Raw genomic sequence first — 72,089 nt, forward strand, 5'->3', positions numbered from 1 at the left:
ACCGAGGAAAACAGCAGAGCTCATTTTGATTTGGAGTGATGAAGGCTTTAGAGTCGATGCTTTGAACTTGGGCTGTTTGTGGGAGTTTCATGCAAATCCTTTCTGTCTCTACCTTAGTCATAAAGGACTCACTAAGTGGGCCTTTCTTGCTACTGTTAGTACCTGTGCAATCTATTCCCAAGGGTTGGAAGTGCATTCAGGACTGGAGCCACTTTTTATATAGCTATAAAAGTGACTATAGTGGTGTGATATATTTCATTCGGTGTGAATATTCAACTGTGTCCTTTTATTCTCAAAAACATGCCAAGTATTTTGCTCCTTGTCTATTTCTTTCCATTTACCTAAGTTTTCCTATCCTGGTTCTAGGCACTAGGATTCTGTTGGGAAAATCACATTAATAAGTTAGCTGTCATCATCATCATTATTGACAGACTCTCTAGTGTCCCAGACTGGCCTTAGACTTTACATGTAGCTGAGGATAACCTCTGATCTTTCTGCCTCCACCTTTGTTAGTGCTGGAATTATAGACATGTACCACTGGGCTCCATTTATGAGGTGCTGTGTATCAAACCTTGGGCTTTTGCATGCTAGGCAAGCAACCTACCAACTGAGCTACAGCTCCAGTCCTGAGGCTTGCTTTCTAGTGAAATACAGTTAACATGAGAGAGAACAACTTGAGTTCCATCTCAATAAAATATATCACAGAAAGAAAAGCAGAATGAGGTAAAAACAAAAGAGTCCGATCACCAAGAGATGGCTTATCTTCTGTTAGGTGGACATGGTTGACTAGAGATTGTGCGGAGGGAGGGATACATTTCAGCTTCTAGGAAGCAGTAACAGATTGTGGATAGCCTCTTGAGGGGAGCCTCAAGAAATGACTTTCTCACACTTTCTGTACACACTGGAATAGCCATGTAGCACTTGGCCTTTCAAATACTAGAGACTGTTGAAGAGACTTGGCATTTGGTCTTGCTGGGATGAGAAACCTCTGTGGGATTTTTATTTATTTATTTTTTTTGTAAAAAAAATTGAAAGAATTTTAGAAGAACTTAGTACAATAACATATCAATCTAGGCTATTTACACTTATTTAATTCTTAGTGATTTATTGAGAAAGTGCTCTCTTTATAACCCAGGCTAATTTTAAACTCCTGATTTTCCTGCCTCATTGTCTTGAGGGCTGGGATTACAGGAGTGTGAGTTAGATTCAGCCCTAATTTATTTAATGACAAAGACAACAAAGTTGCTTGGTTTAAAAAAATTAAACTTAGGAGCATTGACAAAAAAAAGAAAGGAAGGAAGGAAGTTAGGAAGGAAGGAAGGAAGGAAGGAAGGAAGGAAGGAAGAAAGAAAGAAAGAAAGAAAGAAAGAAAGAAAGAAAGAAAGAAAGAAAGGCTTATTGAGAGGGTTTTGGTATAGTCTGGAGAGATGATGGAAGTTTGAAGCAGACAATATTGATGGAAAAGGTGAGAACAAGGTGAAGTCCAGATATGTTTCTCAGGTGCCTTTGGTAGAACTTACTGATCGGACCTAGAATAAAAGAAAAAAAGAAGGACCAAAAAGGTTGTTAAACTACTGGAAAGGGGGTATTGGTCTTGACTAAAAGAACAAAGATAAATTTTGCAAGACCTTGTAGATATCAGAGTTAAGACTGGAATATGCAGCTGAAACCTAAAAACCAGAGAGAGAGATCTGCAACAGATTTAGAGATGCTGGTCTCAGCATCCTGCCAAGACTTAAAGTTGGAGACTGGAGTGAGAAAACTGGGAACCATGATGTAGGAGCAGCACTAAGTCCCATAGCACTGAAATATTGAGAGGTCATACAAGAAAAGGCATCAATATGGGACGGAAAAACAGAAGACAAGAGAAAGATATGTTTCAGTGATGGGTGGACCAGCTTCTCTTGCAGTTCAGATACTAGAACAAAGCTGAAAACAATCTGTTCCACTCAACATCACTTTATCCTTGGGATGGGGTAGAGCTGAGTAAGGGCTTCCTTGCTTTTCTTTTCTTTGGGGAGTAGAAAAAGGAAAGAATTATTTGTGAAAAATATGCTCAAATGTGCTGTGAATTTGTCATTCACCCATTTGCTCATTTGTTCATTCATTCCACAAACATTTAATTGTCAGCTGTTTGGGAAGTGTGCTCGTGTAGGAGATGTAGGGGTGAACCAAAACAAAATAAAGGCATAGAAGTTAAGTATATTCTTTGGTGAGAAAGAAATATTAATTAATTCATTTACAAATTCATCATGATGATTGTGACAAGTCTTCTGAACTAGTTAGGGAAGAGAGTTTTACATTGTTAGAGGATTAATAAAAGCTGATACAGAGTGGACAGGAGTTAACCTGCCCAGGGGTATAGAAGACATCTTCAAGAGAAAGAAATAACACACCATAGCACCTATAGCAAAAGACACTTGTGAGTGCAGAGACCTAAGAAACACAGATGTGTGTGTGTGTGTGTGTGTGTGTGTGTGTATGTGTGCATGTATGCACACATGCGCAACACCAACACTTAGAGTATAGTGATACTTCCAAGTTAGATAAGGATTGAGGGCAGTCTATATCCAATCTGAAGAGAATACGCAGGCACAGTCAACGAGAAAGAAGAGAACCCGAACAGATAATCTTGGCTTGTTTGGCCTGGGATTTAATCTCAGACACATTAACCAGTGGCTGCTATGTATATATTCCACTTCACTGGCACTGATTTTGAAAAGCAGGTTTAAAGAAGTATGTGCCACAGTAGAACACAAATAGTTTATTTAACAGAGAGGCAAAAACACTTTCCTTGTGTTACAAAAGAATTAAAATTGGCGCATATTTCTAAAAATACACAAACCTTATATAGTCTTATTTTAGCTTCATATAGTTAAGTAGTAGATGCTGGTGGAAGTCTTTGCTTGTGATTAAGAAGTGAAGGAAGGCTTAGAAGTGATGAGTGAATTAGCATTAGAACTGAGTCCTAGACCAAATGGACAGTCTCCTTCCGAAGCAGTAGAAAAGCAGGGGACAGTCACAAGGATGAGATGGAGCATGTGATATAAGGGACAAGAGATGGGGTAGTACAGTTTGGAGAAGCGGGTGCCCATGATAACAGACCCTGAAGGAATTAAAGATCATTTATTCCGAGTTCATCATACACCGCATCATTTAATCTTTAGGAGAACTCTGGGCCGTGAATAGGTGTGTCTTTGCTGTTATCACAGGGCTGGCTCCTTACATCCACCTCTGAGCTCTGTGCAGTGAGTTTCAATCTTGTTTTCTTTTCCGCCTTTGATTTGTGTCATACTTGCTCCATTGCCAGTTCTGGGTAAGGGACACACCTTGGATAGCGTCCTCCTGAAAGCCGCATTCATCCATGAGTTTCTTTCAGAGACCCTGGCAATTGTGGGACGTGGACATGGGGAATTACTGAGAATTAACTCGCTCAGTGACAGGTGACTTTGCGCACAAATCTGTGTAAGTGGGGTTTTTGTTTGTTTGCTTGTTTACTTCAGTGTATTCAGATTCTGGACTCTGAAACTAGAAGTCTGTGAAACTATTGGGTAGAGTTGGGCCCTGGAGTTAGGGTTGTACATGATTCCTCTATTTAGGGAGCCTTTGCTTCTGAAGGTCTGTGATATCTATGTAACTATCCTCTGCCTCCAACTGTCTCTTGGGAAGTCTTTCAGGAGCAGTCCAGCAGTTTAGTGTAGGTGGAGGAGGTGGCTTGGGGTTACCTTTCTTATCAAATGTGAGTGCTGCTGCCCGAGGAGTTCTCGAGGCCGGGCAAGATGGACAAGAAACTGATTTGACTTTTGATTCTCTGCTAGGGTAACACAGAGCTGGCATATGTCTGCTGAGTTAATGTTCACAGCCAATGACACTGCCAAAAAAAAGAGTCACGTCTTCTACTCTCACACCTTCATGGTAGGATGTTTCAAAACTGGCTCAAGGAGGAATTCGCATATGGTCAGCGAGGCTGACTTAGAATGTGTAAATTTTATCTAATACTTTGAATAAATTTTCATGAAGAAACAAATAAAAACTGCCTGTTTATGAGCTTTAGTTATCCGGCATCTGTGAGATGAATTGTTAGAGTGCTCTCTCACCCCTTTCTGGGATGAGAAAGAGCATGAGGCATCCCACAGGTATTGGAGGTTGAAGGTAGGCAAGAGTTTGGCAATGCCCTATTGTCAAGAGCTGTGATGCCGAAACCAGTTGGCTTCCGTGCTTTCTGGAAAGCTTGGAGCTGGACAATGTGATGTCATCACCAATGAGCTGATAGGCATTTATGAAATCATCATTGGGCAAACATGAAGTAAGAAAACAAAAGCATGACACTCAGACTCATGATCCAGGCTTATTTTACTAGCTGATAATTTTATAGTTATGGAGACGACAGGACACTCACTTATGTAGCATTCATTAATAAAAATCAAGAGGTCAGGTGTTTACCATTAGACATCAGTGTTGAATTTAACATACGACTGCTGTTATCACCATTCCGGGTCTGCTCATCACAGGAAAACATTTCCATTATTAAAATGGCACTGAGTGATGTGCGCATCTCTTTAAACTTGTTTTCTGCGGCCATCTTTAAACCAGGTGAGGGAAGGGACACATTTGTCTTCCTGGTGGAACTCCCCTGGCATCTTAGAAAAGAGGTGCAGAAGGGTGAGTCAGAAGCCCGTTCTGAGGAGTGTGCAGCACAGGGTTCTCAAGCTTAATCTTCCTGGCTAAGTGCTGCTGTAATTCCTAGGCTTAAGTGCATGTCAACTCAGAGAACAAATTCTCCTGTTCTTCTTCACTTTCCACCATGAACTCTAATCCCGATGACAACATACAAAAAAAAAATGGTACCAGGATGTCCAGTACTCTCATGTGGGTGATGGCTCAGGAGAAAATCACAAGAAAACATGTTCACATATGACAAAGTTCTTAGAGAAAATCAGTAACCCACATTTAGCTGATGGCTGGGCCTCAGTTGATGTGTTTTCTGTAGTAACTTCGGTTTTGTTATGTCCCCTTCCCTCCCTCCCTCCCTCCCTCCCTCCCTCCTTCCTTCCTTACCCCCCTCCTTGTTCCCTAGCTCCCCCTCCTCTCTCTCTCTCTCTCTCTCTCTCTCTCTCTCTCTCTCTCTCTCTCTCTCTCTTTCTCCTCACCTTCCCTTCTTTCCTTTTTCTCCCTAAATTATAGAACCTGTGTCACTGTCAAATAGTGTAATTTCTGAACCTTGAGACCCTCTAGGATGGAACTCCTGTTGGAACTGTATTTACCCGTCTGTCTGTGGGACTTTGATTTACACAGTAGAATCTCCCTTGAGTCCACCTCTTATCAGGATGGCTTCAGGCAGCTGTGAGTAACGTCAGCCAGTTGATGCAGGGGAGTTGCGAGTCTGGGAGTTACCCCCAGGATAGGGTCCTCCACTGGCTGTGGGCAGTGTACTGGGCGGGGCCATGGCCTGAGCTCCCCAGTGAGTCTTAGTATAGTCAGGGCTTCTGCTGGGCAGGGCCAGCTGCTAATCCTACCAGACGGTCACAGGGGCGGGGTGGGGGGGCGGTGGTGACAAGGGACATATAGGTGGCGTCTGCTGGTGAGAAACACCTAGTACAGGTGAAAGGGTGGCTGTGAGAGGGAGTTCCAACCGGCTGAGTTCTTAAAGCCATGAGGACACAAGAAAAATAACAAGGAGTGGCCGACCGGAGTCTTTTGGACTTGCCTGGAGCTCCACCCTCGGCCAGAGGAAAAGCCCCTTGGGACCGAGGCGGGAGCATCAGACAAGCGCGAGAAAAGCGCCTGTGCGCGCTCCACCTCTACGCAGCGGGTGCGGGGCGGCGACCTGTCCTTTGGGCTGGCCATGGCGTCCGTAGGACCTGTGCGCTCCGGGAGCCCAGCCCTTGGCCTTCCGCACCTACTGACCCTAGCGGTGAGCTCCGGGGACCATTCGGGGAAAGGGACATCGGGGCCAGGGCGGCTGGTGTAGATGGGGTCACCCGGCCTCGCGACCTCTTAAACTGAAGTTGTTGGAGGTGAGGGAGGGCAACAGGAAGCTGAGCGGCCGGCGCCAAGGTCCCGCAGGGGAGGGAGTGTGGCCGTGAGCCGTAATAGGCACGCGCGGCGGCTGGAGACGGGGGCGGGTTGCGAACGCCCAGCCAAAACCCTGGCCTCGGGGGTTCCCTAGGCAGAGCGGGGTGCGCCGAGGTTGTGCTGGAGCTGGAGCACGGTCCTGGAGCCCTGGGTACTGGCCATCCTGACTAAAGGCAGCTGCCCAGGAGCCGACAACCGAAAGCCAATGTGGTGTCCTTGGGGGTCAAAAAAAAAAAGGACTTGTTGTTCTTGAGGGTTCTGTGCTAGGGTTGGGATTTGAGAGCGAAATGAGAGGTGGAAGAAGAGAAGGAGAGAGAGAGAGAGAGAGAGAGAGAGAGAGAGAGAGAGAGAGAGAGAGAGAGAGAGAGAGAGAGAGAGAGAGAGACGCCGTTCTCTCAAAATTAGGAGATGGTGGAACAGAGATGACCATTGATCCCCTATAATCCTGGGAAGAGAACTTTCTGACCCTGAGATCTTGTCCTGGGAGGGGTTTGGATTCCTTATTTCAACTCTGCTCGGATTCATTCTCCTTTAAGTAGTAAAACAGCCAGGACCTCGAGCCCTATCGAGGAACCAAAAAATGGCTTTATTTGGACAGGACTGGATCTCTCTAGGAGCCAAAAGACTCCAGAATTCACCCCTAATAGGCCTTTGGGGAGTCTGGGGAGCCCCAGATTGTAGTTTTATATGGATCCCTTGAACAAGGAAAAAGTTGATTGTGCTAGGTGAACAACTTGATCATATTCTTTTACCCGTGCAGTGTAGGCTCAAGCTGTCCCTGAAGGGAAGCCTGGCAGAACCCAAGGAACCAAGTGTGTGTGTGTGGTGGGGAGGGGCTGAGGGCCGGGGTTTCAAAAGGTTAGGACATCTTCCATTTCTCCTGGACTCTCTTTTCACAAGGGATTCCTGCGTTTTTAGTTATTGAAAATGTGGTTGGTTACTGGTTAGAATGTCAGTTCCAAGGAATGAATGGACTTTAAACTTTTGATCACAATTCCCACAAGCACAGGTAGGGACAGGTACCGCTGCACTCAAGATTTTGTGGCCGAAGAAACAGCCTAGGGCAAACAATGGTCACAAAATACGCTGCTGGTGACAAGACTGAACTTTGGCTGGTATCTAGTGGGGGAAGTTGCCACTTCCTTTTATACCGCAGGACCTTATTCTTTGATAGGAGAAGCATCCAAAGTCTTTGTGACATAGCAGTGCCCAGTGCAGACCGCACACCTGGGTGCACACGCCTCAGATCCTTTTAAAAGCAGTGAATGCTGGGAGGAAGGAGGGGAAGTAGAATCCTCACTCCTTGACCTCTCTTAACTTCAGAATCCAGGAATGGGTGCCGGGGTGGGGGCAGGGAGGTTCTGGTTACTGGCAGTTTGCTTCCTAGCAGGAAAGTGTAGCAGGAGTCCCCTCAGGTTGTTCTAGACTCCAGTGTGGTGCGGGTGAACAGGCTTGTTGGCCTCAAGGGCGTGGGAAGGTGTGAGGTCTACTGAAGAGGAATCACTCTTGGGGGAAGGGGTGCGGCTCCTCCACAACTCCTGTTTCCCATACACTCAGGTAATCCCTCCACATTCCACATGTCAGCTTCTCTCCCCTTCTTAGTTCTGCCCCACCCGGTAGTGGTAGTGTCTTAACCACTGGAGCTTTCTTCCTGAATGCCCCGCTGGTGCTTTGTTCTCTACAGCCTTCTAGGATTTCCGTGACTAGTTCAAGTGACATGTTCTACTCGGCACTTAGTCCTACCCTGACTGGTTCCTAATTCTGGATGTTATCACCTTAGAAAAATCTCTAACCCTCAGAATCTGACTTCTTACCCAGTTTCTCCACGCCCCCGCCCTCCCTTTTTCCTGTGTATGATTTAAAGATGTAAGCATGAGATCTTCCCTTTTGACAGGGTTTTGAGTGCATAGTAACAGAAAATTAACCACAGGCACAGTGCTGTGCAGCAGCTATCTGGACATTGGTGCCTTCAGTGACAGAAACGGTATAACTGTTAAGCAGTGGATCATCTCTTTCTGTGCCTCGTGCCCTGACCACTCCTTCTGTTTGTTACTTTTGTCTTTTTGGCCCCTGTTATTTTCACTTGTAAACACTAATTGTCTGTGCGGCCTTGTTCTAACTCCTGTTTCCTGGTGTGTGTGTGTGTGTATTTTAGAGGCCATTCCATCTACTATATGCTTTAAAATATCGCATTATCCTAAATTAATACTGCTGTTTCAGAGATCACCTTCAAACAAGCATTTATATTTCTGCAGAATACTGTTTTTTTATGTTTCCAAACAGTGTTTTTTCTTTGGTGTCAGATATTTTATTGTACAGATCTCCTGTGTACTTTGCTTCTCATGGAAAAGTCTAGACGCTTGTCTCCTCATTACCCCTCTTAATCCTCCATTATCACAATAAGTTTATCCTCAAAGATATTGCATGGGACTGTTTATTGGTATTGCTTCTGTTGCTGGCTTTTGCTCGGTGGATACACCTGGCTGTATACCGGTCATATATGAGCAGGCATTTTTATGGGCGGGAGTAGCAAAATTGTATAAAAAGTACAGAATTGAATACAAAGCCAATGATGGTGATTTTGGAGATGTCCTCTCAGGACGGGTTGTATATGATTAGACAGAAAGCTGTTTACTAGTTGACAGCGTGTTATATCAGTGCTTCTCAACCTGTGGGTCGTGAGCCCTAATCCAATTGGGAAATGTACATTTTGATTCACCAAATATTTACATTATGAGTCACCACAGTAGCAAAATTACAGTTAAAAGTAGCAATGAAAATGACTTTGTGGTGGGGGGGGTGTCACCACAACCTGCGAAGCTGTATTAAATGGTCACAGCATTAGGAAGGCTGAGAACCACTGTCACATCTTGAAGGATAGCATCAGTATAAGAATGGCTGAGATTGACCTTGAGGGTACTGGAGCTAGGCTGAAGTTTTGCAAACGGTAAAACTGAGCCCACACTTTATGCAGAGCATCCCAGGAAACTCCAAGTAGATGAACTATTGAAATGTAAGACGACACCATGTGCAATTCAGGAGAAACATGATGAATCCTACAAATTTGCAGTTAAGAAAGCCTATGACCCAGATTCCAACTTTTTTCAAGTTGAGAAAAGCAATGCTATAAAAACAAACAGAATTTCCATAGTAAAAACGCAAAAATAAAACCAAGCAAAACGGAACAACTATATATTTGCCTCTTAACACAGATATTTTAAAGGTGAGTGTAATACATTAAAAAGTTCTTATAAGTTGTGAAGGAAAATTCTAGTATGAACAAGGAAAATACAAATTCTAGAAATTAAAACGTCATTAAAACATGAAGTATACAAATAAGGAAAAGTGAAATGCCATTTCACACCTGAAGGTGTTGGAGCACATACTGTGTAGGTGAGGCTTTGATGAATGGAGAACTCGCACGCTATTGGTAACAAACGTTGTGTATGTCCTGTGTGGAGTGTGAATTGAGCAGGCACAGGCAGGCTTGGCATTTTTCCTTTGTAAACCATGGAACTAATGCTTTTGTATCCACATACTGATAGAAGGCCCTGTTTTATTTAGTAGGACTTTGTATGCTTTTAATATCTACATATCCCTTCATAGTTGCTCTTCTTTTTCATATTTTTCTATGACCTTTTGAATCAGATTGTTTAGTTCCAGGAAATAGTCTTGAGATTTTATGGGGACCATAAAGCCATAATTTAATTTTGGATTAATGTATGTATGTTGCTGATTTTTCTTACAGCAGACTAGGTCTACGTTTCTTTCTGTGTCAATCCACCTATCTGTTATGCATAAATGTGTTTAGGTTCTTCTGAAATAGGCGAGTCTTTCATGGTGAAGTCATGGAAGGATGAGAAAAAGGCGTTTGGCAGTCCCAATCAGGAAGTAGACAACGTGGTCTTGCCACTCAGCCTTGTAGGTGTCTTACTGAATTTACTCGCTGGCATTTCCACACATTTCTCTGCCTTTTTAAAAACACTATATGACTGGTTTCATTTATGGACAGGAAGAGTAGCGATAACCACATTTTAGTAGTGCTTCTCATGGTAATTTGTTGATTGGTTTGCTTGAGTGTTGTAGGTAAAGTCAAAGCAAATGCAAATAGAGATACTTCCCCCTCTCTGCAAGCCCTAGCTCCTTTGTCTAAGATCTCTTCAGTGTGTCCTGAAGCGCATATGCTGACCTTAGAAAACTTATTATGTTTCTGGGTTTCGTGATGATGTCATCTACTTTTCTGGTGGCCGTGAACAAATACCTGACTAGAAGCAGCTGGAAAGGGAAGAGTTTATTTTGGCTCTAGTTGGAGGTCACAGTCTCCCTTGGTGGGAAAGTCGTTGCAGAAAAGTGAGGCATCTGGTCCCAGGTAAGGGCCAGTCAGGAAGTAGAGAGCATGGGTGTTGGCGCTCAGCTTGCTTCCTCCCTATTACTCAGTCCTGCACCCCTGCCCTTGGGAGGGTGTCACCACATTGGAAATGTCTTCATAGACACACTCAGAGCTGTGTTTGCACTAAGTCCGTGGAGAGGAACCATCACTGCTTCCAGAGCTTTCCCTCTGACCCTGTGCTCATAATATACAACAAATTTTTTACACAAGCCATGCATTTGAACATGGATCCCAAACCCATGCAAAGACTGCATTAACCGCGGCTCTGTCTCATACTAACGGTATAATGGAGAGTAGCTCTCTGCATGTTAAAGGTGTAACCTGTCTTTCATTTCCCTCCATTTCTATCGAGGCCAACAAGGCAGAGCCAGTCTTGGCAGGTCAGAAGTTATTTCTGGTTCTTCTTCCCTGCTGTCTGTGTTTCAGTTTTATGCACAGACCATGACCTTCGATTCCTTGCTGCTTTTGTTAGTTCTCTCATCTGTAGGATGTTTCAAAATGATGTTACTCATTGTTGCTAGGTAGTTTTCTCATGACATTCTCCAAGTTTTCTTACATGTCTCTATTGAAATGAAAGTTCTTTGCCCTGATTTATTTTTCCACAATGTTCAGACTTACAATACTCCACTATAAAAGCTACTTAGACAATAGATTTACTGGAGACAAATCTTTGCTTTTTTATTGGTCAGTTTTTTTTCAGTGCTTTGAGAAATACCAGAGAAAAAGATGTTAAAGGAGAGAAGAGGACTTAGAATTTTAAAAGCTTTTGTCTGTGGTTAACTGATGCCGTTGCTTTTGGGCTCATGCAAGGCAGAAGCCCCATGGGTGAAAGTCATAGTGGAGGGAAGCTATTCATCTCACGGCAGACAGTAAGCAAAAGGGAAAACAGGATGGAGGCAGGACAGGCTCCATCATCCACAGACTTCCCACCTTACATGAATTAGGAGCCAGTACAAGCTTCCCACTACCTCCTAACAGTGCCATCAAATGAAGCATTCATTTACAGCCACTGATTAACTCACAGTCACACTATCTAGTTGCCTCCTAGTGACTGGATGTCACATCCAGAAAACAGGCCTTTGGGGGTCCCAGCTTATTTTTAAGCCATAGCAGCCCTTATAATGTGTAAAAGGAAGTGCGCATGACCATTGACTTTATTCAGAAAGTGCTCCACACTTCTTCAGAGTCACTGGAATTGTTTTCTCCTTGTAGTGTACACATCAGTCACTATAGCAGTGGCTCGCAGCCTCCCCAGTGCGGTGACCCTTTAATATATTCCTTCATGCTGTGGTGACTCCAACTATAAAATTATTTTCTCTGCTACTTCATAACTGTAATTTTGCTACTGTGATGAATCGCAGTGTAAATACCCATGTTTTCATCTATATCTATATAATTTATTATTTAGCTTTCTTTCTTGTGAATTGGTTTGAAGGTGTCAGATTTTTGGAACTAGAGTTACAGACAGTTGTGAGCTGCCATGTGGTATTAGGAATTGAACTTGGGTCCTCTGGTAGGCAGAGGACCTTAACCACTGAGCCCTCTCTCCAGCTCCAGTATCTGTGCTTTCTGATCGTCCTGGGCGACCACTGTGGAAGGGTCTGAGAAGCACCGTGTGATGGATTTCTATCGCGGTTTCTGTCATCTGTCATTCTGTGCACTTAGTTTCAACCTTGCCTTCTTCCATCGTGACTGACTCATGGCCACTCCTCAGCCGACCTCATCTGGTTCCTGGGTGAGGCTGGCTTTCCCTGCTCTCCTCTACCCCTAGGTCAGCCCGTACTTCCCTGCCATGCCACTTCCAAACCCTATTGAGCTTACAGATATGTCTATGCTGGGCTTTAGTTTTCATTCGTGTCATGTTTGCATTCCTTGAAATGTGTTGTATGGATGTATGAATGGGTGAATGTCAGCAACATAGTTTCCAAAGGCGCTTGTCTTAATTGGGCCATTCCACACCTCTACCACTAAGACTTAGTACAAGTACCATGGCGCTACCTGAGAACACTGCTACACCACTGCAGCTGCTATCCTGGTACTGTTCACATGTGTCTGCAGTCTTGGTGGCCACACCACTGCAGCTGCTATCCTGGTACTGTTCACATGTGTCTGCAGTCTTGGTGGCCACACCACTGCAGCTGCTATCCTGGTACTGTTCACATGTGTCCGCAGTCTTGGTGGCCACACCACTGCAGCTGCTATCCTGACTTCTGTCCCCATGTGTCCGCAGTCTTGGTGGCCACACCACTGCAGCTGCTATCCTGGTACTGTTCACATGTGTCTGCAGTCTTGGTGGCCACACCACTGCAGCTGCTATCCTGGTACTGTTCACATGTGTCTGCAGTCTTGTTGGCCACACCACTGCAGCTGCTATCCTGGTACTGTTCACATGTGTCCGCAGTCTTGGTGGCCACACCACTGCAGCTGCTATCCTGACTTCTGTCCCCATGTGTCCGCAGTCTTGGTGGCCACACCACTGCAGCTGCTATCCTGGTACTGTTCACATGTGTCCGCAGTCTTGGTGGCCACACCACTGCAGCTGCTATCCTGACTTCTGTCCCCATGTGTCCGCAGTCTTGGTGGCCACACCACTGCAGCTGCTATCCTGGTACTGTTCACATGTGTCCGCAGTCTTGGTGGCCACACCACTGCAGCTGCTATCCTGGTACTGTTCACATGTGTCCGCAGTCTTGGTGGCTACCACTGCAGCTGCTATCCTGGCTCCTGTTCACATGTGTCCGCAGTCTTGGTGGCCACACCACTGCAGCTGCTATCCTGGTACTGTTCACATGTGTCCGCAGTCTTGGTGGCCACACCACTGCAGCTGCTATCCTGGCTCCTGTTCACATGTGTCCGCAGTCTTGTTGGCCACACCACTGCAGCTGCTATCCTGGCTCCTGTTCACATGTGTCCGCAGTCTTGGTGGCCACACCACTGCAGCTGCTATCCTGGTACTGTTCACATGTGTCCGCAGTCTTGGTGGTTACACCACTGCAGCTGCTATCCTGGCTCCTGTTCACATGTGTCCGCAGTCTTGGTGGCCACACCACTGCAGCTGCTATCCTGGTACTGTTCACATGTGTCCGCAGTCTTGTTGGCCACACCACTGCAGCTGCTATCCTGGCTCCTGTTCACATGTGTCCGCAGTCTTGGTGGCCACACCACTGCAGCTGCTATCCTGGTACTGTTCACATGTGTTTGCAGTCTTGGTGGCCACACCACTGCAGCTGCTATCCTGTCTCCTGTTCACATGTGTCCGCAGTCTTGGTGGCTATACTGTAGCAGTGGCTATCCTGGCTCCCGTTCCCATGTCTCTGCTGTCTTGTGCCATGTTGATTGACTGCCTGTGAACACCAGATAAGGCCACTTTGAAGCTTCATGCGTTGTTGCTTTTTTTTGCACTCTCAACAAAACCTGCATTTCTCATCATGATACTATAGATCCTAAGCAATATGTTCCAGACTGTTCTTTAAGTATGGAACTGTTTTTCCCCCAGCTTATCTATCCTCCAGCCTTCTCTATCATCTTCCTCGGCTTTATTTCTCCCATAACTGTTATCTGCCTTGGTGGGATGTGACATTTGTGCACGTGTCTGTTTGCTCGTTGGCGCATTGGAACCTGGTCTGTTGAGGCCAAGGTCTTTGCTTTGGTCACTGTTGGAGCCTGTGACTCAGCTTGGCACCTCCTTACCCTGAGTGTTGGTTGAATGGATAAGTGTTGACTAAGTGAATGAGATATTCTTTGTCAGTCTCCTTGAGCCCCGATACTTAAAACATCTGACTGTTCTCCTGCTCCCTTGGCAATGCAGCCTATGAAAATTCTTTTGCTTTCAATTTAAAAGTCTTTTTTGGGGGAGTGATTTCAATTTTACAATTAAAATATGATCTTTTCCTTATTAGATCCCTCCTATATGGTTTAAATTGAATAATTACAGGTGCTTTAAGATAGACTGGAAAAGAAAAATTTCAACTGATCTAGCTGATTTTAGTTCATACTAAAGGACTTCATCCTCGGCACAGGTGCTGGTTGGTTTCCCTGCTTTTGGCCAGTCATTTGATGAGCTGAAAAAAAATGGAACACACATCTTTCAGAAGCATCCACAGAAAAAGTTCACAACATAATAAAATTTGGGTTTTCAAATGTATGACCAATGCTCATGGTTGACCACTAAATCATTTAAAATATTTGAAGTCAAGTGTTTTCTAACTGTGAGAATCTGAGCCTTCCGAATAAGGTCCCATGCTTGCGTGAGCTGATATAGCCCGCCCCTCCCAAGCAGTCACAGTGCCTTCCAGCAATGGTGTCAAGGTTTGGTTCAGCAGACTTTTGCTTTGCCTCTGTAGCTCCTGGGATGCTGAACATTCATGGAAACAGTGTGATGGGATGGCGGTTCTAGTTTTTCTCTTTCCCGTGTGTATTCTGTGCAGTCTCTCACATGTTGTGCTGGATCCTCACTCTGCTGTCCCTGGCAGTGAAAATGCTATTAAATTCATATTACAAAATGAAGTAAAAACAGTTCTAAGAAAGAATGTGGTTTCCTGAGTATAAAGTGCCTTGTAAAAGAAGGGAGCCATGGGGACCTGTTATCCTGTGCTCATCTCCTTCTCGTATTTCAGGTTTCTTACCCTGGTACATATTTCTTATTTTATTTTGTTACTTTAAATCAAATGAATTTTGTGTAACTATACATATACTCAAGTATTTAATGTTTCTTTTATGTAATTAAGTGGATATTACTATGTAGTGGAGACTTAGGTAAACTCTCTATTCATTGGAAAGATCTTGTGAGTGTATGACACTGATTTGTTTGTTCTAGATCCTTACACTTGCCTCTGAAGCATGTAAAGAAGTGATCCTTCGGGTTCCCTCTGAACTACCTGCTGAGAAATTTGTTGGCCGAGGTAAAGAGCAGCTGCAATGTGTGATAATCCCTAGTGTGGTATGCTTTGTGAAAAGTTACTGTGACGGTTAGGACCACGAGAGATCCATGATCAGTAGTTAAAAGAGAACAGTGCAATCAATTCTAATATATGTTATATCATATTTTTATTTAAGAATAGGATTACCCAAAGGAGGTAAGGAGATTAAGTTCAAATCATAACATATTTTTTTGATATTTATATTACATGGGGGATATTGTATATGCTAAATATGTTTCTAAGCATTTGAAGAATAATATTGAAGTTATTTCTTGATTTTGTTCTTGGATTTTCATCATTAAAAGTTCTACGTCTTGCTTCATTTTGCTTCCACTTTCTTTTTAGGTGTGCTGGCCCTCAAACCCAAGTCTATGCACATGCTGGGCAAACAGCCTACCCCAAGCTGCATCTGTAGCCCCATGCACTCACTGCCTTACACCAATCAGTTCCTTACTTATGTAACTTATGAAATAAGTGTGTCTGTGCATGTGTGCGCATACACAAGAACACACACAGAGAGCAAGAGATTTACCCCCTGACATCTTACTGGCCTCTCAGTTCATTATAGGACTTAGGTGTATAAGGAAAAATGAAATCAACCCAATGTGGCCCACAGTAGGTTAACTAGTTTACACTTGGTGTAGACTTCAGTAGTATTCAGTTTAATAACTACTGACTTTAATTCAGGTAGTATATAGTCTCTAACAGCTAATTTTAGTTAAGAAAGAAAGCCCATTTTTAGTGTTGTATCAAATGTTCAAATACTAGAGCCCTCATGTCTCCTTTTCAGAAGAGATAGCTCTTCAAACAGGTGCAAAACAAGCATTAGAAACAATATGGATGTTTAGGGAGGATCGTAACCATAGCGTTTCATGTAGCATTGTAGCAGTACTAAATATAACGGTGTGAATGTGTTTTTCATGTTTTGCTCCCTTGCACATGCATACTGTATATACCTTTGAACGCTATGCTGCTCAGTTACTGCTGTGTGTATTTCCTCAGTGAACCTGAAGGCCTGCCTGAAATCGGCAAATCTCATTCATCTGAGTGATCCTGATTTTCAAGTCTTTGAAGACGGTTCTGTGTACACAACCAATTCTGTTGTTTTGTCTTCGGGCCAAAGAAGCTTTACGATATGGCTTTTCAACACGGACAGCCAAGAAGAAAGAGAGCTGTCTGTCCACTTAGAGGGCCCAGTAGAGGTAAATGAGATGACATGCGGGAGATGTAATGGCAGGGGCTCTTTGGGCTTGACTGACGCCACCAAGGAAGGTGTGGAACCAGAGAAGATTGGGTCGTTTGGGTGAGGGGAGAACAAAAGCTTCAACAGTGTTGAGTGAAGGAGGGTTGGTTGTGAAACACATGTCACTACAAGTTGTCATCGCTTTCATTTGGGATACACTACCCTAAGAACTTGACATACGACACAAAAGACACTTCAATTTTTGGAATGAATTTCCAAAAACAAGTTTGGAAACTACCACACCTTGATTAAATTCTTTTCCCTCTTGCATATTAGTGTTAACAGGTTCTCTTGTTCTTGTCTTCTTGAAGAAATGAATTCAGCCAAACGACATAGGTAGTTTAAGCAGTTGTTTATTTAGACAGCCAAGGCAAGGAAACAAACACCACAAGGAGACAATGGACTGGGCTGCCCCAAGGCAGTCATCAGCCCAGTGAATTCTGGGATTTGGATCTTAAAAAGATTTATGAATATTTATGAGACAGGTGGCATACTCTGGGGGAAAGATGGTCCATTTTTGGTCAAGTTATGATGGACCACATATATTTTTAGGAGTTTTCTTTCCATGATCCTCTAGGAAAGCCCACACAAAGAGTGTGTGGCGGGGTTCTGGGAGGGTTAAGCTACAATGTAAGCAATAACATGATGATGTCTGGATATGGAGGATGCAGACCCTTTGCTAGGGACCTGTGGGGCAGAATGGCTTTTGCCTTAGTTTCTAATATACCAAGAACAAAACTCAAGCTGTGCCTTCAAGGTGCTTAGCCTCAAAGGGCTTCGGACTATCAGGAGGCTCAGCCTCGTGGACACAGCTGCAGCTTTCCTGCTCTGCCTCATGGTTACCATCCTGCTGCCTTGTATCATTAGCATGGCTGGAGTCTTAGAAGACTGAGAACAAGGAGAAGGTTTGGACCACATTATGTGCCTATTGACTGTGACACCAAAGGTCAAGACAACCTCTCCTCAGTCCCTGGCCCTTATTCCCTGAAACTGTCTGAGCTCTGTCACCATATTTATTTCTTCGTTCTGACAGATGTCTGTTGGTCTCCTGGCTCTGGCTAGTTGCTGGTGAGTGGACTCTGCTTATGCTACATATGGGAGTGAAGCCATCCCTGCCATTCTCATTGCATCTCCTCCTCTTGCATTCTTGCATGGCAATGTGGCAGCAAGAATTTGCTTTCCAGTGTGGCATCTCTTCTTCTAGCCCATCTCTCTGCCTTCCGTGTTTCCACCAAGGTGTTTTTTAAAGAGGATGGCTGGCATAACAGCAGCAACAACAACAGTCTTTGCCTTTATTCTTATTATTTCCTGAGTATTGAAGATTTGTTGATTTTTGAAGCACTACCATGAATTTACACCTTTCTACCCAACCTTCATGAGAAGAGACAACTATATCACGTCAGCTCTAATGTCTGGATATGAAGTCGTCATGAACTTTTAAAATTAAGGTTTATCTTTCTTGTTTTCTAAATCAAGGTACTAAATAAAAGACTTCATGCAGAGAAAGTTCTCAGTCGTTCCAAGAGAAGATGGGCTCCTATCCCCTGTTCCATGATGGAGAATTCCTTGGGTCCCTTTCCACTTTTCCTTCAACAGGTATAGTTCACTTTGGCTGCTAAGATTCGTCATTTCCATTTACAAAAAAAATTAATGGCTATTTAAAAATAATTGTGTGAGGGTTGGGAATGTATCCCAGAATGCTTGCCTGTCATGCTCAGGACCTTGGTTGAATCCTTACTAATTAAAAGGATGTAAAATAGTTGCATGTGACCATTTGAATGGAAAGTTTAAGTATCATGTTTCAAGATATATGTGTAAGTAATTCTTAACAGTCAGTCATGTACACAGTTTTCAGCTTCAGTCATGCCAAAGCAATCTGTAAGAACTGTAAAGCTCACCATCAAGCACTCTAAAACATGTTTCTTTAATTTATTACCAGTCAACAGGGTATCACACAGGTGGGGCACAATCTATAAAATCTAAAAAATGTATGCCTCAATAAAGATTAAAATTGAGTTAGGATAAAGGCACGTGTGTGCGTGCACACTCTCTCACACACACAAATACATATGCATTTATATATATATATACACACACACATATACATACACACAAATATATACAGTCTAGATTTATAAATGAGGACAAATGTGATGTTTGTCTTTGGAGTTTGACCTTACCTTCAGTTCTCCCATCTCTACTCTCCCTGTGCTGGAATGACAGGCATAGGCCACCATACCTGGTGAAACCAGTTTTTAAAATGCTTTGCCAAATACCGTTTAATCTCAGGAATTAACTAGAGTGGCCGCCGATAATCGTTCACACTCGTATCGCTGCATTTTCTAACGCAGAGAAATCTCAAGCATTTGCTTCATGTGTATAACGTTCAGCTCTCACAATAGTCCTTGATTTAGAAGATAAGATTCTTCTAGAGGATTTTGCAAGTGTCTTGTTTTTTGAAAAATTTCAGTCATAATTCCTTATTCTATTGCTGCATTTTTCTAACACTGAATAAGACCGGGTACTATTGTTATTCTAGTAACCGGCGGTGTGATAGCATAAAATACCTGTGCAAATTCTGCTGAAGTAAAGATATATCTCATGCTTGTAATCTCTTCTCTCTAGATCCAATCTGATACAGCTCAAAACTACACCATATACTATTCCATCAGAGGCCCAGGAGTTGATAGAGAACCTCTAAACTTATTTTATGTGGAAAGAGATACGGGAAACCTGTATTGCACTGGTCCCGTGGATCGTGAGCAGTATGAGTCCTTTGAGGTAAGGTCTAAAAATCAAGTGTTGTATTAGCAGTTGTCGTAGTTTGGGTTTCTACTGCTGTGATGAAACACTGTGATCAAACAAGCTGGGAGGGAAAGGGTTTATTTGGTGTCTGTTTCCACACGATAGTCCATCATGGAAGGAAGTCAGGACAGGAGCTCAAACAGGACAAGAACCTGGAGGCAGGAGATGATGCAGAGACCATGGAGGAATGCTGCTTACTGGCTTGCTCATCTTGGCTTGCTCAGCCTGCTTTCTTATAGAACCCAGGACACTGTCCCACCAAGATTGCTCCACCTGCAATGGGCTGGGTCCCCCACCATCAATCATTATTTAAGAAAATGCTCAAAGGCTTGCTCACAACCCGATCTTCTGGAGGCACTTTCTCAAACGGGGTTTCCCTCTTTCCAGAGGACTCTACTGTGTCAAGTTGACATAAACCCAGCCAGCATAGCAGTTATTACCCTTGGCCACTGTGTCTTTCACTCTTAATTTATCTACTTTTCTTTTATTCCCTGAGGTTTTCACTGGTGTTCTGGCTACAGTCAATTGCAGAATTGACTTAAAACAAACAAATATTCAACGGAATAAATAAAATTCAGTTCTGTTAGGTTATTCCTGGTTTTATGATTTTTTTCCCCTGTTTTTCCTACTTTCCAATGGAGCAAACTTTGTCTGCTCATTTGTCTGTTAGAGAAGCTCTTTGTGGAGTGGGGATGATGCAGGAGCTGAGGAATCTCAGCAGCTGGCTTAACCTCAGTGCTTTGCAGTGGGAGAGGCGATTACAGGGAGACCAGGAGGGCTGGGCAGCCCCTAATGAGCTCAGTCAGTCTTTCAGGTGTTTCATGGATTTCCCCTGCGGGGTCCTCTTTCCCTCTGGGCCTGTTGGCCACCAGGTCCAGAGGGAAAAGGGGCAGAAGGGACAACAAACCTTTGTATGTGGCCCATGAGCATGAAGGGAGATAGCCCTCTGGGAGACAGATTTTGGTGAATCAGCTCAACTTTGTTCCAGAGTATAAGGAATGTATAGGACTGGGGAACCTGGAGACAAGCCCTAATTTGCATTAAGTGTTAAGCTCCTATTATAAGGCTTAGTGTGTGGCAGTAGGGTCCTATAGCAGAGCTCCCTAACAGAAGCCTTGAGCAGGAATCTGTGCCAAGGGTCAGAATAAAGATGAGCTACCATCTAGTTTAGAGATAAGCAGCTGGTTTAGAGACAGCTTTTAGAAAAAGTCAGTCCTCCAGACCCAGGGACATTCCAGATAAGGGCAGGTAGAGAGCTTGAAACATTTCTGTGGAGGGAGGGAGGGAGTTTCCATATTGCTGAGCTTCGAGAAAGCGGCCAGGCTGTGGCAGACTGCGACCTCTAACCAGCGAGCAATGTATTCCAACAGGAATCTGTGTTTTCCTCTAAAAACCTGACCTCATGCTGGCTTGATTTCCAAGCAGAACGTGCTCATCTTACTTATCTGATTTTTCGTTATTTTATACAATTTTTGATGAGTCATTCTTTATTCACGAGGAAAGCAAACTAACTGTATAGACACACAAACTATGAGTTTTGTGTTTAAGTTGGGGATTGCTACTGTGTGGCTTTCATAATGTTCTGCTGTGTCTACGACAGTTGTTATATAATGGTTAGATCTGGAATATACATTATAAAATTATAAGGAATAGATTGTATGGGAGGGTGGTGCCCCCGAGTCCACCCAGGACATACCCAGACCCCATATTCTCAGCACAAAAGAGATTTATTACTCCTGAGGGCCAATCATGGGAGGCGGTGGCGGACTCTGGATTGGGCAGAGGCAGATAGCCAAGCAGCAGCAGCAAACAGCAAGCAGGTGGTTTTTGCAAGAGTGGGTGTTACGAAGAAGGGGGAGTCTGTGCTATGGTGATTGGTAAATCCTGATTGGACAGGTTAGCCAGATAATAAATTCTGACTGTTCTGTCTCAGGAATGAGTCAGTGATCAAATAAGGAAATGGACTTTGACGGCTAGCTTTAAGAATGTAGCCTACTAGCTTTTAGCAAAGAAGAGAGAAAGTAGGAAGAGAGCAAGACATGTTGGCACTGTGTTTGCCATGTTTGGACCTGTGTTTGCCATGCTCAGGCCTGCTAGTACCTTCATACAGTATCTGTAGCCACGCATGTGTTCTCTTCCTAATTCCTGCTTTTCAAATAAAAACATTTGGGGAAAATATTATTTGTACATATAACCATGGTGGTACCTAAAATAATAACAGAAATTAAAATACTATCTCAGTTAATTGTGTCCAAACTTTGTAGTGTAAATTAAGAAATATCTAAAAGTTGTACTTAAAGTCTATGTGTCTAAAATGGTCAGACAGAAAAAGAAATTAATATTTCTTGGTAAATAATAACAAATATTATACTTATGGATGATGTACAGTAGTGGTGAGGAATGAAAACTAAGCACATTAGTAGAGTAGATCAATATAAACATATTCTACTAACACAGGAAATCCGGGTCTGTTTCCACCTCACCATCATGGCTGCATCCTGAAGTAATAACAGTGGAAGGCAAGTGCTCCAAGCCTCAGTAGTCTCCAGATGAAAGCATCATTTGAGGGGTTGTTGAGGGTGTAACTCACTGGGGAAAGCATGCTTGACCTGTGTGAGGCCCTGAAATCTATCCCCAGCTCCACACAAAACAAAACATGGTTATTTTCTGTAAACGATTCACAGATGATTTTCTTTGGGTTACAGCTCCACAAAAAAATGACATGGAGACTTATTATTAATTATGAAAGCTTGGTCTTAGTTTAAGCTTGTTTATAACTAACTTATAACTTAATCCTTTTCTATCAGTCTACATGCAAAAGCGATGTGACTCATGGCTTTTGCCTCTACTCCTGCATGTCCTGTTTCCTCTGTGTCATGTTGATGGCTCCCTTTGCTTCTTCTCTGAGACTTCTCTGTCCCCCGAAGCCCTACATAACCTTTTCCTGTCTCGCTATTGACTATTCTACTCTTTATTAAACCAATCAGAAGGCATCTTGGCAAAGACACATCTTCATAGTGAACCAAAAGATTTTTTCACAACAACTTCACTTTTTCCCGATTTTCCTCTGTTGACAGCTGACGGCCTTTGCAACAACTCCAGATGGGTATACGCCTGAGTACCCGCTGACCCTCATCATTAAGATCGAGGATGAGAATGACAACCACCCGATTTTTACAAAGACAACATACAGTTTCACAGTTCTGGAAAACAGTGCAGTTGGTGAGTTCCTACACCAAGGATCCAGGGCGGCTTGGATGGACTTTGGTTTATAAACTGAGAGTCTCTGTGGCCACAGGAAAGCCCTCCACACTGGTGGCAAGAGGATGGGTCCTGGGAGAAGGTTTCTTCTCCTTCACTAATTTCCTCACTTGGAAAGCTTCAATTTCTTAGTTTCTCATCCAGTAAATGGGTTGTCTGTAGACTAGATTATCAAACCAACTACATGTATCCCGTTGCCTCAAGAAATAAATGACTTGTCATTTCTATGAGTGGGCAATGAAATGTTTCTAAGGAGTTTATAAATGACATCATGCAGCACCTGGACACCTGTCTACTGCACTCCTAATGAGTAAATAGGATTCTGGGCATGATCAAGAGTCACTGAAAACAACACACAGAATTTCCCACTCTTGTTATCCTCAGGCCTGCATTGGTGAGATGTCAGGCTGAAGTTTTGGGTCTTACCCTAGAAAGACTTGACTGAACTGATTTTTAGAGAGAACTGCCTAATTCAAGTGCAGGCCTGCAAATGGCAAAAGAGATTAAGAATATTAGAAAATCTCAGTAGAAATTCAGAATTCACAGAGGAACAGTGTAGTCATTTATAGGAGCCCACACCAAAATACAGTGAAAATAAGTCCTGGGATCATCATTTCCAAAAATAGAACGTGAACGTATTTACAAGGAAGTGTTATTGTATGTAGATAGCAATTAACTTCTAAAAGCGGTGATCCTGGTCTGTAATAAGGTGCTTCGGAAGGGTTCTGAGCTAGGCAGAAAAGAGCGAAATAAGAGACACGGAGCACTTAAGGATTTGGAAAGTCAATGGCAGCTTTTCCTCCGCAGGCTCTGTCGTGGGAGAGGTCTGTGCGACTGACAGCGACGAGCCCGATACGATGCACACTAGGCTGAAGTACTCCATCCTGGAGCAGTCGCCGTCACCGCCCACTTTGTTTACCATGCATCCCACTACGGGTGTGATCACGACCACATCGTCTCAGCTGGACAGAGAGGTAACAAGTGCCAGTTGGAACAGCTGGATTAGATCAGCTGCATTTGTGTGGCTCTTCCGAGTGCACTGTCTCAGTTGGGCAGGGTGGTGACAAGGGTTAGCGGGTAAATCTGGTGATTTAAGAGCACACATATATTATCTCTAGTCAGAAATATCTCAAAGTGGAAATACCCCAAAACATGAACTGTTTTGAGCAATGATTTGATGTCACAGATAGACAGTTCAACAACCAACCTCTCATGGACAGATTGCAGCTAAAACACAGGCATGCTAAAAATATGGCGTAAAATTCCCTTTGAGCTTTGCTTGTCAGGCATGATTAGAAAACACAACAATTTCCTGTCTATTTGTGGGTCTGACACCGAGATATCCTATGTGGATTCAAGTGTTCTAAAATCTATAAACATCTGAAACACTTCTGGTCCCCAGACCGTTTAGATGAGGGATGCTTATGGCTGTCTATCTCAGAGCATTACCCGTCTGTGTGTTTCTGAAGTATGATCAGTTCCCAACTTTAGGAAATGTATCGTTTCTATTATGCAGAAGAAGGTCATTCAGTGGTTACTTAATGACATGCTAATTTAGAACACTGAGCTTATTCTCTCCTGACTTTTATCTTTTATGAAATCAAATTTTTCATAATAGTATATTTGTAGTATTAAATGAGGAAGTTTCAAAAAAAAAGAGCAGACCTTCTCAAGATGGGCAGAAATGTGTTGTCTACGGAGAAAGAATTATATTAACACGGGTCTCTTCAGCACTCTTCTTTATGTCCTTCTCCCCTTGCATAGGTAAAATTATCTACACACGTGTAGCCTCTGGCTTTCATCTCAACTAACTGCTCACATTCTTACCTGTCTGGACATCTGAAATCCATCTTAGATGCAGTATATATAAGATGTGACTTGGCAGCAAACTCTCTTTCCCATATTTTCTTGGTAAAATGGCTTTAGTAAGTTCCCCTATTGATGATTTTTCTAGTATCACCATGGAGTCATGCTCTCAGACTGTGTTAGATGTCATCCTTACATTCTAGTTTAAACTGTCCTAAGCATGTTAACATTCTCTATGAGAATATTTTGCATGTATGCTCTGTACTTGTGAATACCCTAAGCCAATTACTTAGTGCCAACAAACTATTGCATCCCCCAGCAAGTACTAGTCACCTAGATCCTTATAGCATTTTGGTGTGCTTATTTATCATCTATGATCTTTAATCTTGTAGAAGTACATGACTATTGGGTGTTACTTTGAATCTCAAAATTTCCAACAGGGGCTGGAGAGCTGGCTCATCAGTTAGATCTTTCTGCACTTTCTTCTGGGACCTGGGTTCAGTTCCCAGCACCACTCTGGGTAGCTCATAATTGCTTGTAACTTTAGTTCCAGGGCATCTGACACCTTCTTCTGACTTCATGACCTTTGTAACATGTGCTGTACATACATGCACTCAGGCACATGCATAAAACTAAAATAAATAAAATAAAAATCTTTAAAAAATGACTCTTTTTATTAAGATATATATTTTCTGACTTAGTGCAAATTTCCAGATCTTGACAAATGACTAAACAATATCAAGCTATCATGTGTACACTTCCCTTCATACCTTAATGGTTGAAACAATTTATCCAAAGTTATCTTTGCCAACAAATGGTTGTTTTTATTGAAGTGATTTAACAAAATGTTTTCTAAATATTCTCTGGACAGCTGCAGGTTCCTTTCGTGTGTAAATACTGCCCTTTGCAATAGAAACAGCAAGCAACCAAACGGCAGTAAAAAAAAAATCATAATGGCTTGTTAAACTTCCAAACCAAACCTTTAAGTAAACACTTACGGGGTTGAGGAGAAGGCTGGGCAATTAAGAGTACATTCTTGTGTGTGTCGTGCCCGGAATCTTAGCCCATATCAACTGTACCACCAGCCCCAAGGGATTAATACTCTCTTTAGAAATCTCTGGTCACCCCTCTCCCCAAACACACACATATACATGGTGACTTATAATGAAAACAAATCTCAGAAAGTAAATGAATGTTCCTGGCAGAAACGGTTATAAACATTGAACATACAAAGGAGTTTACTGGATAGTACTTGCCTGTAATTTGTTGATCTCGGTTTTCTAGTTTTCACTTGTTCAGCCTTCTTAAATGTTGCGGTTTCTCTTTCATCTGCATATAACACTAATCAGCCTTGTAGGAGAGTAAAAGCCTGTTTCTTTTTTTTTTTGTTTTCTCATCAACTGACTCTTTCTGATAAATCTCAATGCGCCTTGATGCTAAGGAAACATGCTCGCCTCCTGGCAGACAGCAGCATTAGGTTTGTAAGGACAGTCAGGGGAAGTGAGCTGCAGACGTAAGAAGAGGTTGTGCTGGAGGGGACTTTGGAGAGGTGCATGTGAGTAGCATAGCTACTGGGTGAAGACAGGGAAGATCAACAGGGACTGAAGCCATGGCATGAAGGTGGCTGGAGAGGAGAAGAGCACCCATTTTAGTTATTACTCATTTGAATGTAAAAATGTACTTTGGAGGGACATAGAACCTTTTCTGCATTGCTACGGAATATTGAATGCACTCATGACACTTATTTCCCTTTTGGAAGTTGGTAAAGCTAATTAATTATAGTTCCTTGAATTGATAGTACTTTCCATTTGAGAACTGACTAGTTTTCATGTATTGATTGCATAGTATTAGTGCAAGGCACCTTCTCTGGCATGTAAATGCTGTTAAACATCACAACGTTCCCCTAAAGAAGAGCAGCAGAGCCAAGGATCTACTTATAAAGATGCCGCGTTTGCCTAACAGTTACACTTTCTTTGTTTTCAGTTAATTGACAAATACCAGTTGAAAATAAAAGTGCAGGACATGGATGGCCAGTATTTTGGCTTGCAGGCAACAGCCACCTGCATCATCACTGTCGGAGATGTGAATGACAACCCGCCAACCTTCACTCGCACTGTGGTGAGTGTGTGCTGTTTGTTAGAGAGAAATGCATGGCTGTCAGCTTTAAAGTGTACACATCTCTTTGTGTCCCATTGTTTGGCAGGAAATGCTCACAATGACGTGAAAGTAGCTTGGGGTTAGTTTTAAACATGAGAACATGTGCTCTGGGATTTGTAAGAATGAGCTTATTTCCCGTGGTGATCTTGTTTTGTGATGATTAATTGATGAAGCTTTTCTCTTTTCTTTTCTTTTAGTATGAGACATCAGTGGAAGAAAATACAATTGATGTGGAAATCTTACGACTTTCTATCCAGGATAAAGATTTAGTTAACTCTCCTAACTGGAGAGCTAATTACAACATCTTAAAGGGCAATGAAAATGGAAACTTCAAAATTGAAACAGATCCCAAAACCAATGAAGGCATTCTGTGTGTGGTTAAGGTAAGTTTTAATTAGTAAATTAGAAATTTGTGATTTATAATAGAGAATTGCAGGCAAAGATTTAATGGGCAGAAAGATATTTTGGTTAATGGAAACATGAAATACATAATATAGCTAATTATGCTATTTTATTCATATAGATTAAACGGAGTGACCATGTTCACTGTGAGTAGCTGTTAGTTCGTTTTTTATAGCTGTGATAAACATCATGAACAAAAGTCAGCCGGGGAGGGAGGCTGCTTTTTCTCCAGGCTTCCACTTCCATGTTTTTATAGCCCGTCACCAATGGAAGTCAGGGCAGGAACTCAAGGCAGGACCTTGGAGGCAGGAACTGGAGCAGAGACCACGGAGGGACACTGCTTATTGATTTCCTCTTTCTGTTTGCCTAGTTTGTCTTCTTAGATACTTCAAGAACACCTTCTCGGGTGGCCCCACCTACAGTGTGCTGGGCCCTCCCACATCAATCATTAATCAAGAAAATGCCTCATTGGTTTTCCTACAGGCCAGAGTGATGGAAGCATTTTCTCAGATGAGGTTTTTTCTTCCCAGATAACTCTAGCTTGTAGGAAGTTGGAGAAACCAACCAACAAAGCCTTGACAAAGACATGATTTTAAAATGTGTTTATTTGTGTTTTATTCATGTGGCATAGTATGCATTTTTTTACATATATTTTAACACTTTAAAACTTAGCATAGCATTCACAGTAATAGACAGAGCCAGTCTTCTACAGATTATTCTTTCTGTTTCCAGGGCAAGGAGTAAGTATGTATTGAGTTTCTTAAATGAGTCATAGCTGGTCAGACCCACAGGGAGACTATCACTGGGTCTATTGCTCTGTATCTTGTACATAGTACAGTCTTATCATGCAGGGTCTTAGCATGCAACTCAAGCAGTCTGTGACATACCCATTTCCAAAACATCTTTCGGATATTATTTTGCACATAAGAGTCAGACCTGGTACATGAAGCAACCCAAGATGTTTCAACCTTAGATGCTTATATGGCAGCATTAAGTTGAACATGATCCCATCCTGGTCTGGAGCAGTGATTCTCAACTTGTGGGTCATAACCCCTTTGGGGATCAAACAACCCTTTCACAGTGGTCCCAAAGCAGATAGCCTGCATATGAGGTATTTATATTACAATTCATAACAGTAGTAAAACTACAGTTATGAAGTAACAATGAAATGGTTTTATGATTGGGGTCACCACAACATGAGGAACTGTATTCAAGGGTTACAGCTTTGGGAGGGTTGAGAACCACTTGTTTAGAGTGTTTTCCTTTTGTACACGTTCTCAAGGACTGTGGATCAAAGATGATAAATCCATTTCCTCCCAATGATACAAATTAGCTTTAGTTTCTGGGTTAGTTTCTGTTTCAAAACAACAAAGAAAGCCCTTTAAATCCCATGTCTTCCTTGACCCCACTGATGCCCCAATCCCAATAACAGACTTTATCTCTGGGTCATTTCTGTCAACTGCTCCTGTTACCTTAGCAACCAGGCAGATTAAAGGATACTTGCTCTTAACTTTGGAGGAAGAGATTTCAAAAAGGAACAAATAATGTCTCTAAGCTTTCTATACTCTTGTTTCTCCACTGTTGTGGTGTTCAACTCTGTTGGAAAATACCAAAGACTTAGACTCAATTTAGATTGAGGTTAAATGAATTTATTCTTACTGCTCGCAGGGCAGCAACCTTGGAGTCAAACAGGATGCCCTGCTGAAGGCCCAAAGGGAGGGTTTATAAGTGGATACTAAAGGTGTACATTATAATTATCTATGGAATCCACAGCTGGGCAAGAGGATTGTTTCACTGGCCTCAGTTGTTACTCTTTCCCACTGTATAGTAATGAAAGGACCACTTCATCCCAGTCCTGCAGTGATTACAGAAGTTTGCAGAAGCCAAGGGAAAGCAGTTCATATCTTGCAGCTGGAGCACCATTATCTAATTCTTATCCCATTTTAATATGGCACCATATCAATTTTCTTTAGCCCTCACAGGGGAGTTATGTGCAAATCATTACACAGGTCTGAGCATTCTGGGGCAAGTATCACTAAGGGCTGGGATACAGCAGTTTATTTCTGAGCAGGCAATAACACAGTCCCACCAGCTTAGGGCTGGCTGTCACATCCCCACAACACTTTTAAACACTTTATAGGGCTGGGGCTGTAGTAGTGTGATGGTCTAGCATACCCAAGGTTTGGATTCAAATCCTAGACCAACATAAAGTGGGCATGGCGCCACGTACCTATAAACCCAGCATTTGGGAGGTGGAGGCAGGAAAATGAGAAGTTATTTTAATTCTTAGCCCCACAAGTGATTTCAAGGCCAATCTTGGATACAGGAGACAAAACAAAACTGAAATGAAAACCGAAAAACTTCTTTAAAATTTGACGAGTTTTTCACTCCCAAATCTAGTATAAATAACTGTCCTTCTGAAGACTTGGAGACAAGCTTTCTAAAGTAACCAGTGTAAAATAACTTACAATCCACACCCGAAATTGGAACTTGGTTAAGCGTCATATCCAGATCTCTGATACCTTGTTCTTTAAGCTTTCAATTTTCAACTTTTCAAGTTTCAAGGGAAAGTTAAATAATTTTTGTTTGTTGCCAATCCCACCCAAATTCTCGCTTGTTTAAAAGACCCCCCCCCCCCGCCATGCAAATGGTTCAAGCTTGTGTTTAATATTCTCATGATTGTTCTAGCCTGGTACTTACCTATTTTCAACTCAGCAACTCCTGCGCGTAAGGAACTTCACCAGCTCTTCCAGGGTTTAATCTGATTTTTCAATGCATTTCCTACAGCCTCTGAACTATGAAGAACGAGAACAGGTGACCCTACAAATTGGTGTCGTTAATGAAGCCCCATACACTAGAGAGGCTACTGCAAGGTCACCCATGAGCACAGCTACAGTGACTGTCACCGTGAAAAATGTGGATGAGGGCCCTGAGTGTATCCCTCCAGTCCAAACTGTGCGGATTCGAGAAAATGTGCCAGTTGGAACCAGAAACAGTGGGTATACAGCGTATGACCCTGAGACCAGAAGCAGCAGTGGCATCAGGTATGGTCTTACTCTTGTTCCTTTCACACTTACAATACTAGAAAAGTCCATAACTTCTTTTGTTATTGGCATTATGATTTGACTCATGATACTTCTTGCTGTGTTACTTTACCATGGTGAATAGGTACAGGAAGTTAAGTGACCCAAGAGGGTGGGTCATGATTAATGAAGACTCAGGATCAATCTCCATTTCCCGAACCTTGGATAGAGAGGCTGAGACTGTCCGAAATGGCATCTATAATATTACAGTTCTTGCATTAGATGCAGGTAAGAAATCTGTTTTTAAGACTACTGATGCATCTTTGATTGTATACTTCCTCAGTTTAAAGTCAATGACATATTTTATGTTTTAATCTCATGGTGCAAAGGATCAGACCTGGGTCTTCCAGTTGCTAGGTAAAACCCTTGGCTACCTTAACCCAAGAGCACACTTCATTTTTGAGACAGGGTCTCACTGTGTAGCCTTGACAAGCCTGAACCTCTCTATGAAGACCATATTGGCTTTGAACTCACAGAGATGCATCTGCAACTACTTCCAAGAGCTGCAATGGAAGGCGTTTGTCATGCCCTGCCTACCAAACATAGATTTTTTTTAAACTGGCTCTATATATTCTCCGTTTATTTATCACCAGTATAACATACAGAGTAATTAATAAATTAAGTTTGCTGTCATTTATTAACTCTTGTCAGCTAATGGTATCTTTAGTGTTAGATGCAGTTATACGATAATGTGGCCTAGGATGAGGCCAGGGAGAGGGCTCTGCTGGTTAAGGTCCTTACTACCAAGCCTAATGACCTCAGTTTGATCTTCAGGTAAAAGGAAATAATGGACTTCTAAACATTGTCTTTTTGACCTCCACTGTCATTCATTAAACAAATGCAATAAAAATTAAAAGAAAAGTTAATTTTGTCTAAGAAATAAAGTTATTGTGTATTAATGATAGTTATCAAAACATGGGAAAACTACTGTAGAAAATGTATTCATTTATCTTGCAACGTTCAGGAGTGTCATAGGAGGAAGAAGGTATTTAGTCTCTTAGTACATTTCTAGGTAACATTTTATAGGAAGCTAACAGCAAACTTGGGGGCTAGAATCCCAACTAAGCACATTATACAAAATTAAACCAGTCACAATTCATAGTGTGTTATAAAATGAGAGGATCAAAGTATGCGTTCACTTGTTTCTGTTGCTGTGATGAAATTACCAGATAAAAAGCAACTTGGAGGAGAAAGGGTTTACCCCATGATTCCAGGTTATAGTTCATCATTTCAGGCAAGTGAAGGCAGGAACTTGAAGCAGATAGTTGTGTCCACAGTCAAGAGCAGAGAGAATGAGAACACAGATGCTTAGGGCTCAGCTAGCTTTCTCCACTCCTTATGGGCCAGGCTTTGCCACCACTGGATAGCTGGGTCTTCTCGGCTCAATTAAGGTAGTCAAGGCAACCTCCCAGACATGCCCACAGGCCACTCTGAATGATCTGCACCATGACAAGCTGACAATTAAAACTAAGCCTATACCATAGAAGAACATAAAATATGTTATATATTGTGCATCCTAAAAATCATAAAAATTTGGGTACAGTGATTATGTATATAAGACCCATATGGTATATAAAATGTAATTTTGGTATATCTTTGTTTGGGCATGGTACATACTGAAAATTCCAGTATTTGGGTATTGGAAGCAACAGGATCAATTCAAGGCTAGCCTCCATTACATAGTAAGTTTAAGGCTAGCCTGAGATACCCAAGACACTGTTTCAAAAAAAAAGGAAAGAAAAAGAAAAAAGAAAAAAAATCCTTGAAAACCAAAAGGTATAATTCAATTTTTTACATTTGTAAAATGAACATGCAATTAAATAAGCATAACTCATTATGCTCTAACTTGCAGAATTAAATAGTATACATGATTTTAATACCTGGAGGCATGGCGCGCCTAGCCTGTGAGCCTGTGATGGCTCTAGAACTACCATGATCCAGCCACTGTGCCAGAGGGCCCTTGGTTAAGGTTCTGGTTGCCAGGCAAGCTTGGTTTCCATTTTCGTAGGTTGATAGCTGTATGTAAGATGTGGCCACAGGCACTGGGTGGTGCAGTTTTTGTTTTTCCTTTTTCTCCATCTCTAGTGTCCAAATCCTCCTTATTAAGTAGACAGAACAAATGATTTCCAGACAGGAATCCTAGTTTCATGTTTTGCTTTAGACTTCATAACCTTCCGGACCTTTGCTTCACCTTTGTTTTCCCAATGCTGTACCTTGTATAGAGTTGTCAGGAAGATTTGTGTATGTATGACAGGCTAATTACAGAAGTTACACCCTCAGTCCTAAGTTCCGTTTACTTAGATGACCTTCATGAGGTTACACCCGTAGCCACCATTTCTACATTTGGAAATACCCCTCCGCCCTTCAAACATGTCCTTGAACCATTTTCTTTTAAAATCTTCCAAATACATCTCATCTACTATTCAACTTCCCTGTTTTAAACCCTTAAGCATTCTCTTCATGTATGCTAAACTCCAAGTTCTCTGCTCTAGCTTTCAAAGGTCTTTAGCTCTTGTCCATGTCAGCTCCCACCTGCCTACTTTCTCTATTTTCTTCCCCTCACAGGTGGGTGTGACATGCTGTCCACACCCTGAATTTGAAGTGTACTGTGTACCCTACTGTTCTCTCTTTTTTTCTCTTCAACATCAGATAAAACTCTGTCTAGAATTTTCCATGCCTAATGTAATGACATAGTGAGTGGATGAAGTTTTTCCTTTGGTGTTCCCTGTGTCACTGCTCATGTCTGCATTTGATGTGGTAACTTATGCACTGTAATTAATTAATATAGATATTAATTTTCAGAGTGTGATAAAGGCACTAAAAAATGTGTTCTTATTGCTCTGTGTCTAGCTGGGAGAAGCTGTACTGGAACTCTGGGAATTGTTCTTGAAGATGTGAATGACAATGGCCCCTTCATCCCCAAGCAGACGGTGGTAATTTGTAAGGCCACCATGTCCTCCGCTGAAATTGTTGCAGTTGATCCTGATGAGCCAGTGAACGGCCCACCATTTGATTTTAGTTTGGAGAGTACCGATTCAGAAGTACGGAGGATGTGGAGATTGACAAGGATTAATGGTGTGTGATTTCAAACACTGCCTTTCCTTTCTACAGCAGGCTGCTCTCCTTTCTCTCTCTCTCTCTCTGAAAATAAGAGAAAATTTCATTATATGAGAACCACTCAGGATAAAGATCTGAATTTTGGTGTAATAGGCCATGAGCCTCTCCAGTGTTTGCTGTTGATATCAGGATTCTCTTAGGTTGTCTGGAGATTTTCATCAACATCCAAGAACCCACCTGCATGAGTGTTTTTTTATTTTTATTTTTTTTTTATTTTTTGAGACAGGGTTTCTCCGTAGCTTTTGGCTCCTGTCCTGGAACTAGCTCTTGTAGACCAGGCTAGCCTCCAACTCACAGAGATCCACCTGCCTCTGCCTCCCGAGTGCTGGGATTAAAGGTGTGCGCCACCACCGCCCGGCTTGCATGAGTGTTTTGTAACTGCCGTCAAGCAGCTGGGAAGTGAGCCCCTTCTTGCAGGGGTGTCTGTCCCTGACAATGTCCACCACCCCTCTGCTTCTGTCTGTTGCTGTGCTGACATCTCATTGTTTTGTTTCTAGTTCTTCTTGGGAATCTTTCTCATTTTGGTTTGCAGTTGATGATAGCCCAGAAGGGTCCTTTGGTACAAGAATGGCTGAAGTTAAAGTGGTTTTTCCCCACTGCCACATTGCATCACACCTGTACCAGAACTTAATTCTTGCCTCCTGTCATGCTGCCATGGATTGTGACGTCATGGCCTCATAGCTTTCTTAACTCAAGGACCTCAATCACCTTTTGGGTGATTTGAAACTTGAAAACACCAAAATATTTTCAACCTCAGCTCTCAATGGCCATGCCTCAGTTTCCTGCTATGACAAATTAAAAGGCTAAAAAAAAGTTCTATGCAAGCAGAGCCTCGGATGGGGAAAGAAAAGCAAGGATGTAGCCAAGCAAGTCAAGACAACTTGTCTTGAACCCTAATAATCTACAGACTGATAAGATATACATGTTAAAACAATATTTTCCTGTGTGTCTTAGGGAAGAGGAGAGAGATTTTTATTTATTCTTTCTTAAGAAAAAAGATAACTTTATTCTTGGATTTTATCCTTCCTATTTGTTTGAAGTCAGAGTGCTTTAGTTTAAATGATATTAAGAGAAAATGTGAGCTTTTAGACATTTCTCCTCAACCAAGCAATGTTCTAGTCAGAAGCCTTGTGCCGTCTTGTCTGTGTGGCACAGGAAGTGAACCCATGCTGGGCACGAAGTCTCCTACTAAGCTGTAACCCAGCTCCAGAACTTTGTTATTTTATAAATACCCGTCCTTGATAACATATGAAAACTTGGGCGGTGCCAGGACAAGAAGAATGTACCCAGCAGAGGTCTTTGCGTTCCATGGTTTCATGTCAAGTGCCAGATCCACCAACTGTTACATAAATCTGACCATGGTATTTACTCTCTGGGAGAATCAGTTCATTCTTGTGTAAAATTGGATTATGTCTAGAAGTCAACAAGACAATGAAAGAAATAGACATGACTCACTCCTAGTTCTGTGTGTTGGCTCATGATTATGTCTTAGACAATACACTGAATAAATAACTGTGGTTTCTATTAAAATCCCAGTTCTGTGGTTTCTTATCATAGGTAGCCTAATTCCCATTGGAAACTTCAAACACTATACTGCAAGTGAGCAGGCCACATCAGGGAATTAAGTAATGGAGTGATTGCCCTGTTGCTTGTGTTAGTCTGCAGTGAGTGCAGTGAGAATCGTTTTACAAATTTTGCTCTGAGCCTGGGATCTGGATTTTTGATCTGAATATTTCCTACTTTTAATCTAAAAAAGAAATCCATGTAATCAAACTGCAACAAAAACATTCACTTGGTCCCAGTGACCCATAAGCATAGTGTGCTTGTGTTCCTGTGGTGTGCGCATGACCTGCCCATGGAGTACATCTCCTCTGAGCTGTCAGAACACGTTCTTGCTGATAAACCACAAGTATTCATGTCCACTTGGCAGAATTTATGAAAACAAATGAGAGATACCAAATTTTCAGCTCTCCAAGTCCCCGATGAATGGAAATCTAATATGACAGGTTTAATTGAATATGTTAACGATAGGACAGAAACTAACCTCTTACCACATCTATTAGTTATGATAGGAAGAATTTGTTTATGAATGGATAAAACACTTTATTCCAAGAGCCAAGCACTGCCATAGACAGTGTACTAATTTCTTTCCTCAGTGCTGAGACAAAATAGCAGGCGGCAGAAGCGTGATCCAGCTGCTCACATTCCGTCCACCGTCAGGAAGCAGTGAGCGAGGAAAGCTCATGTTCCACTCTTTTCTTCTCTCTCTTTCTCGTCCAGGAGCTCAGCCCACAGGATAGTGCCACCTGCATTCATCACTTCAACCTCTCTGGAAATGCCCTCAGAAGCGTCACCTAGGAGACTTTAAAATCCTGTCAGGCAGTACACGCTAACCATTGCAGGCAGCATTAGACTAACTAACCGCAGTGCGTTTGCAGTGGCTGTGGATCAGAGGCAGTCAGTCCAGCCACAGCCAGGATTGCAGTATTTATGATGACCCACGAGTGTCCACTTTCAGGGAAATGGCTATCTGTTTGATAACTGAATGTTTTTTGCTGAAGAGATGTTGGTGGCTTTTGTATCACCTGGTTTTATTGTTTATTCAGATACAGCGGCTCGTCTGTCCTATCAGAATGACCCTTCATTCGGATCCTATGTGGTTCCTATCCGAGTCACGGACAGACTCGGTCTGTCCTCAGTCACTTCACTGAATGTCCTCATTTGTGACTGCATCACTGAAAGTGACTGCACAGCCCGCTCAGGAGAAAGGACCGGCTATGCCGACGTGAGACTCGGACCATGGGCTATTCTTGCTATACTGTTGGGCATAGCCTTGCTGTTTTGTAAGTCCTTTCTTGAATCTATTCCAGAACCTTTAAAACAATGCTAAAACATATTTTTAGAATGAATGTTAATGCTTTTTGGGTGATGATTTGGACATAGATATATTTCTATATGTTTAACATATGTAACACAATATATTTAACATATTTATTTAAAATTTTTGCATATATCTCTTTTATTTTAGTGGGAATAAGCCCTATGTGAAGTCAGAGAACAATTTTCAGGAGCTTGTTCTCTCCTTCCACCTGTGGAATTCTGGGAGGGAACATAGGTCATCTGTCTTGGTGGCATGCACTTTTTCCTAGCGGGCCACCTCATCAGCTCATATATTTAATGCATATGTTTAAATGTACTTATGTGTCTACTCAGCCGAATATACAGCTCACTGGAGAAACATACCATATGGTATGTGTTTGTAGCATTTCTGTTAAGGACACACATGCTTTGACACATGCAATCATATGTTCTTGAAGGTGTTTTACACCTTTTGATCCGTGATTTATTCATATCAGATGCTGTCAACACAGTTTTCCATTCTGGATGAGAGACTTAAGGGAGCTCCTGACTTTTCTTCCTTTCTCCAGGTATCCTGTTTACGTTAGTCTGTAGTGTCTCCCAGACAACGAAGCAGCAGAAAGTTATTCCTGATGATTTAGCGCAGCAGAACCTAATTGTATCCAACACCGAGGCTCCTGGCGATGACAAAGTTGTAAGTCACTCATCTGTCCCTTTAAACCAAGTACAGAGGACAATTTAGTCTATACTATGTGTTCATTCTAAAACCAGTTTTGTTTGGTTGGGTATTTTTTCTCAACAAACTTCTTTTGGTGTCTGGGGACTTAGCAGCAAATGTCATCCATCCCAGGGAATCAATAAAACACATATGGGTCCCATGGATGTGCGGTATTTCAATTTGACCATCAATGCTGCTTAATATTAAAATTCCTTTAGTATGCATTTTTTCCCATTTCATGTGTCTCATGGGTTCAACACTAGGCCTGTATTTCTTACAAATCTATTTAAACTGATGTTTATGCTTTAAAATATCGCATTTAATTATGAACAGTTCACCAGTATAATTGTTTTTTTTTTAAACCTGGCTCCAGCAATAAAGTCTCTACAGACTTTGATCATGGTGGGAAAAGGTTTATTGGATTCTTCCTGACTATAATGTGGGTTAGAAATGAGCCCGAGGCAGGCAGTCCAAAGCAGCAGCCAAACAAAAGGCTGCTGAGTGGCACTGATTTTCTATTCTAATATGTGAAGAAAGAACAAGTAAATATCTCCCAAAAAGCACAGCTGGTGATCAGAGCAGGGAAGGTCTAGAACCACAGACAAACAAACTACAAAAACAAAACAAAAACCTGACCATATCTGAAAAAAAGACTGAGGGGAAAAATTTAAATTATATTTCAGGATGTAAACACATAACCTAGAAGAGGAATGTTGGCATTTTTGGTATTTTTTTCTGCCTAGTTCATTCCTTGATTTATGTAGATCTGAAGGGATTTCGTGTTTATTGCAAATTTTCTTTGTATTTGAGTTGGAAGGAACTGACTTCGTATAGACCGAGAAAGCTTATCATTATTTCTGTCTCTTATCTTGCCTGTAAAGGTGAATGGGATGGGTTTAGCTGAGACAGAAGTCCCTGTGACACAGGAATGCTGCTTCCAAAGCATTGGAAAGCTGTAACGGAACCTGCCCAGCATGCTAAGGAGTGTTTAAAGGCGGAACCTACATCAAGCTTTGGGATTTGTGCCTGCAATTTCTTTCTTGTGTTAGACATGGCATTTAGTACAGGGCGCATGCTAGAGGTACTCACGGTTGTAAAGACAGACAGCCGATCCAGTCCGTGTGTTTGGAAAGATTGCCTTGTAATGCCGACCTAAGCCAGGGCGTCATCTGCACCTGCCTACTTCTACTGTGTTTGCTCCTCTGTATATTTAACTGACGCGTGCCATTATCTTTTCAGTATTCCACAAACGGCTTCACAACTCAAATGGTCGGAGCTTCTGGGCAGGCAGCTTTGGGAATGTCGGGAGCAGGAGCCAAAAGCGGAGGGCAAGAGACCATTGAGATGGTGAAAGGAGGACACCAGACCTTAGACTCCGGCCGCGTGGGCGGCCATCACCACACCCTGGATCCCTGTAGAGGAGGACACGTGGAGGTGGACAACTACAGATACACTTACTCCGAGTGGCACAATTTCACGCAGCCCCGACTTGGTGAAGTGAGTTTCTGAGCGGTTCCCCAAACTTTTGTTGCTATAATTTAAATTTTACAAAAGGTTCCAACTTAGTGTTTGGGTAGACAGCTACTTTTAGTTAACGACGAATATACTTATTGGAAGGTTACTATTTTTAATTAATTTGGGCTTAATTATGTTCATATTAATGTGGTCATTCACTTTCCTGAATATTTTATTGATTTTATTACTCTTTTTGTTGCTGCTTTTTGTTCTTCTGAGACATGGTTTCTCTGTGTTGCCCTGGGTTGACCTGGAACTTGCTCTGTAGACCAGACTGGCATCAAACTCAGATCTGCCTCCTTCTGCCTCCTGAGGGCTGGGATTAAAGTTATGCACCATCACCACGCAATAGCTTTTATTACTATTTAAGTAAATAATTTTGTGCTATGATTTTGTGTCTGACAAATGTTGTTTTAACAGCCCAACATCTAGCACAAGGCAATATGTACCATCACTTTGCTGCTGAGAGAGAATGGTGCCCACATCAGTTTGGGTTCAGTTTATTGAGTGTGCTTTCACTTTTATCATTGTTTAGAGAGTGGGAAGCAATGGCCACTTAAAATGAACACTTGGTTACTTACTGCCACTCAGGACTTTTAGAGGCATGCTAAGACTGACTTTCTGGTGTAATTTTATGATACAGACCAATCATGTGCATTTTCTACACATAGGAAACCATTAGAGGACACAGTCTCATTAAAAATTAAACAATGAAAGGTAAATCAAAGAAATTCTTTTTCTGTAAGTACATTTTGGTGCTTAAAATAATAAAAATAAAATGTGTTGTGTTTTCTCCTTGGCAGAAGGTGCAGTTGTGCCATGAGGACGACAATCAGACGCTCGCTCAAGACTACGTCCTCACGTACAGCTATGAAGGAAGAGGCTCAACCGCTGGCTCTGTAGGTTGCTGCAGTGAGCAACCGGAAGAAGACGGACTTGAGTTTTTGGACCATTTGGAGCCTAAATTTAGGACATTAGCAGAAGTATGCACAAAGAGGTGAAGAATGCCTACCAGGGTAACCAAACTAATGGATTTATTACTTTTTCCTACCTGCTTTTAAATATAAACTAGGCTTTTTCAAAAAAGAAGATATTGTATTTGGGGCTCCCCCCACAGCCTGCCTTGGTCTGCAGAATCTCCAGAGATGCACATTTTCAGAAAGACCTTGGACTTCAGTACATTTGAACTTGAAAACCATTCTGCATGGGTTGTAATTGATCCTTCTTACCCAGGTGTCACCTACAGGTGGAACTTTAAGGAAATTTGCATTATTGTTTACATTGGGCATAGTGACATCAACCAACTTATTGTACAGTAAAATTTAATGGATCTGAATCTATTTATGGACTACTTGCCCAATACCCCAATTGGAGACTGTAGAAACTGTTATTTCCAGCTAATGGGTTAATTGATTTTTCATATGGTGCTTGGAAACTGTTGTTTTCCCGAACATTCTAAACTGTATATACTGTGTGTTACATTGTTGTATTCTCGTAGCATGGCTTGACTTCTTAGTATAAAAGTAGACTGCCAGGTAGTTATTGAGTGTGTTTATCGTTCCATTCCTGTGGGGTTTGCTTTTAGGTTCTATTCTGGGTGAAATCCTACACCGTATCTACATCTCCTTTGTATTGACTTTGTTAGTTAAATTTAGATTTCAAAATTTCTTTAAAATATATTTTTATTACTCTTACAAGTTTTTTTGTTTTTGTTTTTCCTGTGAAATACCAAATGGTCTACATTCCCATCCCCTTTCTACTTCCTTTTTTTCCCCTCTCCTGTCAATTCTGAAACTTGTACTTGGAGAATCCAAAAGTTCTCAAAAGTTGTCTCTTTTCATAAAATAATTTTTCTGTGGTATGTAAGCATGTGCATTGTCAGTTTTCTTAAGGTCAATGTAATAGCAACTTTGCTTTGGAATTTTTGGTAATTGCTTCATTCTTAGTAAAGAAGTTTTAATTTTTTCATCGAAACTAAGGCTCTTTCATGATCTGTTAGAAGCAACATTCTATATAACAGAAACAACAATAATGTAGTTATAAGCAGGATGTGGCTATCTAGTGTAGAAAGGCTCATCTATGATTTCTATCTTTAATTCAGGGACACTGGAAATGGGAAATAGTGATGGTCTCTGAACTAAACTTCTTGGCATAAGAATTTCAGTCCATCTCTGGGATGACAACTTAATAACTTTTTAGATGCTATAGCTAGTCATAATTACATGACTGTAAAATTATTTTTAAAATAGTTTGTAATTACAGCTTTTACCAAATATAGGAATGGGCCAAATGATCTAAAACTGTTAAGAATTTATACATGAGTAAACTTCATAGCCAACCATAGATCAGAGGTCACACCTCCTTCCGTGAGCTCAGCACTTACATTCGGTGCACGGATATTCTAGGTGCACTTGTGATGTGTGTGATTGTTCTGGTGTGTCTGGCTTGAATTCACCAGGCTGGCTTATAACAATTATTTTTCAGAACAAAGATTTGGAAAAATTTGGAATACCAGTTATGTTTGCAGTAGAGTCATTAATATTTTGTCAAAAATATTGCCAGTTATTTTTAATAAATTATGTACAAAACGATTGTGTGCTAGTAGTGATGAAAATATAAACGAAGCAACTTGAAGCAGCTGGGTGGGTTTGTTACCCTTGGGTCTCATAGGAGTGGATATAATACAGGGAAGCGCCTTGCCTTTCCCAGCTGTGGTTACAGATCATAGAGTTGGCCAGATTCACAGATGTTACCCTCACACCCATTCCTGTGCTGTGGCCTTGGCCAATTCACATACTCTCTGTTTCTTTATTTTTATCATCTTAAGATGGAAGATAATTTTAGAAGTTTTAGCTAATATGTTTTAAAGACAGTTGGATTAAAAGAAAAATGTGTGGTTGTGTTTTAGTTAGGGTTCTTCTTGCTGTGTTGAAGCATCATGATCAAAACAACTATTGACTTATATAGATGAATTTTTAAAAAGGGACAGAGTAAGGAATAAAAGTCATACAAAATGGTCTACCTAAACTTACCCCTAATAATAAAAAATGTTTTTAAATAAATCATACATAAACCCCTTTTATATCAATAAGAGTCAATTAAGAAAATGGGACAATGGAGACTGTTTTGAGTTGACATTTGCCGCTTGAGAATGTGTATCTTCAGAATGATCAACTGATGACTGGATCTCATATGTGCTGTTGTTCAGAACACATCTGCAGACATTGTGGCACATGCACAGGCCTGCTTAGTTTGTCATGCTATGGATGGACATGCTAGGTCCAGGAAGATGAACAGAAGAGTATCCACTTCTTATACGGCTGATAATTCGGAAGCCCTCTGAATTAAAGCTTTACCTGGAAAGCCCTTTCTCAGCAGCACCCCTACTTGCCCCACCAGAAATCAGCAATGGGTTGCTGCAAGTTTGTAGTTCCTTCCAGTCAACACAGCAATCTTCAATACACAGGCTCCAGAGTGGATTCCTTAATGCAAATCCCATTGCTCTCCTTACTGGGCACGGGTGCCATCTAAACTCTCTGGGCCTGCTTTTGTGCCTTGTGTTGAGAGGGGAGACGACTTCTCAAAAGGACTGTAGTCAAGGACGAGTTGATTCATGAAGACTTGCGGCAGAATTGCCCTGAGTATGCCTGGACGGCCACTGCTGATGTGGAGAATACTTCCTTGGGGGCAGTCACCACAGCTGCAGTCTCCTTTCTGTGGCTTTCTGCCACCTGCCCCTGTCCGTCAAGCCCAGAGGCCTGACCAGCGGTTACCAGGGATGGATTTGAGACATCATGGCTCAGAATCATTTGTCCATCTCGTTCTTACGGTTGCGTATTTTCCTTCTTTAGTGGATCTGGAGTTGAATTGGAAAGCTGCTGTTTACCACTAAGACAAGTGTGCCACTACTGCATCCCCAGGGTTATTATGCCACGCTGGCCATTTATTTATGGTAATCATGGGTAGGTAAGACTGCTGGTGGCTTTCCTCCTTTGTGAGATTTCATGGCACCTTCTGGCACTATGAAAGCTAGTTCTCAAGGAGTCAGGTCGGTGACCTCCAGGCCCTATTTCTGATGTGCTTGGTGTCTTCAGCAATTGGGACTTACTCTCCTCCTTTGGGGGACAGTCAAGTACAATAGCAGTAGCCTCTAATGCTTGGGGGACCTCCTGAGCAGCATTGATCAGCAACTCATGCATGGTGTTGGGTTTTTGTTATATGATCTTCAGCTCTTGGAGGGAGCATTGTTAACCCAGATGAAGAAAATTTTGTTTAAACTATGTATGTACTCAGACTTCCTTGTAATACAGTTTGGGGGAAGATAGTTAATAGTATAATTTCCTATGAATTTTTAGATGTCTTTACTGTTATTTTATCTTCCTCCCTCTTCCTCCCGTTTGCACCTTCCCCTCCTCCTAGTTAGAGTCCCCTCCTTTTCTCCATTTTTGTGATCATATCACTTGAACCCTGTTATTCCTTTTTCTCTATTGCTCCCCTATCCCTCTACTCCAATAATAGTCCCCTTTTTACTTTCCTGGTTTGGGCAGCCAATCTCAGATTAGACATGTTTTTTTAATCTTGGGTACTGATTCTCTCATGTAAAATCTGACCTTAGCCTTTCTTATTAGTCCCATTGCTAGTCCTTTTTCTTGGATCCAGATAAAAATTCCTTCTGTTGTTATTTTTCATTGTGGGGACTTGAACTTAGGGCCTCTCACATGTAAGGCAAATGTGTACCACCAAACTACATTTTCAGCCCCAAGCTGATATCATGGCACCTGATTTCAATCTGGCCAGCCACTCTTGTGACTTCCTGGAGTAAAATGTTCTTTCCTTCTGTGCCCTTCAAGCCTCCTTAAACAACAGAGCCCTGTGAGAAGACTTGGTGTCTATGGAGCTTATAGGTTGTGCTTAATTCTGAGAACTCCCTGATAATACTCTGACATTATTCACTGTGTAAAAAAATGAAATACATTTGCTACCCTATCAGATGAGGCCTTCCCATGCTCTTTATCTCCACAGTGTCCTTCCAGTTACATAGACTTGAAACCTTTGATTCCCCGGTCTCCTGCCCAGCACATCTTTGTTGTTTGCATTGTCAAACTTTCTGAGAAGTTTTTTTAAACAATCTTATTCATGAGACCAGCAGCCATTTGATACCTTTCTTGTGCAGTCACCCATGGCCTTCTATGACGCGCACACCAGAACTGCTCCCCATGAGAAAGGACAGGATGAGTCAGCTCATCAACCCTCCCACATCCCCTTCTGCAAGTCGGGACATGCAGGGTGTGGATAAGGTATGGGCGCAAGCCTGTAAAACGCATATGACGCCTAGAATCTGGTAAACACTCAACGCATGTGAAACAACTCCAAATAGTGCAAGCAGAAGCTGTAGTCAAGGAAGTTATCCTCTCTCCAGTCCTTAAAGAATTACATACATACATACATACACATATATAGGCATTATTTTTAATTATGCATGGATGTACGTGGGATGGCAAAGTATGTGTGAGCGCAGGTGTCTTTGAAAGCCAGGGGAGAGCTTCAGATTCCTGAGAGCTGCAGTTACAGACAGAGGCGCACTTCACTGCATGTTCCCGAAAACTGAACTATGGTCCTCCTCAAGGGTGGGGCTCACTCTTAGCTGCTGAGCTGTCTCTCCAGAACCCCCACTCCCAACTATAGCCTTTTCATCAATACGTGCTCATTCAAGAATATTGATATCTAGAAAGTGAGCATATCTACCTCTGCCTTCTTCCAACTGCCACTGAAGGGCAGACCTGACATTTCCTCCCATGGGTCTGACATGTAGAATCACATGGAGCTACCGATCTCTATCCTCTACATGATCTCTGCTGTGTAAATGCTTGTGCAATTCCTCCAGGCGGGAGGTGTTGACTTGACCTAGATCATCATGTACAGACAGTTCTGCCACAAACCTGTCTCGCTCATGCTAGGCCTCACTCACTCTCCATTTCTTCCTTTGTTAAAATAGGACTCTGATGGAAAATGGTTCAAATATCATCTCCTTTAAGAGGGAAGACATCTGCGTGTTTAGAACACAGCACTATAGATTTCACTCTTATATTTGTATATATGTACATGTTGTATGTTTCTTGTCATGTGAGAGATTCATAAAGAACAGGATGCTATTCACATTTTTATGTCCCTAGAATGTTGCTGTCAGCACATTTTAATAAGATCAAATTGTATAGTCCAGGTCATAAAGAGCAAAGACATCAAAAATGACACATTAGAGGTTTGGTTTGCTCATTGCTTTCTCTTGGTATAGATTTTTGTTTTGTTTTGTTTTTGGACAGACATAGCGCATGCACTATTCTTTCTTTCCTCATATCGGGACATTAAATAAGTAGAACATCTGGCATTTGCATTTGCCGTGCATCACGGGAAAGAGACACATTGGGATTTAGGGTTCCCGTCCTGCTTCTTTGTTGTGTGGTGTGGGTGACAGAGAGCAGGACTTCTAAGCAGCATGACTCTGAGTATTGTGGCTTCCGGTCACCTGCATTCCCATCACCATTAATCACACAAGCCACACCAGTGAGTTGTGACCTACAGTGATCTTGCCTGTTTTCTCCACTGTTCTCTAGCACCTAAGTAGTTAGAAAGTGTTGATGGATGAAAGGATGAACGAAGGCGTACATGATGGTTAAGTCTTGACTAAGACTGACTGAGATGACTTAAGATTCTTTGTCCCCTTACTTTGAAACCCATTTATCAACATGAGCATTACATCTGAGACTATCTCTATTGTCACACATTCCAACATGCCAGTGTTTTCTTTTAGTAAATGGAACCAGCACCTCCTGGAGAAATATAACTAAGAACACCTTGTGTTGAAGAATTCTTGAAAGGATTTCTATAAGTTTGTTGAAGTCTATTTTTGAACTGCTTTAAGTCAGGCCTCAACTCCAGAGAAACCATGGAGCAAGTAAGCAGTGTTAGGGTTACAGGTCTGAGCCCAGCCTCTGGTGAGACTGGAAGAGTGCTGTGTAAAGCACGATAGTGCTCACACACACTGAGATGAAAAGCCACAGAGAAGGCCCAAGATCAGGAAAAGAAATGGATGGCCATGAGCCTCCAAGGCTCGCGTATGCACAAATAGGAAATACATGTGCATGCAAGTGTGTGTGCGTGTATATGTGTAGACACAGGGCATGGGGTCCTTCTCTGTCACGCTTCACCTATTCCTTTGAAGCAGTATCATCTCTCTGAATCCTCCTTCTCCACCGTTTCAGAGCTGAGATTAAAGGTGTGCACAGGCTACCTAGCTTGTTGCATGGATGCTGGAGTAGGATTCCAGAGGTCACACAAACACTTTTAACTGCTGAGTTATCTCTCCAGCGTCCTCCTGGGTCCTGGGGTGGTGGTGTTTTAAAGTTCAAAGGTCAGTAGTGGTGACTTAGCTATTGGGTTTCTGTATTATTGGGGGGATTTATGAAACAAGTAACTGTTGTAGGAGCTGCGGGCTGCATTCCTGCTGCCCAGCTCGGCCGCCTGGCTAGCTTATGCCCCCAAATAATGACACACAAATTGTATTCTTTTAAACACTGCCTGGCCCATTATATCTGGCCTCTTCTTGGCTAACTCTCGCACCTGGACTAGCCTATCTCTAATAATATGTGTAGCACCCCAAGGTGTGCTTACCCGGAAGATTCTAGCCTACGTCCATCCTGGGTCGGAGCTTCATCGTCGTGTCTGCCCCAGAGAGCAGAGCTAAGGCATATGAGCTCACTTCCTCTTCCTCCCAGCATTCTGTTCTGTTTACTCCACCCACCTAAAGGCTGGCCTATCAAATGGGCTGAGGCAGTTTCTTTATTAGCCAATGACCGTCCTCCATCAAGTAACTTACAAAATGTAAAGTATAAACACTGTAAATCCAACACTTGGTTGGAACAGAAGGATTGTCCAAGTAAATAAATGAATAAATAGGCCAATGAAAAATTTCAAGAGACATAATAATAATAATAATAATGATGATGATGATGATGATGATGATGATGCAGAAATCAAAGCACATCTGTTAAAACATGCTCCAGTTTCAGCTAATTAAGCATCTTAGAAGATAAACTCATTTTCATGGCTCCTACACATCCCACGGATATAAATTGGTGGTGCAGTAGTGTGACTGGAAAGAATATGGACGAGACTACATAAGAAACACTTGACAAAAGGAAGTGGCTAGCCCCACATCTGCTGCTCGGCAGTCAGATGTACATGCATTAGGCTGTATGTATGCCAGAGACAAAGAGGGGCGTCCAGGTCTTCAAACATAAGTTCACCTGGTGGAGCAGATGACTGCCTAGTAGGTGGCAATGATTTGGTGGCTCTGTGCGATTACTTGGAGGGTGTGTTGTGAAGGTTCAGGTAATCCTTATTGGATGCTCATGTAGGCCCAGACCTGCACTAAGAAACATGAATGGGGCAATGTGCAGAGCCACAACTTCGCAATGTAAACTCCCCACAGGAAGGGGGCGATTAGAAATTTCCAAAAACCAAGGCCTCGAAGCTAACCTTTAAAGAATGAGAAACCAAGCAAGCCAAAGCTGAAAGGATCTGAAGCCGTTAATGTGCAGAGTTCTGATACATAATTGAAAGTCAGATTAGATAAAGAGTTTTATCAGAAGACGTAAGAGAATGATGGAAATAGTTTACTCACTCTCAATATTGGCTCTCTATGAGTCATTAACCAGCAGTAGTCAGCGAAATTAAAGGCACCATGCTGGGAAAAACGAACGATACGTTGTTGTGAGACAGTGACCATAATGGGGCAATAGATACAAACATCACGGCCACTCACTATAGTCAGAAAGATAGATCCAAATTACAGCTTTGTCAAGTTCATAAGCCTCCATTTTTTACATAAAAAAGAGTAGAATAACAAGTAATAGAGTAACAAAAGAATAGAGTAACAAACGAGAGTCAGTTAAAGATTTCTTAGTATTCCCCCATGCATTGAGAAGTACTGGCTTTATTACTGGAATAATTGGTGATGGAGAACCATGTGATGGTCCCAATTTGAAGTGAACTAAGTGGAGAAAGTCACTAACATTCCCAATAAGAAATGAGAGGGCTGGGGATGGAGCTAAGCACTGGTCTAGCATGGACAAAGAAGTCCTGAGCCTAATCTCTAGCATACTAGGGTAAAAAGGAGGAAAAGTTTCCAGACCAATAGAATTCAAAATATAAATAAATATGAGGCCATGGATGCTAACATCTTGGGTGATAATCTCTTAATGATAGAAATATTCACTAAACATCTCTCTATTTTTATTTTATAATGAACATTTAGAAATTTGAGGAGAAGAGGTTATTGTAAGTGAAACATGGAATAATAAAAAGTTCACAGGCTCTTAGCGTTTTTAAGTTTGGGGCCAAAAAGATGGCTCAGTGGTTAAAGCACTTGCCACACAAGCATGAAGTCCAGAGTTTATATCTTCATATTCTACACAAATGCCCCATAGGGTCTGCAGACCTACCTGTAATACAGTGTTTGAAGGCAGAGACTGGATTGGCAGAGCAAGCTGGCTCACTGGACTAGCCATATTAGACGGCTCTTCTTTCAACGGGGGAGGGGGGGCAGGGGGAGATTCTGCCTCAGTGTAAAGATAAAGGGTGATGTAGAAAGACTCCAGACATTAGCCTCCACCTCCACAAATATGAACACACTCCTGCACCCATATGCACGTCCACATACTTTCACAGAACATAAATACATGTATGCTACACACATGAGGGAAAGAAAAGGTTTTCAAGTTGTACATGGAAGGCAGATATTTTACCTCCACATGCAAGGTCCCTGCTAACACATACAGTAAACAACCACACTGAAGTTAGAAAAAGAAGATGTTTCCTCCTCCAATGCTGTAATTGAGCATGTTCACATATTTTTTGGTTTGAAATATACTTTAATATACTTAATAGGTGTGATTTGTAACTTCATAGACCCCACACTTGCTTACTAAGTAAATAATTTATTAGAAAATTCATGTTACATGAAATGATCTCAGAGTATTTGAATAATGAATATAATTTTAAACCAATTCAGTTGGTCATTGTAGAATGCCTGGGTCCTTACCATGCTGAATCTCAGTAAGCTTGTGCCAGTGTATCAGTATCTGAAATTTGAACTCCAAGAATTTTGGACTGGAGTGGATCCCAGATAAGAGCTCTGATACAAGCCACCTAGGAAAATCTAATTTCTTTGGTCTTCAGTTTTCTCTTTTGTAAAATGAATAATTTAATCCTCATAGAAAGTGTAAGGAACGTGTGATCTATACAAAAATATTTTAAACTCTGAGCAAAATCTCATATGTGTGAGACATTGGAGACATTAGGGCACACTATCAACATGTATGACTTTTGCACTCATGATGTGTATGGACTGTTAATCAGAGCCATAGAAACATTTGTAAGAACATTCTTGCAAATATTTGGGGTGTGTATGTATGTTTATCAAAAGGCCTATATACTTACCCCTTACATCCAGTATGAGACTCCTTAGGAATCGGCTGTGGCTTTCTCCCAGTTTGAGGATAGATGGGTGTCCTGTAAGTGTCCCCATCTTTTTAGAGAAAGAGAAAGTTACTAGAAAAACCTTCTTGTTTTAAGATTTTAACAGTTATGTTGACCATTGAAACTTCTAGTTGGGAAGTTTTCAACTGACTCTTTGCTCTGAATATTTGGTACCTTTAGTCTACGAAATAAACTGACAGTAGATAGATTCCAGGATGTAGAAGATTCAAATTATGTTAGACATCAATCACAGAAGCATGAGACTCAGAAGAGGCAGGTGGCTGGGCTCTCCATAGAGGGATCCTGATAACCAGGCAAGAGCTGGACTGCTGGGCAGGAAGGGAGGTTGCATAGGCAAGGAACCAGTCATAAAGTTGGGAGACAAGCATGGAGAGGCATCAATCATCTTTTAAAAGCCAACTGTTAGATCCCCAATGCCTTCTTCAGTTTGAAATTCCTTCCTGGGCAGAAATGAAGGCTTTAGGGAGGGAGACAGTGATGGAAAGCCCTCTGCTATATCCGCTGTGCATTGATGTCAGAGAATTTTCTTTGCATTTCTGTGTCACAGAGGCACATGGAAAGATGTGCTTCCCCACAGGCTATAATGCTGTGTGTGTGCCATGATGGTGTTTGTTATGCATTTGGATGGAGCACATCCCTTAGACTCTTGTTCTTAGAACGTCTGGGATAGATTTTACCTTAGGACTTACCTATAATCCTAACTAATGTGTGACTCTGTGTCTAGTGTCCAGAAGAGCTTAATGGGGAAAATTTCTCTTTTTATGTATTCAAACTCCAATAAATATGTAATTCACCAAACTTCCCTTCTGTTCATGAGACTTCCTGAGGGAACCAGGAAACAGAGGTGGTGTTTTTCCTACCTGGGTGACATAGACAGGACATCATACCCTCTACCACAACAGTGACCCTGAAGGGTTTGGAGTGAGCTGGTGGGTTTACACCCTATCACTCTCCCTTTTGTTGAAAGGTGTTTCCTTGGTATAGTTGGTGACTTCATGGCTGCTGGTTTAACTTTAATGGAACACCTAGGCCTTAAGTGGAACCCAAGGGCCAACCTTAATTAGGTGTGATCTGTAAAAGAGTCATAAATCTAAACCTATGATGCTTGACTTTAATGGATGACCCAGAGCTACCTGGGATGAAGGTCTTAGTAAGTCAATGTCTGCATTGGGTTGGCCTGTGGGGGAGGGCTGAATAGAGTTAATTGATGTAAGAAGATCCTGCGTGGGCAGCACCCGTCCATAGGCAGGGATCCCGAACTATGAAAGAATGGAAGAGCTAAGCTCCACACGAGCAAGTGTGTGTGTGTGTGTGTGTGTGTGTGTGTGTGTGTGTGTGTGTATCTTTACTTCCCCACAGTGATAGGCTGTAACCTGGTATCGTAAACTGAAGCAAACTCCCTTCTCTTTTCAGCTGTTTCTCGTCAGAGTATTTTCAACACAGGAATAGAAATTAAACTCGAAAACCCAAAAGTCTTATGAACATAATGTGGTCATCAGATTTCCTTCTTCTCTCTTGAGGAAGGAGGGAACATGGAGATTTCATTGCAAAGCCAGCTAACAGTTCTGCATCCTAGCAATAGAAGGAAAGCCTGGCTTCTGGAGGCAGGGGCGGGGCTGGGGTGGAACAGCACCCAGAGTCCACAGGGTTGGTAGCTACTGAAACCATAAGTCAGAAAAGGTAGAGGTTGTCTTATCAGGAAGACACTGCTGGCTATCTCTTGTGACAGCCACATTACTCATATTTCCCAAGTAAAAGAATATGAACTATGGTCATTATTTTGCATTATTGGCATATCCTTATGGAAGTCTCATAATGTGGTCCTGGCTGGCCTTGAAGTGATCTTCATACTCTAGGTGCCTGAATGCTGGAATGATGGGTGTGCACCACCATGCTTGACTGAGCAATCATTTCTAACTCTGTTGATCTATCTCTTATCTCACAGAAGCTTTTGTTTAATCATCAGTCAGTTCAAACTCCTTACATAGCACACCACACACAAACTTTGTGAGACTAGAGACCATAATACTAACACATCTGTGTAATACAAATACTGCTGAATCTCTCTCTCTCTCTCTCTCTCTCTCTCTCTCTCTCTCTCTCTCTCTCTCTCTCTCTGGCTTAGAGATCTCTCATAAGCCTTCAAAACAACAAATTATAGAACAATAAAAATTCTGGATAATTTCCTAGAGACCAGAACAGGATTTAACTTGCAAGTATTGCTTCAGTTTCTGCTATTATAATTAGGTATTCTGTTTCTCCCAAGAATGGCATTAGTAATTTAAACCTTGCCAAGTCCTTTTTAGTTTAAAGTACAAATGAAGAAAATGATACTATCACTTTGGTTATGATTGACAGATTAATTTATATTTCAAGACTTCTTTAAGAGATTGGAGTAGGACTAAGATTCTATATTTTATCTCAGCATCTCTCTCTCTCTCCCTTTCTTCCTTTCTTTTACTTTTTTTTACAATGACTCCTGTATCCCAGGCTGAGCTTGAACTTCCTATGTGGCTGAGAATGACCTTGGATTTCTTTTCCCCCACCTCTACTTGAACACTGTGCCCTCACAGTTGTATAGCCCCATGCTGAGAATTGAACCCAGGGCCTAGTGAATGCTAGGCAAGAGCTCTACTAAATGACCTACATTGTCCCAATTCAATCCTGCCTTTCTTTAATCTGCTGTGTATTTAGGTAAATCACATAACCCCTTCTTGGGGCATTTATTTCTTCAGTGTAACAAATAGTCAAGGCTAGCAAGATGTCTTAGAGGATAAAAGTGCTTGCCACTAAGCCTGAGGACCTGAGTTCAGACTCCTGGAAGCATATGGTGGAAGGGGAGAGGCTTAAGTTGTACTTTAAAATTCCCATCTGCACTGTGGCCTAAGCAGGCCCATATCCACGCACACATATTCCCACAAAATAAGTAAGCAAATATGCAATTGAAAATTTAAATAAGGACTTAGATCAGACTAAATATAAAGTTACTTTCAAGTGTTTTTATAAGTCTATGTTAATTAAATATGAAAGAAATAGCATTCAAATATCATATTAATAAAATATTGATTTTCTACATTCTTCTACTTACTATCATACCTCAAACATCTGTGGTGTGTGTGTGTGTGTGTATGTGTGTGTGTGTGTGTGTGTGTGAGAGAGAGAGAGAGAGAGAGAGAGAAAGAGAGAGAGAGAGAGAGAGAGAGAGAGAGAGAGAGGGAGATTTTGCGTCCAATGGATGTCAGGGTTGCTGAGTAGCTTTAGTGTTGGTTTTATACCTCAAAGAAGCTCCTCTGACCCCTTCTGTACCATTTGTCTGGGTATTCTTCCAAAGGCTGTTACTTAGGAAATCCCCCTTTACTTTCTTTTTTTTAAATTTAATTAACATTTCTTTCATTTATTTTTCATACCAACCACAGTTTCCCTTCCCTCTTCTCCTCTTGTTCCCTCCCCTGACTCCCTTTAACCTCTTCCCCTTCCCCATCCACTCCTCCTCCTCCTCCATTCAGAAAGGGGCAGGCCTCCCACGGGCTTGAACAAAGCATGGCACATCAAGTTGAGGTACCACTCGGCCCCTCCCCCTGCATCAAGGCATGGCAAGGCAATTCAGCAGGGGAACAGGTTCCCAAAAGCCAGCTAAGCACCAGGGACAGGTCCTGATCCATGGCTAGGAGCCTTGCAAACAGACCAAGCAACACAACTGTTACAAATATGCAGAGGGCCTAGGTCTGTCCCATGCAGACTTCTGGACTCCAGAGTCCTTGAATTCCCATGAGCTCAGGTCAGCTGTCTCTGTGGGTTCCCTCATCATGACCTTGATGCCCCGACTTGTACAATCCCTCTTCCCTTTTTTCAGAAGGACACTCAGAATTCAATCCAGTGCTTGGCTATGGATTTCTGTATCTGCTTCCATCCGTTATTGGATAAAGGCTTTCTGATGACAATTAGGGTAGCCACCAATCTGATTATAGTAGGTGACCAGTTCAGGCACCCTCTCAGCTATTTCTAGCAGTCTTAGCTCAGGTCTTCCTTGAGGATTCCTGAGAGATTCCCTGGCACTAGGTTTCTCCTTAACCTCGAAATTCTCCCTATTAAGAAGTCTCCTTTGTTACTCTCACACTCTGTCCAGCCCTCAACCCATCTCCCAGCCTTCACCCACCCAACCCATTTTCTCAAGTTTCTATCCCCCCATCCCCCACCTCTACCCCTAGTTTAGTGATCTCTTCTATTTCCCTTCTCAGGGAATTCCATGCATCATTCTTTGGATCCTCTTTGTTATCTAGCCTCCCTGGAACTGTGGATTATAGTTTTGTTATACTATACTTTACTTGTAATATTCACTTATGAGTGAGTGTATACCATGTTTGTCTTTCTGGGTGTGGGTTACCTCATTCAGAATGAATTTTTCTAGTTCCATGCACTTGGCCTGCAGATTTCATGAGGTCATTGCTTTTTACAGTCAAGCAATCTACAGATTCAGTGTAATCCCCATCAAAATCTCAACACAATTCTTCACAGACCTCAAAAAAAAAAAAGAGTACTCAACTTCATATGGAAACACAAAAGATCCGGGATAGCAAGAAATAATCTTATATAACAAAGGGACATCTGGAGGTATCACCATACCTGACTTCAAGCTCTACAATAGAGCTCTAGCAATAAATACAGCTTGAAATTGGCATAAAAACAGACATGTGGATCAACGGAATAGAAAAGACCTTATGAAAAGACCTTAACATAAATCTACACATGATTTTCAACAAAGAAGCCAAAATTATACAGTGGAAGAAAGAAAGTATATTAAAGAAATGGTGCTGACATGGTTAGATGTCGGCATGTAGAGAAATGTAAATAGATCCATATCTGTCACCCCATACAAAACTCAATTCCAAGCGGATATGTCCCCAACATAAATCCAGTTACACTGAACTTGATAGAAGAGAAAGTGGAAAGTAGCCCTGAATGCATTGACACAAGAGATTACTTCCTGACTACAACACCAGGAGCACAAACACTGATATTGACAATTAATAAATGGGACCTCTTGAAACTAAAAAGCTTCTAAAGATCTAAATGAGAATTCTTAATAGAGGAATGTCAAATGGTCAAAAGACACTTAAAGAATTGTTCAACATTCTTAGTCATCAGGAAAATGCAAATCAAAGCACTCCTGAGATACCATCTTACTCCTGTCAGAATGGCTAAGATGAAAAACACTGATGACAGCTTATGCTGGTAAGGATGTGGAGTAAGGAGAACACTCATCCATTGCTGGTGGGAGTGCAAACTGTACATTTGCTTTGGAAATCTAAATAACCATTTCTTCTACCTCCAGACCAAGCTATAAAAATCTTGGGCATATGCCCAAAAGGATACTCAATCATACCACGAGTTCACTTGCTCAGCTATGTTCATAATAGCATTATTTGTAATAGTCAGAACCTGGAAATGACCTAGATACCCCTTAACCGAAGAATGGATGAGGAAAATGTGGTACATTGACCTCCTTTTACTTTCACAGTAGATTGATAGATGCTTTTCTAAAAATCTTTTTTTTTTTTTTGTCTCTTGTAGTTTGGACAAAATTCTCTCCTTGACTTTTGGAGTTTTCGTAGAAAATTTAAATTGCTATAAATTGTAATATGTTATCTTCTAATTTTCCTTAAAGATATTTAAAAAGGAAGGCAAAATTGCAAAATAAGATTTCCTACTATAGAGAGTACTTCCATATTAAAACTCATAGTACTTGGCATGAAACGGAGATCAGATGTTTATGCCTCGTGACGTGATTACCTGTGATTACCATGTCAGACTTCTTTAGTCTCATTGGCATCCCTGCCTCTCTTTTTCTCAGAGTCTTTTCTATCACGGGAAATCCTTCCTGACCTCTTCCTGCCTAGCTATCTATGCTGAGACATTCCTCAATCATAAAATCTATCAACAGCTGCATATTTACATAGGCTATTTATGGGCTTGAATAGGTGTTCAGATTCCTTCAAAATCTAACCGTTCTTTTGATAGCTCAATTTCAAAGACTCATTTGTGTCATACTTCTTCTATCTGCTCTGTTGCTATGGTTTTAATAACCTCATCAAAAATTTAAATTTCAAGTATAATTGTGAACATATTCTCTCAAGTTGTCTAATTCTGTTATTTCAGTGTTTTCAGCACAATCAAAAGACTAGAAAGCAATGCTACTTTACCTTTACTTATTCATCTTCCTATTTACTTTATTGCTTAGTTTAAATTTATTTACTCATTGCTTAGTCTGTTGTCCCACATCCCTTAACTCCTGTTTTTATCTCTCTCCCCTTGTACTCACTAAGAAAACACTTATTATTGGGTGAACCCATTTGCTACCTACATCATAACTTTTACTTCTGGTCTGGAACAGAGACCCCAGAAAGTTGTAACTCTGTATGGTTGGTTTGGTTTTTCGAGACAGAGTTTCACTGTGTAGTTCTGGCTGTCCTGGAACTCACTCGGTAGACCAGGTTGTCATCAAACTAAGAGATCTGCTCACTTCTGCCTCCCAAGTGTTAGGATTAAAGATGTGTGCCCCCATAGAAGTTGTAACTCTGTATTGTTCCCTATGTTCAATGCTCTTATAAATACTGAGACAAAACTTGGCTTGAAAAGGGGCATTATCAATTATCAGTGTATTCGAAGACAATGAAGGGGAATAGCATATTAGAAAGGTATAATATCCATTGTTCATGAAGCTTTTGTTCCAGATTATATATATTAATTACACACCAGTATTCAACAGTAGAAAATTAATTTGCTTATTTGTCTATCATTAGTAATACTAAGGACCAAATCCAGTTACTTGTGTATTGTAGACCAACATTCTGCTGCTGAGTTACACACCCATCGCTGAAAATGTTTTTTAAAGTATATTAAATTCAACAATTCAAAATGCTGAATGTGTCAGTCATTTACTTCATATCTAGTCTGTCTTCAAATCTGTATCCCACACTTTAAAATTCACATTTAGCTTAAATTATGAACCAGATGCAGAAGAGAAGTACTTTACCTTCCCATTGTCATCTGCCCAGCATCTGCCAGCATTCCACCATGTACTCTGACTAGCATCCTTACAATAAATGATCTCTCTCTATGTCTTTTGATGCAGTGCCTTTGTTACCGCACTGGTTTCTCATGCTCTTTGCTTCCTCAAGAACTCTCTCTGTTCTTCACATTTCTAACTCTTACTTGTCACTTACTCACTCTTGCCTGCATGGTTTCTAACAATAAATGGAAGTGATTAATGAAAAAGTACATCTCAAGTATAGAGCAGCTAGCATGCACAATTTCCTGTTGTAGAAATGGCATGCCTCTCAATTCTTTTTGTCCTCACCTGCATAAGAAGTTGTTATTCCCATTTTTATTCTGCCAAAAGTATTAATGAGGGTGGAGGTGTATTCTTTCCTCTTTGACTCGCTAGATGAAACTCCACCTTTGAAAACTTCAATAGCAAACCAAGAAAATGCTAATGCAGTTGACTTAGTGAATTTAGGTGCAGACTTCTGACATGAAACAGCGGAAATTAATTGTAAATGGATTCTATAAAATAGTCCCACACTAGCTCAGAATTGAGTATAATAAAGAGTTCTTTATTTTGGGGTGGACTCACAGATCACAGTCATCTGTATGAGTGGGGAACTGGAACTGAATCCAGCAGCAGAGAGAGAGAGAGAGAGAGAGAGAGCATTTTTAACTTGATTCAGCATCCCAAAGTCCATTGACTGAAGAAGTTTCCCCAGCATTTTCTCCTTTTGTCTAAATAAAAGAGTTCCAAACCCAATACAAAACTATATACAATAAGAATAGGTATCAAGTATAAAATTAGAATCACAACCAGCATAAACAATATTAAGCAAGAAACATATGCTAAATGTTTCAATAATTATTCTATCCTAAGGAGTCTAAGTCTTGTATTAGAAATGGCCTGGCTAAATCATTAGAGGAAAGTAACTACAACTCTCTAATCTTCAACCCCATCAAAGACCTGAGAAGGAAATAATATTATTTGAGTACACATGAAGTACAATCAATCAACTTCCAAAATGTGCAATAAATGACTGAGACATCTAGCTACCTGGGCAATCACCCAAAGTCTTATGTGCAACGTTGAAGTAACCAACTTTGGCTAAGGCCTAGAGTAACTGACAGACCATTTTCAGAGGCAGAAATTTTTCAAAAATATCTTACTGTCTTGGCAAGGTTTGGCAGTATTTTTCTGGTGATTTGGGATTCCTCTCTGTATGTTGTGAATATGTTTTATTACTATTTGGTTAATAAAGAAGCTGCTTTGAGCCTCTGGCAGGGGAGAAAAGAGCAAGGTAAGCATTCCAAACAGAGATAGTGGAGAGAAGTAGGCGGAGTCAAGGAGACACCATATAGCCACCAATGGAGAAAGACACTAGCCGCCAGCTGGAACCTTGTCAATAAATCACAAGCCTTTTGGTAATACACAGAATAATAGAATTGGGTTAATTTAAATTTAGCTAGAAATACATTTATGTTATTCTCTAAAGAGTGTTGTAATTATTATAGTTTCTGTGTAATTATTTCAGATCTGGGTGGTCGGGTAACAATCAGCTTCCTTCTATAATTAACGTATGTCATTTTGAGTCTGTGAACTTGGAGGTACTTAATAGTGTTTTTTTTTAAGATCATATGTGTCTGAAATGCATTCCATCTGTTTCTCAAAGGATTTATCAATAATTTTCCTTTTTGCTGTAATTCAATACTTGAAAAAAAATTCAATGGAGCCAAGATTTACTGTGGCTCATGATTCAGGGGTCCAGCTTATCACAGTAACAGAGGGTGAAGCTGATGGTTCCATCTGAGCAGATGAGACAGACAAAGGGGATTCCAGGGCTCACTTGACCTTATCCTTTTCTCACTTCTATTCTGTCCAGGACTCTAGCTCTTGAGATGGCTAAGGTTTTCAGACTGCACCTTCTTCCTTTAACTAATCCTCTCTGGAAACACCCTTGTGTACACGCCTAATGGCATATGTCCTCAATTACACCTCATTAGGTGTTTTTACTTCCAATCAAGCTGACAATCAAAATTAGCCATTGAGGAGTAACCATAACTGGGGAGGTTAAGCCCATTGCACTGATCACCTCAGGATCACACCCTTTGTTAAATCTACATCTTCTCTCTCTATCTCTGGGCTTACCTCTAGACAAACTAGTTTCTCTTAATCCACATTTCTGGTTCATCTTTCAGGAGAACTAATGGGGCAGAAGAGAAGAGTGACCAAAGAAAGATTAGCTATGATTCTATTTTCTTATTACCTCATTCAGTCTGTCTTTTGACTCACTACTATTGAGTTCTCACCATCACCAGACCAATGAATCTGATCTTGTTACCAATGATTTATTTTTGCCCAATTCAACAGTTATTTTTTTTCTTTTTCTTTTTGTAAATTTATTTATTTCTTAAGGATTTCTGCCTCCTCCCCGCCACGGCCTCCCATTTCCCTCCCTCTCCCCCGATCAAGTCCCCCTCCCTCATCTGCTCAAAGAGCAATCAGGGTTCCCTGACCTGTGGGAAGTCCAAGGACCGCCCACCTCCATCCAGGTTTCGTAAGGTGAGCATCCAAACTGCCTAAGCTCTCCCAAAGCCAGTACGTGCAGTAGGATAAAAAACCCACTGCGATTGTTCTTGAGTTCTCAGTATTCCTCATTGTCCTCTATGTTCAGCTAGTCCGGATTTATCCCATGCTTTTTCAGACCCAGGCCAGCTGGCCTTGGTGAGTTCCCGATAGATCATCCCCATTGTCTCAGTGTGTGGGTGCACCCCTCGCGGTCCTGAGTTCCTTGTTCGTGCTCCATCTCCTTCTGCTCCTGATTTGGACCTTGAGATTTCTGTCCGGTGCTCCAATGTGGGTCTCTGTCTTTGTCTCCTTTCATCGCCTGATGAAGGTTAATATTCAGGAGCATGTCTATGTGTTTGTCTTTGGATTCACCTTCTTATTTAGCTTCTCTAGGAACATGAATTATAAGCTCAATGTCCTTTATTTATGGCTAGAAACCAAATATGAGTGAGTACATCCCATGTTCCTCTTTTTGGGTCTGGCTTACCTCACTCAGGATAGTGTTTTCTATTTCCATCCATTTGTATGAGCTCCAATCTTACTTGACTTCTCAAATGCCTACTCTCATAGTTAATTACTTCCTTCTGGTTGACAAACTTTCCTCCCTGGCTGATGGGACACATATACACAAGCTATTCCTCCTAGGCATTAGTCTAGAAGAAGTTATTTCCTATTTCTCTGAATCTGGTAGCTGATGTTTATCTTTGCTCGTTCCTTAGACATTCTGTTTTGGTCTCAAAGTTTTTAATAATACAACTCTACTTGTACATCTGATATTAATCTCAAACGTCTCAGTCATATAAGTGTCCTTGATACTTTAATCCAAACCACTCTCTTTCCTTGACTTCATCATTTCTTCATTCTACTCAAACTCTTCTTTAGTCCCAAGTCCCCAGGTAGCATCATTATGTTTTCCCTTTTTCCCATACTCCATCTCTAATCTATAAATGAGTTCTGTAAGGTCTAATGTCAAGTCATCACAAGCCCAAATTATTGCCTTTATCATCTTTTATCTTTTATCCTACAGTAATCTTAGTTACTTTTAAAATGAAAATCTAACCCTTTCCCATATATTGCAGTAAGAGTCTTCTTTAGTAACTTTCTTTGTGAGTGGAGTTAAAGCCCACACCTTTTAAAACATGCTGTGAGACCACTGGTTTATCATCCCTGCTTCTTTTAAGCACTCCCTGTTCTTTCCCAGTTGTTACCACTACTACCTACTCATTCCTCTTTGTTCTGTGAGCTTGTCCTTGACAGAAGTTTCTATCCCACCTGGTCCCACAGCCATTCAGTCCCAAAGAAACACACAGAGGCCTACATTAATTATAAACTGGTTGTCTTATTACCTCAGGCTCCTTATTAACTAACTCTCACATCTTACATTAACCCATAATTCTGGTCTGTATTAGCCATGTGGCTTGGTACCTTGGTACCTTTTACTAATGAGGCATTATCATCTTGCTTCCTTTGTGTCTGGGTGACGACTGGAGACTGAGCTATTCCTCTTCCCAGAATTCTTCTATTCTTGTCACCCTATATTTCTTGACTGACTACTGGCCAATCAGCATTTTATTAAACCAACACAAGTGACAAATCTTTACAGGGTACAAGAACATTGTCCCACAGTAACCCAGAGCTCTATCAAGTGAAAATGCTTTTCTTCCCACTCACTCACTGGTCACTTCTGAAATCTGAGTGTTGAGTCAAACTTTGTATTTCAGTCTTTCATAGGAGACCTCTCTAAAATAACCCTCCCCTTCTTTTTAAACTAGTACAGATGTCAGGGAGTTTGGACCTTCCTAACAAGCTAGCAGTAAAATTGTGGTTTCTGGAATCATGCTGCCAATACTGTCAGATGTCTGGTACCTGAGAGTTCTTACCATTCCAGTTCAGAGAAAGATGCTGAGATGAAAGGTAGGAAGAACAAGAGACAAATGCGTCTTACTCTCTTGTTGGAGATGAAAGAGCTATTTCAAAGAGAAGCAACATTTGCTTGTAGGAGTGTCCTAAACCCCTGATTAGTATGGTATTGTACTTTAGTAGTTAGTGTATATAAACTAAATATGTTTTCAGTGTATTTAGTTACCTGTATGTACCAAATGCTGACAGTATTATATGTGGGTTTAGCTAGACAAGATAGAATACAATGTGAAAATAATGTGGTGGTTCCTTTCGATGGCTTCAGACATCAAAGTAAATTATAAAAATCTTGTCTGCTGTTAGCAGAGGAAATTTTAAAGGGAATTATATAAAACAATGAGCCATGTTAGAATATGTTTTTCCCCTGGGTATAGGAGATAGAACCACTGGGGGTTTTGCAGTAGTGAATATTTCTCTGAGTGCAGGAAACATCTGGATTTGAATCGCTATGATGGAGAAATTTTTCCTTATTATGGCTCTCTATTTGACCTTCCTTAAATCAGTGGAGAGACTTTCAATATAAGAGTAAGAGAGTATAGACAAAAGAAAGGCAGAAACTATAGTGAGTTCAGTCTCATCCATCATGAAAGGGCCTGGTCCTTTACAAAGTCATCAATTCTTTCTTATAAAAATACAGATCGCTTTGAGGTATATATCCAAAGGATGCTCAATTGTGCCACAAGGACATGTGTTCAACTATGTTCAATAGTACCATTGTTTGTCATAGGTAGTACCTGGAAACAACCTAAATATTCCTTGACTGAAGAATGGATAAGGAAAATGTGGTACATTTACACAATGGAGTACTACACAGAAAAAATAAGGACATCTTGAATTTTGCAGGAAAAATAAAGCTTGTAAACATTATTTTGAGTGAGGTAACCCAGACACAGAAAGACAATTATCACATGTATTCACTCATAGGTGGTTTTTAAACACAAAGCAAAGAAAACCAGCCTACAAAACACAATCCCAAAGAACTTAGACAACAATGAGGACCCGAAGAGAGACTTACATAGATCTAATCTACATGGGAAGAAGAAAAAGACAAGATCTCCTGAGTAAATTGGAAGCATGGGGACCTTGGGGGAGGGTTGAAGGGGGGAGGGGAGAGGTAGGGAGGGGAGCAGAGAAAAATGTAGAGCTCAATAAAAATCAATAAATAACCCCACAGATCAAATGCATAGTAGAGGTTCTGTAAAGTGGACCAAGGCTTAGGAAATAAAAACATTACTTTGAATTAAAAATAAAACTGATTTTATAGAAGAGCAACTGGAGAACCTACCTTCTAAAGATCCATACACTCCATGGGGAAACTGAAGTGAGTAAACTCTTCCAGATATGTCCTAGTCACTTTCTGGGTTCTGTATTTCTATCATTCTCTTTCAGTGTTAGCAAAGGGGTATCTATTCCTACTGATACTACTGATGGAAGAACCATAATTAGAGGACTGTAGATCTAAAGCAAGAATTGTGTCCTCCACCTTCACAGTACAGCACCTTGGGAAGTTGTCAAATAGCACAGAACAATACAAAATTCAATCTGCTTCCGAAGATGCTTATGCAGTTTGTCTGAGATGGGGCTGGTATTGGTGTTTATTAAAATCTCACCAAGAAACATATGTACACAACTAGGGCTCAGAATGACCTCTCTTGGTGAAAGTCCCCTAAACTTAGAGTGTCACTGGGGAAGAAACAGACCTTTGTCTTGGCCCAGCTACAGCTAAAATTCCTTTGTATTCTAGTCATGTTCAGACTCGAGTTTCTTCTGTGATGATAGAGTTCATCTATGTAGAAAAAGAGTTTTAAACTTTCTGTTTGCTTTTTTCTGAATTTTTTGGAAACACTAAGTTTTCCCCCTGAAAAATGTCCTTCTTCTTCCCAGTCTTCTACTCTAGTCCAGGAGCCCCATGTCTCTCCATTTAAGATCATCTCAACATGGCATCAAAAAATTGCATATGGGTTAATCTCTATGAGATCTATGACACATTGTGAGTTTTCTCTATTCACCTTTTTCAATGACTAGAGAATCTATATCAAAATCCTTAAGTTTTTCTAACTTTGAATTTTCAGACTCAGCCCTTTTTTGACCTAAGGACTCTGATGCCATCCACCACTGTATGCTTGGAATAAGTAGCAGCTACTCCAGGGCAGTGCCAGCACAGCTCTCATCCACTCTTGAGTATTTGATGTCTTTGATACAAATGCCCTCGTGGCCCAGGTCCCTTCACAGGTGTTCTTCAAGTCAATAAGATTGGTGTTGCAGGAGCTCCTTCCGCTCCTTCAGCCAATAGCCTCTGAGATACCAGTCCATTAGGGTGTGGTCTCTCTCCCTTTAAAAAAGCGACCACTTCCCTCTCCTCTCTCTGGCTTCCAGCTCCACTTCCAGTGACTAGGCTCCTTTCCTGACTATGCAGAGGGCTGTTGTCTGGGACAGTGGTCTGTAAGTTTTCCCATTTAAATAAATAACCATTCTATCAATCATAATTCCAAAATGGTATGGGATTGTTTGTGACTTATGCCTTCAGATTGGAATCTCTGATTTACCTGGGTTTCTGAGAATTCCTGGGTCAAGAGAAGAATCAGCCATCTTCACAGATCAGCTCAGTCTGATCACAGGGAGAAGACTGAGCAAAAAAGAAGTGTGTGTGTGTTTGTGTGTGTCTGTATGTGTGTCTTCAGTGTTTGTGTGTGTGTATAAGTGTGTTTGAATGTGTGTGTCTGTGTATGTTGGAATGTGTGTGTATATGTGTGTGTGTGTGTGTGTGTGTGAGAGAGAGAGAGAGAGAGAGAGAGAGAGAGAGAGAGAAAGAGAGAGAGAGAGTATTTTCATAAGTGTGCTTGTATGTGGAAGTCAGAGTTCATCAGAGGTCAAGATTGCATTTCGCTCCTAAGGACATCATTCAGTGTGTGTGTTTGAGGCATGGTCTCTCATTTTTAACTGAAACTTACTGATGTATCTATGTTGATTGACTCATGAATCCTGGAGACCCATCTATCTCTACCTACATAGCATGGGATGATAACCATTGCTGCTATGTCTGTAAGATATAAGAATGTAATTTGTAAAAATTAGTTAACAAGAAGCCTGAGCTAATAGGCCAACAAGTTTATAATTAATGTAGACCTCTGTGTGTTTATTTGGGATTGAACAGCTGCGGGACCCAGCAGGACAGAAACCTCTGTCAATAAATGGTGCTAATGTGGACAACTAAATCTACTTAAAACCTGAGAGAGCTTGGGAAGTAATTCTAGACACCAAAGAAGAGTTAAGCACGGATTCTTGTAGCAACTTTTTCTCAGGTGGGTCTGTTTGCAAGAGGCAAGCACATCTCATTTAAAAGAGATTTCCTGACTACTTAGCTTTAGCTGCAAAAAACTTGCAGGTGTTTTAAGAGGACCCACCAGAAAATACATAAATGGTGTTTATAAATTCCCAACAGTGTGCTTCTTAGTGGTGGCAGGGACCTTGAAACTCCATAGAGTTGTGGCAATAAACATGGCTCTGGCTGGTACCTTTGCCATGAAGCTAGATTCTCAGAAAGCTAAGGAATGGACTGGATTCAGTTGTCAAGGTCACAGCTTTAATCCTAGTCATATTGCTTAGCAAATTAAAGATTCATGGTCAGAAAAAGAGATATTCAGTAAAGATAGATTCAGATAAAGAATCTAATCTCTAAATTATTTACAGTGTGTTAAAAATATATTTAGTCTTGTGAGAGAAAAGAAAAAGGAAAAAGTCATTCAAATATAAAAGAAAGAGAATAGTTGGCTGTGGTGGCACACATCTTTAATCCCAACACTTGGGAAGCGGAGGCAGGCAGATCTCTGTGAGTTCAAGGACAACCTGGTCTATAGAATAAGTGCCATGGCAGCCAAAGATACAGAGAGAAACCTAGTCTCAAGAAAACAAAAATTAAAAATAAAAATAAAAGAAATAGAGTTTAAAATAAAGTTTAAAATAAAGATAGAAAATACACAGAGAGTCTGGTACTGTATATTATTGTGTTATTTTTAAATTGTTTGGTGGCTGAGGAAGGAGCAAAAGCTGCTAAAAGATATTTGATTATAAATGCCGCTGGATTAATCCAACATATATATTTTGAAAATGCCTTGACTTCAAAATTTAAGTCAAAAGGTATGTTACTTTGGAGATGAGGTTTTGCTTTTGTTTCCACAGGAAATGAGAGGCTGTGGATTCATTCTGGGCTAAGAGAAATCAGGTTTGATCAAGGAAGACCCCCTGAAGAATCTCCAATAGGAGCAGATGATCTAGATGATCCAACATTTCAGAGGACTTCTGTTGGAGTTTCCTCTGAGTTCTGCATCCAGAACAGTTTCAAGACTGCAGGATGAGATGATCAAGCCTCACACAATATTCCATTCAGGACTTGTCATATTTCAAAATTTTCTTTAGGTCTCCGTAAAATTATCAGTGTCCCCAGTCAGCAGGAAGTAGCCTGGAAAACATCATCCACATTCCCCCAAAAATGGATTTTGAATGTTTGCCTTTGTTTAGAGTGTTGGTTACAAGTTGTTATGGCTAATGGTTAGGATAAAACTAAATGAAGGAGATTAAACTCAGAGTTCTTGTTTGAAAAAAAGGTTGGGGATGGGCAGTGCTGTGGAACAATGGTCTGTACTCTGTGACTTGTATTTTAATAAAACACTGATTGGCCAGGAGTCAGGCAGCAAGAATAGGCAGAGTGATGAGAAAAAGGAAAATTCTGGGAAGAGGAAAGTCTCAGTCTGCAGTCATCACCAGGATGCAGAAGAAGCAAGATGAGAATGCCTTGCTAATAAAGGTACCAAGTCATATGGCTAACACAGACAATATGGGTTACTATAGGATGTAAGAATTAGTTAATAAGAAATCTGAGCTATTAGGTCAACCGGTTTATAATTAATGTTGACCTCTGTGTGTTTATTTGGGACTGAATTACTGTGGGACTGGGCAGGACGGAAACCTCTGTCAACACCATGCCTGACTTTATTAGGTGGTGTTGGGGATTGAACTCAGGTCTTTAGGTTTCACAGCAAGCCAAGTAAGCTTTAACCCTAGCCTCCACCCAAGAAGAAACTTTAAAATGGTATATTGATCCCAATTTTAGTCATTGAATAAGATGGTTTTGCCTCCTTCTTTCTACCACAAATTCAACCTATGGAACAGAAAAATAAGCAGTTCCTACGAAAAGGAAGAGAAAGAAGGAATAAGGTTAGGTTTACAGCAAATAAAAAATACTTTAGTCAGTATACAAAATTTTAATTTTTAACTAAATATTTAAGTGGTTGATACCACTTATAGTATACATAATTATGTATTCAAAAATATTTGCCAAATATTAACATATAAGATATTATCACCCTGAAAAGCAAGCCCGTTGAACTTACAACTGATAAACAAGCTCCCACAAAATTGCTCAACTCCATTAGTCATTAGCGCAATGCAAACATAAGCACAAAGAACCAGAACTCATCAAAGGAATGCAATTTCAGTCATAATGATGTCCCTGGCTGAAGTTCTCAGGCCTGTAAAGAAATGTTGAGAAGGACAGAAAATAGCTGGACTCACAAGAAACAAATGAAAAGAAATAAAAATAAAAAATAAAAAGCAGAAATAAATAAACTTATGCACACAGACAGAAATGTGCATAATATTCATGGCTTGATACAATACAAACAGGAAATATTTAACATCTTCTAACATGTTCATAAAATATAGTTCTGTGAGACAAGAGATGGAGCAAGCTGCTGACACACTTGACCATAGACAGTGGTTCAAAGCAGATGGACTAAACTAGAGCAGACATTGGACCGCCAGGCCTTGTGACAGGTGGTGAAGCTCTAAGATGCTGGGCAGTAGGTTCTGCCCCTTGGTATTCACAGACTTGTATGGTGCGCACATGCTTTCCTAGATGAAGGATCGTCTAATAACTTGCCCCTAGTTAATAGAAATCATAGAAGTGATGGCTACTCCTGATATTGAGTCTCTGACTTCTGTTTGGGTATCTTTTCTTCCTTGCTTTCTCTGAAGGCCAGGTGTCTGCTGCCTCAGAAAGGCTCCACATTAGCCATGCACTGTGATGATGTCCCCCCCCCGCCCAATCCTAACATTCAGGAGGCAGAATCAGAAAGATGAGTTTGAAACTTAAGCTAGTTATGGAGACCTTGTCTCAAACAAACAAACAAAAACAAAGTCTATAGTGTCTCCAGATGCTGATCACCAGGAACCTGAGGCCTGCCAGCTGACACACTATTGAATTTCAGGCCAGGACTGCATTGAAACTTGAATTAAGAGTAAACTGTGACTGCATGCTTGGTGGAGGTCCCCCTGCAGAGACAGATCAGAAAGCCATGCTCTGGTTTCCTCTTATATATGGGATGAGAAGCCCTTGTTTAAGGCATTAAAGTCTGCAGCAATGTAGAAGTGATATCCAACATACTGGCAGAGATATATCCTAGGTCACTACTAAAGTCTAGGGTTTCCTTTATGAGAACCTCTAGGGAGCTTAGAACTCATCTAGGCATGGAATCAAAACAACAGTTGTCACCCCAGGCTAGGGCTGGTATTGATGGGAGTGAAGGAAATGTTCTACATGGTGTTGTGAATACGACACGAGCATATACATTTACGCTCTGAATTTTATCATATTCAATGCAACACGTGAAGAAAAATGAATGACCAAGAGTATCAGTATTGAATCAACTGAGGTGACTCTGAATATATTTAGATGTATAGATGATAATAATTGTATCAAATGACAAGGAAAGATGTCTTTTTCAGAGTGCTTTGTTTTTGTAAGATGAAACGGCTAGAGTTTTGAAGAAATATTGGTATGGCGCACCTTAAGACAGCTGTGCCAAATGAGTCAACAGATGATTTAAAACTTCATTAAAGCATCTAAACAGATGAGGCCTGAATAGCCTCGCAACCCAGAAGCACAAAATCCTTATTGGCAATGACTTGAGATCCTTAGTATCGGAGAGGCTTCTTTATTTCCTCGTACAATGTGATTGGCAAAACAGTACCTTTAATTTTGTTCCAACAATATCAAATACACAAAGAAACTGAGAACTAAAGCATTTGTCTCCATTTGCTCAAAATTAAAAGACACCTAGGAGTGCTTTAATAATAGGCCAGGGCTCCTGGCTAATCTTGGGGAACAAAACTGGTCCCCATCTAGTCAACTGCCTGAGCACAATGCACTTCCTGTGAAAAGAATGTTTAGGAAGTGGGCCGGTTGGAGGGCAGCTCCATAGGAGGGAAATAGAGGAAATTATTTACATTATCAGAATGGAATGCTCAGAAAAAAAGACACATTTAACTTGCCTGTGCACTAACCCTATCCTTTCAAGATCCTTCAAGAGGAAAAGAAAACTCAAGTAAGAAAGGAAACTCAGGCAAGGAGAAATAGATACTGAACGGCAGGTGTCACCAGAATTTTGCAGAAAGGCAGGTCATCATGAAGGATAAACAAGGACACAGTTCTATCCAGAGCACCTGTCCACCTAGTCTACTTGAGGACAGCTAGGACGGGTGATTGACCCATGTGAATGAGAAACAAGCGCTCTGTGACTGTACCAGACTCAGCATTGTCTGCACTCCAGCATGGAAGAGTGGGGCAGAAGCAGGTAGACATAGCACAGCACAGAAGTCAGATATCCATCATCAGAGAAACTATCCGGACACCACCTGATCAAGGCACCAGTCTGTCTGGGGCTGAACATAATGCAGCTCTGGCTGATGACACTTTCTTTGAGTCTGGATCATTTATTCTGAGAATTATTTCAAACAATTATTGGAACACTGGAGGAGGTTAAGTAATACATTATATATTATTTTCTGATTGTAGAATCTTAATTTAAAACTGAAGTATAGTTAGGTACAAAGATTTTTCTGACCATAAGCCAAAGAGAAGTGGGAAGTAAGGAGAAAGAGTCAATGATATTAAATATATCAAGGATATTGAATTCTTACTGGAACGTGTGGATGAATAACTTTGCTGGTACATCCCTACACATCTACTAGGAAAACTACTAGCTCTCCTTTCCTATTTTGAAAAATATTTATTTGTATTTTATGTATATAAATGATTGACTTATTCACCAAAAGTGTACCTGATGCTCACAGAAGTCAGAAGAGGGAGTTGAACCCTGTGAATATGGAGTTATAGACAGTTGTGAATCTGAACCCTGTTCTCTCCAAGATCAACAAACACTTTCAACCACTGAGCCATCTCTCCAGAGTGTCTGCCTTAAATGTTCAGCTAGGACCACAGAGTAAGGATTTATGAGGGAATGAGGCTCTTATGTGTTCTTACAGATGAAGTTGGGAGCAGGATGTAGGGAGGACTCCTGGAGAACCGGAAGGGAAGAGTGAGATACAGATGTGACTTAGACATGTAGTCATCTATGCACCTGTCAGACTATATTTAAAAGACTTGTAAATCTCAGACAGGCGTGGTGGTACACACCTGTAATCCCAGGATTTGAAACACCGAGGCAAGAGAATCAGTGTGAGTCTAGTCCTGGGCTACATGGTGAGTTCCAGATCATATTGGACTGCCTTGGAAGACTCTACCTCAGAGGGAAAAAAAAATCCCAGAACAAACAATCCAACAAAAGAGAACACAAACAAACAAAAAATCTTTGAAAATCGGGGAGGGACAAATAAAACTTAGGTACAATCATTACTGAAGCAAAGAATAAAGGAATGAATATTAAATAAAATTGTTTTTCCCATAGGGAACCAACCGGTGGGAAGCTTCTCTTGTGCTCCCGAGCTAAGTGGCAAGCTGGGGACTTTGCCACCTTTCTAGGCAGCAGTTGAGGACTGGTCCTCAACTTCTGGGAAAAGAAGGCTGATGGGGCAGTGATTCAAGCATGACGCCAGGATAATGACACATGAGATTGGGAAGTCAGCCCACTCACACCTCAACTTTCATGCTTGGGCAATGTCCTGGATGCAGACAGAAGCTCACAGGGAGCTCCAAGAACACTGTCCAGGACTAACTGGAGTTTCAGCCAGTAGGAAGAGATTCTTCCCTGTGAAGGAAATACAGTTGGAGACTTATAGGATATTTCAAACGGGATTTTAAATTAATTCTGAGATCTGGAAAGACAGCTTAGCCAGTAAAAAATTCTTGCTGTGCAAACACTAGGATTTAGAATTTAAGTTCAGATTTCCAGAATTCATGTGATGGTCACTATTAACCCCCCCTCCCCCTCTCTGTGTGTGTGTGTGTGTTTGGGATGGGGTGGGTGATTGTGTCAGGATGATGCTTTGGCTTTGGCTACCAGTCTAACTCTGGGTTCAATGAGAGATTGAGAGATCCTGTTTCTAGGGAAAAAAAGATGAGGGTGTAATAGAGTAGGACATCCAACATCTGTCTACTTTTGTTCTTTATCATGCACAGCAGAACACACACACACACACATACACACACACACACACACACACACACACATTCCTCTGAATATGAGCTTTTGTTCATGACTGTAAGGCATCATCATCGACACAATGGGCTTTTGTTTTCTGGGTGGAAATTATCATTCCTCCCAGACCAGTGGGAAGTCACTGGGGCCACTGCCCTGCCTCCTTGAAAGGACTGTTTGCTGAACAGTCTACTTGTGAGGAGCCTCCAGACTCCGGTGGAAGGAGGAAAAGCCCTTGTAGCAGTTCTTGACTCATGTATTAATAAAGGGAGACTGACAGACTTTCAAGCTTGGCACACCCTCTATGAATTGGACTTACTGTCATCATCCCTAAGACTGCATGATGGTGAATCTGGATGACGAATAAGTGTCAGTCTATTGTGTGATGGTTGCTGAGGAAAGCCAGTACTCTGAATAGTAGAATTTCCTGTAGATAACAATGAACAGTCCTACTGTCAATCATTCTGGGGAGACATGAGTGCCAGGATTAGAAGTGAGACTCTTGGGTTCCATTACAGAGCAGAATGAAGGAGAAGCACCTCTTTTCTTGGGAGCTATTGTCATTTTGGTCTAGAATTGAGATTTCCCTGGCTACCTGGAACACTTCTGTGGGAGCAGAATAAAAGCTGGGAAGAATGTGTCTTGTAATTTAGAAAGGCATTCGGACAGTTTCTACATGCAACAGAAGGTCTTGAATGACGATTCCATTTGATACCAGCTTCTAGCAGCCTTTTTAAGATGACTCCCCCCACTCAAGTTAAGGGAGTTTATCCAAACTCATCTTCTGCTCTGCTTGCTCTTCACTAAAGCTGAAGTGTTTCAATTTCTGGTTGGCAGGTTTTTGTTTGTTTTTTTTTTTCAGGCTCAACATTACTGTAGTGTTTGAGTTGACCCACACTTGCTTCATCCCAGACCACAGGCACAGAAGTGAGTGGGTGTGCGAAGACTGGTTGGTGCTGAGTTGCACAAGGTAGATTGGGCCAGTGGATCAGAGGTCAGCCTTTACCTCCTAAGTTTAGTTACCCCCTGTCAATGCCCGAGACTCCTCCCAGGTTCAGGCACATTACCCTGCCCCTCTGCTTCTTCTCCCTCCTCCTCTTCACTTGTGCTTTGGGCTTGAGATGATAGGCTATTTCTAAGTAGCCTATTTGGGGTGGGAGCTCACTGTACAGCCCGTGGTAGCCTCAAAGTCACAGTTCTCTGAGTGCCACGAATTCAGGTGTGAGCCACCACATCCAGCTCAACTGCTTGTTTCAGGTTTGCTTTCTGTTGGCTGTATCATTAACTCACCTGGATTACTGTAGCTTTGTGTGCTTAGCTCAAACCTCTTCCAATTATTGACTTTTCTTTGTCATTTTTCTTATCTTTAAAACAAATATCAGAAAAGCAGATAATAACTTGCTTTTCTACCTGGTCCGTTGTTTTAGCAGTGATTTCCAAGTGATTTTCAAGAACAGAACATTAAAAGAGACATGTCTGAAAAGTGCCTTGTGCTTCCTTGTGTTTCACAATGATTTAAAGTTGATTTTTCTACAGATAATACTCAATCATAACTACATTCAAGACAAAAATCATCTAAATCAATGTATTTAGAAATATTTTAAATAAACTTTCAAGATCTGTTTTAAAATATAATTCATGTAAAAACATATGCAATTGGATCTATCCCCAGGGTGTTCTATGTTGCCATTATAAGCAATGGAAGGATGTTTCCCTAAATTATAAATGCACATTGCCTTATGGTAGAAATTAGACTAATAATGTTCAGCAAATGGGGAATTCCAGGCCATCTGCTAATATTAATATACTTAATATACTGCACCTAAAACTTAATAATGTGAGTTGAAGTATTGCTCCTGTGCTTCCTTAGTGTTTACGGGCTAGATTTGAACCACTGTTATTTTGTAAGAGGAGTTGCAAAGCAGCTATGCTATCGTTAGACTTATCAGTATTCCCTATCAGACGGCACAGTGAACACAACCAAAGACACAGTCTTGCTGAAGTTTCAGCCACTTGGGTAGACACCCATAGCCAGTTAGATTGTAGTTAATCAAAAGAGCTAGTTAAGGTCATTAAATACTTAGGAGCATTTAGAATAGACCTGAATACATCAAATATATCTTCGTGTGTGTCTGTGTATAGAGACATGCATATTTCATAATGATCAAGGGAATTGTGGGTAATGAATGTGACAGCTCATTACAAACCCCTAGTAATC

At 41.3% G+C, this 72,089-nt stretch overlaps 1 protein-coding gene across 2 annotated transcripts; it reads left to right on the top strand.

The window, feature by feature from the left end:
• The first annotated feature begins 5,473 nt into the window (after positions 1–5,473).
• Positions 5,474–40,047, top strand: Dsc2 (desmocollin 2). Of its 2 annotated transcripts, XM_075969251.1 has the most exons (17): positions 5,474–5,914; positions 15,282–15,366; positions 16,387–16,586; positions 18,104–18,223; positions 19,253–19,408; positions 22,510–22,654; positions 23,501–23,667; positions 26,483–26,617; positions 26,854–27,039; positions 29,846–30,102; positions 30,227–30,369; positions 32,992–33,216; positions 35,865–36,101; positions 36,687–36,811; positions 38,075–38,332; positions 39,022–39,067; positions 39,154–40,047. In XM_075969251.1, exons 1-16 carry the CDS (start codon positions 5,846–5,848, stop codon positions 39,055–39,057), a joined length of 2,544 nt encoding a protein of 847 aa, XP_075825366.1. In that variant the 5' UTR covers positions 5,474–5,845; the 3' UTR covers positions 39,058–39,067; positions 39,154–40,047. The 2 variants fall into 2 exon arrangements, with proteins under 2 accessions (XP_075825366.1, XP_075825367.1); XM_075969252.1 differs by lacking the exon at positions 39,022–39,067 and having other exon boundaries at positions 5,664–5,914.
• The last annotated feature ends 32,042 nt before the right edge of the window (positions 40,048–72,089 follow it).

The sequence above is a fragment of the Microtus pennsylvanicus genome, chromosome 4 (genome assembly GCF_037038515.1).
Source record: "Microtus pennsylvanicus isolate mMicPen1 chromosome 4, mMicPen1.hap1, whole genome shotgun sequence".
NCBI lineage: Eukaryota > Metazoa > Chordata > Mammalia > Rodentia > Cricetidae > Microtus > Microtus pennsylvanicus.

Coding starts and splice junctions, on each gene's coding strand:
- Dsc2 (XM_075969252.1), top strand. CDS start 5,846: ATGGCGTCCGTAGGACCTGTGCGCTCCGGGAGCCCAGCCCTTGGCCTT. Junction 16,587..18,103: donor ACTTAGAGGGCCCAGTAGAG/GTAAATGAGATG, acceptor TTCTAAATCAAG/GTACTAAATAAAAGACTTCA. Junction 38,333..39,153: donor CGCAGCCCCGACTTGGTGAA/GTGAGTTTCTGA, acceptor TCTCCTTGGCAG/AAGGTGCAGTTGTGCCATGA.